General features: G+C 36.4%; 1 protein-coding gene across 1 annotated transcript; it reads left to right on the top strand.

Moving 5' to 3' along the window:
* The first annotated feature begins 30,430 nt into the window (after positions 1–30,430).
* Positions 30,431–56,578, top strand: LOC112017889 (uncharacterized). Its single transcript, XM_024050346.2, has 7 exons — positions 30,431–31,149; positions 46,775–47,014; positions 48,131–48,220; positions 54,115–54,264; positions 54,446–54,570; positions 55,036–55,165; positions 56,338–56,578. The coding sequence occupies exons 1-7, from the start codon at positions 30,631–30,633 to the stop codon at positions 56,461–56,463; spliced, it is 1,380 nt and encodes a 459-aa protein (XP_023906114.1). The 5' UTR covers positions 30,431–30,630; the 3' UTR covers positions 56,464–56,578.
* The last annotated feature ends 15,511 nt before the right edge of the window (positions 56,579–72,089 follow it).

Here is a 72,089-nt window from a genome sequence, read left to right as displayed (position 1 = left end):
CTGTGGGCAAAATTTTCAGCAATTGTGTGGAGGACTTCGTGGTGTGGCGAATCAACAAATCTGTTGATCTTTCAATTTTTCTACTTTTGTGGTACAAGTAAGCCCTAGATGTATTGGGATGAAAATTAGAATTTTTTCCCTTTTATTTTTTGAGGTGATTGATAAAATATCTGTATGTTCATTTTAAAGATGCTGAATATTTAATTATTGTAATTTTTTGACACATATATTTATGGATTGCATTCTATTTTACAATATTTTTACAAAATGTTGATGTGGCCAATCTCTTATTGGTTTTTATTTAGGTTAACCATTAATATCACATTTTCATTTACCAATAATCACTCACCACATCAGTAGTTTGTAATATTTTTTACAAAATAGTTTGTATCTCTAATATTATTCTTCTATTTAAATGAAAGTTACGCTTATTTTTAGACTTTCTTATATATATATATATATATATTTTATTGGGTATGGGGGGCCAAAATGATAAGGTTCTTTTAAAAATTTTCAAATTATTTAGGATAATTTACTTTCTTATATATATATATATATATATATATATATTTTATTGGGTATGGGGGGCCAAAATGATAAGGTTCTTTTAAAAATTTTCAAATTATTTAGGATAATTTCAAAAAAAAAAAATCTTTATTGATGGTTTGTGTTAAATTACCGATTGTCCCAATAGCTTAAGCTATTAGGATATGGTTAATTAATTATTTAGCCAATACTTCTAACACTTCCCCTAACGTGTGGGCCAAAACTACCTTTTAATAGGTGAGGCTGTGGGAATTTAAATGGGAGGTAAAGTGGAGGAGACAAGGATCGAACTAAGGATATCATGATACCATGTTAAATTACCGATTGTCCCAATAACTTAAGCTATTAGGATATGATTAATTTAATCATTTAACCAATATTTCTAATAGTCTGCCACATCCAAATAGCCATCATCATTTGTAAGCACAATGTCTTATTATCCGTATATTCTCTTCGCTTAAATTAGAATAGTTCTAATATCACATAAATTACTATAATTTTTGCTACAATGATCTTACATGTCAAATTATGATTAATTACTTGTCATTTTCACATGAACTTATTATTATTTTTACTATTCATCGTCTGCCACTTAAGCAATTATGGTACAAATTGTGTCATTTTACATAGTTTTAGAATTTGTCCTCAAATTAATGTAAGTCCACGACTTGAAAGTTGTTCTATACATAAGTGCCTAAAGTCCACAACTTCACATGGTAATCGTAGGCCTTGATTTTTCAGAATTTGGAAAAATATGTAGCACCGAGCAATCAAAGTAGACATGGCAAAACGGGCGGGTCGGGTTCGGGTCGGGTCAATTGGGTTGCAGGTCAAACGGGTCACAGGTCAAAAACGAGTCATTTTAAGCGGGTTAAAATCGGGTTTGGGTCAATCTGGTTGCGGGTCGGGTCGGGTTGACCCGTATTTTCACATGAATTTTTTATTTTTTATTTTTTTATAAAGAAAACAACATGTATGTGCCATTTCGAAAGTTATACAACAAATTACTTGATGTAAAATGCATTATTTTGAATTCACCATTTATATCAAGAATGAACTCAGTTAAACTTATTAATACTTATTCAATAATTTTAAAATTATACAAATCCTAAAATTACTATCTAAAACAAAATAACACAAAAATAAGTAAAACAAATACACAAGTTTTATTTCTACACAATATCAATATTCCAAAATATAAAACAAAATTACAAATGACATATTGGATAACTCATTTGATAAAGAATAAAAACATATAAGAAATTTACAATCTTGAAAATTAATTTTATAATCTATTATCAGTTGTGGTTGACACTCTATTTCAATTTGAGATATACATTAAAATTTGATTGCTTACTTATTTATACATGGTCTCTTTTATGGATATCATATTATTGTTAAGCAACACACACTCTAGGAAATATCATAATTTATTTTGAAAAACCGTTTATTTTTGACATAAATTATTAAAAAATAGGTCTAAGTATTCATAATTTACGCTAATTTGATACTTTAGCTTCACTATTTTCACACTTGTGAATGTTTCTCACATGTCTATAATTTTAAATCTATGTTTTTAACTCTACTGTAATCAGATTATCTTGGCATGTTCTTTACTATTTGATATCTAAAAATATTTACTCATTACAGAATGTTCAACCATTTATCTTTCAATTAATTTGCATGTAGTTATGTAAATGTATCAATTGTTTCCTTAAAGTTCACAATAAACAATTAAACCAATATTGTCTTAGTTTTACTATTTTTTTACCAAAAAAAAAATTTTAAAAAAATGGTTCGGATTCGGGTTGGGTCGTGGGTCGGGTCGGGTCGGGTTGACCCGCAAAAAACACGGGTTGGGTCACGGGTCAACCCGTTTTTGCTTCGGGTAAAAAAAAATCGGGTTCGGGTCGAGTATTTTTCAGGTTAGGTCGGGTCAGAAAATTTTGACCCGTTTTGCCATGTCTAATTCAAAGCCTGAATTTTCAAACATTTTGAAAACGGTCTAGACCAGTAGGTCCCTCAATTACGATTTTCAATTTTTCAAACATGGGCTGTGTTTATTATGCCCTTCAAATCAAGATTCAATTGTTTTTAAATCAGGATGATCGCTCTTTTTTTTTTTTTTGTTGATAAGATCGCTCTTTAAATACTGTGTGCTCTTTAAATATTGTTTTTAAAAATGTGTAGCATTCATTTTAGGGTATACTACTCAAGGTAGCACGTGCAAGACATGTGCTAGCCATGGAAAAAAAAAATAGTGATTAGGATCAATTTTAGATTTTATTTGTATCACAAAATAAAGATATAAATCATTTGATTTTTAAAATACATAGAAATTTACATTAATCAAAAGTGACATTAATTTTAAAAATTTTGATAATTATGTCATAAAAAGTTAATCTCAATCCTATAAAACCGTGACATATCCCAGTCCAATATTTTATTATTTTATTTTGACCTATAACTTATACCTCAATAGTTGTGAATATATTGTAATAACAACAAAATGTCACGACATTTTTAGTTGTGCTAGATCTCAGTATAATATTTTATTATTTTATTTTATTTTGACCCATAAGGAATTGACACGTGCGTCACAACATTTTCATAATACCTCTATGTATACATTGTACTTAATTACAATGTAAATTTATATTGTAGACACAAAAAAATTGGCAAATTTTGTACACATTTACAAAATTTGTACAATATTTACCATCTTTTGTGAAAATGTGTATACTATTAACCACTTTTGTGTATTTACAATGTAAACTTGCATTGCAAGTACAAATTAAACATATAAAGATCTTAAAAAAAAACAAACAAAAAACAAAAACAAAACTCAAACCAACTGGCATACTTGAAGGGGGAAAAAAAAAAGAAAAGAAAAGAGAAAGTGCACCTCACTAATTGAATAAACCAAAAAAACACTATTTATGAGCCTTTGGCTCTATTTATATAGTTAACAGATATGCCAACTTATATAAATATTTAAAAGAAAAAAAAAACTTTAGGCACTGTATAAATTAATGTTAAAATGTTGTGGATTTAGCATTTTTTTTATTTGATCTATAAGAAACTGAGATCTCAACAATTGTGAAAATATTGTGATAATAATAAGTATTGTAACATTTTCTCAAAACATTTATTTTTAGTTGTGGGTGGTCACAGTCTCATATTTTATTATTTTATTTCGATTTGTAAGAAATTGACATGTCAATAATTGTGAAATTTGTTATGTCAGTATAACAATATATACCAACTTACATAAATATTTAAAAGAAAAAAAAAACACAAACCGATTACTGAAAAAGGAAAAAAAAAAAAAAATTTAGCCACTTTAGCTACCGTGCCAGTTGAATAATCCAAAAACACTACACAATAAATGTTGTAACATTTTCTTAAAACATTTATTTTTAGTTGTGGTTGGTCACGGTCTCATATTTTATTATTTTATTTTGGCTTGTTAGAAATTGGCACGTCAATAGTTGTAAAAATATTGTGAAATTTGTTATGTCAGTATAACAATATATACCAGTTTACATAAATATTTAAAAAAAAAAAAAAAAAAAAAACAAACCGATTACTAAAAAAAAAAAAAAACTTTAGGCACTTTAGCTACTGTGCCAATTGAATAAACCAAAAGCACTGCACAATAAGTGTTGTAATATTTTCTCAAAATATTTATTTTTACTTATGGCTGGTCACAGTCTCATATTTTATTATTTTATTTCAACTTGTAAGAAATTGACACGTCAATAATTGTGAAAATATTATGAAATTTGTTATGTCCGTATAACAATATATATACCAGCTTACATAAATATTTAAAAGAAAAAAAAAACACAAACCGATTACTAAAAAAAAAAAAACTTTAAGCGCTGTAGCTATTGTGCCAGTTGAATAAACCAAAAACACTGCACAATAACTGTTGTAACATTTTCTCAAAACATTTATTTTCTGTTGTGATTGGTCGCAGTCTCATATTTTATTATTTTCGACTTGTAAGAAATTGACACATCAATAATTGTGAAATTTGTTGTATCAGTATAACAATATATATACCAGATTACATAAATATTTAAAAGGAAAAAAAAAATGTGGCTATTGTAGCTACAGTGCCACTTGGCACTGTAGTTACTGTTCAAAATTGGGGAAAAAAAAAGTGGCTCACGAAACCAAAGCACTGTAGCGACAGTGATTTAGTGCATTCGCGTTTTATATATATAGATTTATTTTCAGTTGTGGTTGGTCACAATTTCATATTTTATTATTTTATTTTGACTTATAAAAAATTAACATCTCAATAATTGTGAAAATATTGTGAAATTTGTTGTGTCAGTATAGCAATATATATAAAATGCAAAAAAAGTACAAATAGAGACTAAAAAAAATGCAGCTACTGTAGCTACAGTTCCGCTTGGTACTATAGCTACTGTTCACCAAAATGGCATTGTAGATGAACAATGCAAAAACATTGAATGAACAGTGCTAAAACACTGTAGCGGCATTGCTGCTTTTCACAAAACATTTATTTTCAGTTGTGATTGGTCATAGTTTCATATTTTATTATTATTTTTTTACTTATAAGAAATTGATACCTCAATAATTGTGAAAATATTGCGAAATTTATTGTGTCAGTATAATAATATATATAACAATATATATAAAAGGAAAAAAAAAATACAAACGGAAGACTAAAAAAAAAAAACTGCAGCTACTGTTCAAAAGTAAAAAAAAAAAAAAAAAGAAAAAAAAAAAGAGAGAGAGAGAGAGAGAGAGAGAGAGAGAGAGAGAGATAAAGTGTCTCACCAAAATTTCATTGTAGATGAATAGTAAAAAACACTAAATGCACAATGCCAAATTACTGTAGCGGCATAGCCAATGTTAAAACACTTTATTTTCAGTTGTAGTTGGTCACAGTTTCATATTTTATTATTTTATTTTGACTTATAAGAAATTGACACATCAATAATTGTGAAAATATTGTGAAATTTGTTGTATCAGTATAACAATATATATAAAAGGAAAAAAATACAAACAGAAGACTGGGAAAAAAAATGTAGCTTCTGTAGCTATAATGTTGATTGGTACTTGTTCAAAAAAAAGAAAAAAGAAAAAGAAAAAAGGAAGAGACAAAGTGCCTCACCAAAATTTCACTATGGATGAACAGTGAAAACACTGAATGCACTATGCCGCTACAGTGCTTGCACAGTGAAAAACACTGGGTGCACAGTGTTGAAGCACTGTAGCGGCATAGCCGTGAAAGTGTTGTTAAATATATTTTGAATGTAGCACTTTTTTTTTTTTTTTTTCATAATACCTTTAGTTTTAGTTGTGGATGATTTTAGTATGATATTTTATTTTAACCTGTAGGGTCTATTTTTGTGGCCCAAGCCCAAAAGGTTTGGATTATAAACCCAATGAACCCAGAACAATGAATCTTTAGAGACTGGGTGAAAGAGCTAGGCTGATTGTGGACTAAATAATAGTTAATTATGGTGTTCAAGAAGGAACTGATATAAAAAACATACTTCAAAGTTTTTCAATTGGATGTCCAAAGAGGAATATTATTGAATGAAAAATTAATACAACTCTCAAAACCGTCCTCCCTTCTCCTCCAGAGGCTTTTCTTTTATATAGCATCCTTCTTCAGCATCTTCATCGTCCACTTGTTCTTCATCTAAGTGTCCATTTGAGTATGTGTCACGTCAGATCTCTTCCTTAACTTTCTGTGAGTGGTAGTAGTTGGATTGACACTGCTCATGGGTCTTCTCCACATTAATGCGGCCAGAAAAGCAGATGCATTGCATTTAATGTGGTGGTGACAGCTTTTCCTTTTAGATATTTCTCCATTCTTCTTATCTCCAGGCATGTCCAAAGCTTATCCAGATCGCTGAAGTCATTAGTAAGATCATTCGAACCCCCCAGATATTTACTTGACCAAGAATCTTTACATCTGAGGAGAATGATCTCTTCGGAACACTGGTGCTCTCTTCGGACTGATCCCTTTCACTTTCAGGTATCTTTCTTTCGTGCGGACTCCTTCTCAACAATTTTCGCCTCTTCGGACACACAGTAACCTTCAAATAGGGCTTTGGGCTCAATACATAAGTTTGAGTTTCCACCCCCCACAATAGCCCCTCAAAATTTTAATTTTTCTCTCACATCCGAGGAGAAAAAAAAGATTTTGATTTGCTACGAAGTAAAAGTCAAAAATACAAAAATATTGAGTTCACACATGTAGGAGCATAGATTTAGGTGCTTCATAACTGCTGCTGCCGTTTCAATATTCCCAAAGCGCTATTAATTACTCCAGGCAGCGTTTTGTCTCTGCCATTTAACGGTGGACTACTGATCCAACGGATGTGGTTCTTCCTCGGAATTTGGGCGGGATGACTCCTACCCCTTCGTTTGTCTCTATATAAAGCCCTAGAAGAGGCTTTTCCTCCTTTACTTTACAGATTCTCAGACTTTCCAGTGAACTAAAGCATTCAAATCGACCGAGCTCTTCAATCATCAAATCTAGAATCTACAAGAATCTCTACGAGTTCAAAGATCATTTTCCGATCCTGTTCGTGTAAGTTCTCATATACTCAAGTCTTTTATCTTCTCCTCGGACACCTTCCTTGGCCTTCGAGTAGTCGCTCCCTAGTCACTGCGTTTAGAGTCCCCTCTTTCTCATTTGTTTAAGATGGGTAGATTTCAGTATCTGGTGGACAACCCCGCTCAGATGGAGGGTGGCTAGGTTATCCCCTCGAAATCCACTTCATCAAAAGTGATTAGGACCAACGTTCTCTTCAGCTTCTTCTCGGGTCGGTTCCTTGAATCCACTTCTGATGTGGATGTCACCTTTAAAACTCCCTTCCGCTCTCTAAAGCCCACGCCCCTTGATAAAGCATGGATCACCTCAATAATTCCTAACGGAGGGGGGCGTGCCCAGTTGCCTCGACTTTCAAAGCCTTGGCTTGCATCCAGCCCCCTTTGCTCGACCAAAAACTCCTTGAGATGCCCTGCCTTCGCTAGCTGTTCCAAATGATCCTTGAATACATGGCATTGCTCAGTTGTGTGGCCCTTTTCTCGGCGATACGTGTAGTATAAACCCTGGTTCCACCTTCCCGGGACCACCCATCTTACCTGGCCACCGAAAGTATGGCTCATTTTTAATTTGTTCAAGGATCTTGTAAACGGGCTCTTTAAAAGCCAAATTAACTCTTTTGGCACGTTGGCCCTAGTCCTCCACGGAGGCCCTCGGCTCCCTCATAGCCTTGGTTGAATCCTATCGGGGTGGTACTCATTGCGATACTGTGAGGTAACCGGGGCCTTACCCTTGCCCTAGAGGCGATCGTCCTCCAATCTTTTACACTCCTCAATCCTTCTCATCAATTGGTGCATTCCTTCGGGCGGCTGCATTGTCAAAAAGTCCCTCAACTCTGAATTCTTGGGAACCTGCTCATTACCACCGCCTATCTCATTATAGAGCTCCTAGTACCTGTTCGTGTAAGATCAGAGGGTCTCCCCACTCTTCATCCTCATGGACAGCAAGGCATCTATAGGTTGTGGTACCTTGCTGCATGTAATAAATCTAGCGCCGAACTTTTGGATCAGCTCCTTGAAACTCTTGAAGGAACCCTTCCTCAACCCGTTAAACCATCTCATAGCGGCCAGACCGAGACTTAACAGGAAAACCTTGCACATCAGCCCATCATTATGAGAATAAAGTGACATCATATGTATATAGTGACTTACATGCTCAACCAAGTCAGTCTTTCCATTATAAATGGTGAACGGAGGGTAAGTAAACCACCTCAGCATCTCAGTGCGTTCTATTTCCTCCAAGAAAGGTGATTGGGATGCCCTGCTCAGCGCTCGGCTTATTACATCAATGGCCGCATTATGATAACAATGCCGACCATGGCAGGAAGACTCACTACGTCGCTCCTTTGTATCGCGGGACCTTTCCCTTGACTGGTATGAGCCGCTTCCTTGGGATCACGCCCTCGGAATGTAATCAGTGTCAAAGGACGATTTGTCCCATTTCCTTCTTTGGTGCCAGCCCCTCCGCTCAATTTCCAAGTCATTCACCTGCTTTCACAGGTTCTCTAGCTCCCTTTCGCGATCACTCGACGAGAACGCTTGGGAATGTATGACACCGATCTATCCCCTTGCGAAGACCATTCATCAGAATCTATCCTCGTCTCATGCCCATCTTGCATATGCTGCTGCTCCCTTCTCCTCTCACTTTCCAAACTCCGCTGGCCCCGAGATGAGGCCCTATTACAATTTCTTGCGATAAAACCTTCTCCAGCCTGTGGGCCTTCCATAATTTACTTACACCAGCCCAACTCGAAGCCTCTAATATGAGTAAGATGCCCACATATGGCATCAATTGTGGCCTGTAAGAATTGCTTGAAAGAGCAAGTATTTGGACCCTTAACTTATATGTTGGTGGGCTTTACTCTCAATCTTACTTATGGGGCTCCAACTCAAGCCTAGCTGTACCCTCTCAAGTGCTAATCTCTCATAAATTCACTTTCTTCTTCCCTCTTTTCCCAGTATTTCCTTAATCCCTCATCTTACTCCCCATTTTCCAACCCACCCAACAATGGCCTAGTTCCCCTTTTATATCCATGAGTGAGTGGGGTGACAGTCATTTTTATTCCCACTCACTCACTTATTCCCACGTCTCCTAGAATCCTAAGGGATCCTCACGAAATCAGAGGATTCCCTTGGAACTTGTTCTAGATGTTGATTGAGGCTTGGTAGTGGATTCTTTTCACAATTTTTAGCTCTCAATTACCGACCCCATTCAGACCGAATATAAGTTTTTTATGATTATTCCATATTCCCCTCAGGAGGGATGGGGCAGCACTCCCGGTGCTCGGCTAATGGTTGGGCCCAAAGTGAAGAACCCCAAGACAGTCCTTCTGTTGTACCCCGGGCTCATTACACTTTTGGGCCATGGGCCTTGTACCGAGCCTTACTTATATGGTTGGCCTAATCCTCTGGGCCTGGTCCACCCACACTTGCTATTCTTCATAATTTGAAACTGGAGGGGTGAGTTGACAACTCAATAAGTAACCAAAGTTCTAATAATTAAGTTGGATCAAGCAAATAGATCAGTAAAATAGTAAATTGTACATAGATATAATATTTCACTCATAAAAATATATCATAGATTAATTAGAAAATAATCAGTTTTCCATATATCAAGCTATAATTTACAATAGGTTCAAAAAACATAAGAAGTTTCATGGGCTTAAAACAATTCAATAACTCAAATAAAAATTCATATTCTTAACAATCTTTTTTTACTATGGTCATGCTATGTCCCCATGAGTAGGCATTAGATTTAGATGAAACTAGTTCTATGCTAATGTATATCCTCTATTATCTGGGTCCAGAAATATGATAGACTCGTAATGCCCTATATGAAACTAGTTTCAGTACCAATAAATAACCCTCATTCGTTGGGTATTAGGGTTAGCATATAGTCAGATTGTCCAAATTCATATATATATATATATATAAATGATTGTTCAAACACATATATTTCATTTAAATGCATATATAAAATATATATACAGTAATCAAATATATTTATGATAATTTTTTTTTTTTTTTTTTTTATCTTTTTCTTGTTGATTAGAGTAGACATGATGCAAAAAAAAAAAAAAAAAGCTTTTTCAAAGTGATACAGAGTGTTTGAGAGAGAGAAATGGGGAAGACAATGAATAGTCATTGAAAAAAAAGGGAAAACTGAAAAGTTTTTGAAAAACTGACCTTAAAGCGCAAAACACGCGTTTTTTGCGACTAGATTAAGTCGCCAGTCAGTCGCCAAGTAAGCTACGAAACACTTAGAAGTTAAGAAACCTGAAAAATTTTCTAAGTGTTTTTCGGGACTAAAAGGTCTACCCGCAAGACAGTCGCCAGGGGAGCCGCAAAAATTTCTGTGTAACCCTCGCGACTGAACCTTCCACCTGCGAACAAGTCGCCACATTGAGCTGCAAAAACATAAAAACTCAAATTTTGAAAAAATTTCTAAGTATTTTTTGTGATTAAGACCTTGACTTGCCAGAAAGCCGTGAAAAATCTTAGAGTGAACTCGCAACTGGGGGATGCAACTGGACCAACCCGTGACTGATTTGCCAAAACAAGGCAACACTGTTTTTGAAATTTTTGACATTTTCGTAAAAACAAAATACTTTCAAAAAACAAGCTAAAACACTCAAAAATCTTTTTGTGTTTGATCAACAAAAATTGAGCTTGTGAAAATACATTTAAACAAGTACAATCACAGAAATGAATATGACATTCATTGAACATAAACTTGTGTGTTATGTGTGGGTATCAACAATGAGATAGTCTTTACTCTAAAGTGAAACTTCAATGATCAATTCAATCAAGGCATATACAACTAGTACTAGATAATGTGATCCATCTCAATTATAAAAATATGCATATAAGACCTCTCACATAAAACTTGAGAACATTTCTTTGAAGCTTTTCATTTGGCTCCAAATACATCATATCATTTGATTATTTTGAATCAAAACATCTCATTGTGAGATCGATACCTGAAATTTTCAATATTTCAATTTAATGATTTAGCCTTTGGTATTTTGGCATCATATATTTTATTTTGGTCACTTTTCCTTTTTTCTAGTCAAATACTAGTATGTGTGACAGGTTTTTGCAGCTCAATATCTCTTTTTATTTAGAGATTTAAATTTGGTGAGCTCTTTAATTAAAAGCAATAAAAATAAAAGTGGGAAGATATATAGGTACAAGTTTATGCATGTCTTAAGACCAATAAAACCATTCACTAATTATTCATGACAAGGTTAAAGATCTATTTACAACAATCGCATAGAGTTCAAGATTTTTCCCACAAAGATATGAGTGCATATGAGACAAGCTAAGCTCGTAGATGCACAAAGCCATTAGTACAAAGGTACAAGGCAAAACATGCTTTGAGACAACACTCAACAAAGTCGATCAAATTTTTTGGATTTTCTACTTTTTATGTGTTTTTGGATTTTTGACATAAAAGCAAGAAAAGATTGATCAAAACAAAGTAAAAACATTTTAAAATGAAACAAATAAACAAATAACAATTCAACATTCAAAAGCAAAAAGCATACAACCAAACATAATCACAAAGTATAGGAAGAATTGATGCATGGACATGTTATGATGCTTATGCATGAGTACTCTTCGTCACCCACACGTCACGTGTGTTTGAGGTGATATCCTTGACAGATTGGGTATGAAAGTTAGGACTGTCAAATCTCTTTGTGAAGCTTTCCAAGCAATTTGTGAAGGCGCCAATCATCTTTATCATGTTCATCATTCTGGAATAACAGTTTTGACTTCTTGGTTACTCACCACCCTAAGACCTCGTGTCATTTCTTCTTCCTCATGATTGAGGAGCGCTTGCATTATTCAACACTCTCAGCTTATGACAGTTGGGTCTAGTATGTCCTTGCAATCCGCAATAGTGACAAATATGATTTGTTCTAGGACCCCGTTGTAATCTTGGGAGTGATCTTCCTCTAGCTTCATATCTGGCTTCTGATGAATTACGGACTGTATTGAACACCCGTTGATCAGCCATATTCTTCTTCTTTTCAGTCTTAACCTTATCAGAATAGACTCTTCCATAATTGGCTCTTTGGCCTTCACAAACCTCACTTCTTTGGTGACATTGGCTGATGAGCTACTCTCTCCAGTATATCCTACTCCGGACTTGTCTGAGACTGATTTTTGATGTGCGAACATTTCATTGAGCTTCTTGGAGGAGACATGATCTACCTTAGCATTTGCTTGAAGTATTTCATGCTCAAAGAATCGAATTTTTGAGTAAGCTTCTAACAGCTCTCCATTCATTTTCTCCACTTCACATTTAGTCTCCTTATATTACACTAGAAGAGTTATGTAATCTTCCTCGGCCCTCTTCATCTTTTTAATGGCTGCGTTAGCCACCTTAGCATATCTACCGGTCTTCTCAGTCTCTTGCAGTCCCACTGCTTCTCCAATTTCCTCATCTTCAAACTCCTCAACTATTTCAATAGACTCCAAATTAGAGTGCTCACCAAGCTCCTTCACAAGTGTACCCAAATTATCTGAGGATTCCACATGTGCAATGGTCATGAATGCAGAGTAATTCCCTTCTCCATCACAACTATCCTCAGAGTCAGAATTTAACGAATCCGAGTCACTTAGAGTAGTAGCATAGACCTTGCCCTTTGACTTTAAATAGTTGGGATATTCCTTTTTGAAGTGTCCATGTCCATTACACTCGAAGCATATGATTCCTTGAGAAGATTGGGAATCTCTACCATCTTTCCTCTAAAATTCTTTCTTCTTCTTCCCAGAACTCTGAAATTTTCCTTTGTCACCAAATTTCCCACCGTTCTTGAGTTTCAAGAATTTTCAGAAGTTCTTTACAAGGTACGCCACATCTTTATCTACTGTATCCTCTTCCGAAGAGTCATGAGATACCACTCTCTCATCAATTATATTAAGAGCAAAAGATTTGATCTTCTTCTGTGTGGGCAGTGACAATTCATATGTCTGCAATGAACCGACCAGCTCTTGAACTTTAATGTCGTCAAGATCATTGCTTTCTTCAATGGCTGTTATTTGGCACGAAAACTTTCTGGTAGTGACTAAAGGATCTTCCTTACAATTTTAGAATCCTCCGTCTTTTCTCCCAAATTAAATTTGTTGACAACCACCTCGTTCAACTTACTATAAAAAGAATCAAAAGACTCATCCTCGCTCATCTTAAGCTCCTCAAAGCGAGTGGTTAACATCTGTAGTTTGGTGCCTTTCACCTTCTTTGTTCCTTCATAAGTAGTCTCCAGAATTTCCCATGCTTCCTTAGCAATAGTAATATGTGAAATCTTGTGAATTTCTTCTGAAGAGACACCACAGAAAATAGTATTCAAGGCTTTACTATTATCATTAGCCGTCGCAAGAGCTGCCTTATCCCAAGTGGATTTAGCAGCCTCCGGCTTTGTCCAACCAATTTCAACTGCATCCTACACAGCATCATCAATAGAACACAAAAATGCCCTCATTCAGACTTTCCAAAATGCATAATTATTACCATAAAAAAATGGTGGCACATTTAGAGATTGAGACCTATCCATCTCAATGTGGGGTTAAGGATCATACTAGGGTGTTTAAACCACAACAAATGCACCTGTTCTGATACCAATTGAAAATACAAATAGCGTTGAAAACATTATAAACGTTTAGACCCTCAAACAACAAATTACTAATTCAAACTTTATATCATACAATGTATGTGCGAAAAATGATAATAAGCTTATAACAGAATTGATAAACAATCTAAATTATAAATAATCACAATCATAGTAGTAATTAAATGATAAAGATAAAGGGAAGAGAGATGCAAACACAAGGACAACACATGATGTGTCATCAAAGAGGAAATCGAAACCCTCGGCATAAAACCTCTCTGCCGCTCTCCAAGTAGTCAATAATCTACTAAAAAATATAGTTGGGATACATGAACAACAATAGACCCTCCAAGCCTAATCTACCCAAATACCAAAACCCTCCAAGTTTCTTGCTCCAACGAGGTTATGCTGAACCTTTTTCTTTTCTAGCTTACCAGATTCCGCTATAAACCATAATATCAACCAATAATCATTGGCCCCTTCCAAACTGCTTCCCTTAGCACTAAAAGAACCTTCTCACAGTCATGGGTATGGTGAGAAAAAGATTTGGCTAAGAACCTCTCAAGGATGTATCAATGGAGAGCAAGAAAGTAGAGGAATTTGAAGAGTCTCTTAAGTGAAGACTATGGATAAGGCAATCTTGTTTTCTCTAGGGTTTCTCTCTGGAAGCTCTCTACATTTTGTGGGAATGAGGGGTATTTATATTAAGGTAAGAATGGAATGTGAAACGTCAGGTTTTTCAAAACAGGGTGTTCTGGCGACTTGATCTCGCGACTGGGTTGAGTCGCGAGTTCAAACCACGAGTTAACGGCCTGGCCAGCCTGGGACTTTTATCCTGCAGTGCAACAGCTAGCACGACTCTTCGGCTTTTAGCATGCTTAGCACGTGTGCAACTTCTGGCGACTTGCAAGCCGTGAGCCACCCGCGAGATCCAGTCGCAAGTTCTTGTTTCTTTGCACAATTTTGACAATTTCTTCACATTCTCTCACTCACTACCTTTACAAGATTCCCACCTAAATACAGGGTTACTAAATGCTAAAATACAAGCAAATTTGGCACGAAATAAAGCCAACAAGATGATTGATTAAATTCAACCTTACATATCAGGAGTGAGATCTAAAGTAACGGTCAAAACCTTAGTATGTTAGGTAGCCACATTTAGTGTTGATTGAACATATTTTCTTAAGATGGAATTCATAGTCTTTTAATATGTTTGTTATTTAGAATATTAGACCTAACTACTTTAGTAAATAGTTACTAAAGTATACATTTATGAAGTTGGATTTCATAAATATGATAAATAACTTAAAGGATTAAACTGGGTACTCAAGGATTAAGATGTAGTAATTCACAAAGTGGTAGTCTACATTCATGACTTTGTATTACTACGAATATTTTATGAAAGGGTTGCATGTATAATAAGGTCTTGGGATATAATTTATTAATAAGACCTAGAGTGCACTTATATTTATATAGTGGTATTAAATATAATTAATGGTAACTTTGAACTTGTCAAGAGTTGACAGAAAAGCCCAAGGCCCATTGAAACTAGTGTCTTATTGATCCCTTTTGGTCCCATTCCAAGCCATACATTAAAGCCAAATTGGAAAAGCCCAATAGGCCAATCCAATTAGATAATCAGTTAGTTATAAAGGGAGAAACGTACAAAATTTTTTTCAGTTAGTGAAAAGAAAAAAAGAGACATCATTGTGAAATGGTGTATATGTGTGAGTGAAGTCACTCAATTATTTTCCCTTGGAAATTGATTGAGAGACCACACTTCTTGGGCATAAAGTGGAATTAGAGTAAAGATTAAAAGTGTTTCTAAGTACTTATAATCTTTTGTTTTGAATTTCACCGCACCAAGGTATGCTATCTTGTTCTTAAATTCTAAAATTTACATAGCGCATGTTATCAATTATGAATGAAATAGATCCATATTTGTTGCTTCCGCTGTGTGTTTTATATGAGATACAAAACCAAATTTTTCAACAATAACACTTTGGACTAAGAAGTACCTTGCAAGAGCATAGAAGCAAAAGGCACGAAGAAAGTATGAACGTGGCCTCTCACCCATGAAAAGGGCTGAGTAGGAAAAATGTGCAAAAACCAAGCTAAGGTCGAGTTTTCTAAAGACGCACCACCTATTTGATGTAGCAAGAGGGACGCCTAACACAACTTGCAGCAAGAAGGAAAGATCTACACCCATGGTAAGGAAGATGAGATCGTTAATTTTTGGTTCACCCATGATGGCACCAAATTCTTCGATAGTGGGGCATAGTTCTACTCCATTAAAGCGGAAAACATGCCGAGTAGGGACCCAATAGTTGGCAGCAGCATGAAAAAAGGGCTCATCCACCCTTATTTGATGGTATGGAAAAACGCAAGAGAGACCATAGGGGGCAATGGAATCCTTGAAATCAGGACCGAGCCTCCTAATCCAAGCCGAGACATTGAGTGAGGAGTTTTCTGCCAATTGGGGACCTCAGAAAGGTTCTTTCTGAGTTGGAAACACGTTGGTGAAGGTTTTGGGACCCAAATGACTACTTTTATACTTAATTAAGGTGGTTAGGGTTTCCTTTGATTCGCGGTCCATGTACGTAAGGTTAACCCTATGTACACAAAGTCAAAGCCCCGTATGTAGGCCCATCCCCACATACGCACAGCGCTTGGCAGAAGCTCATTCTCCCCTGTTTTAAGCATAGTTTTTCCACTCCAAGGCATCCTTAGGGTTCCTACGACCTAAAGAATCATTCAAGGCATATTCCAAGCACAAGGTTCGAGGCATTAAAGAAGCAACATTGTATGGAAACATACAATTAACCATATACCTTGTAAAGTAAGCACTAGTCCCAATTAAAAGCATAAATGTAAAAAAGATTTTCCTAAGTACAACCCTTTGTCTCAAATTGAATTCAAATTTTGCTAAAGGAAATAAAAAATAAAGGTACAAAAAAAGGAAAGATGTGTGTTGTATGCTAATGTGTCTTGATTATAGGTAATCAATAGTGTTGCCTCTTCTCTGATTGGTAACTAGGAGTCGCCTCCAAATCCTCCTCATCACCCCTATCATCATTATCATCATCACCACTACTACCTGGGTAGGCCCCCCCTCTAAGATCGTACAAGCTCCTTGAATAATTGGTTACCTCCAACTTGAGATTCCTAGCCAACCATACCAATTGGATGGTAGGATGCAATTCGAAGAAAGAAGGGTTAGTGACCGAAAAAAGGGAAAGACAACAAGAAGAAAAAAGAAGAACAAAGGGAAAGAAGAACTCACTACCCGGGTGTTTGGAGGAAAAGGGTAGCCTATAAAATTAGGATTATGGGGCACGACACACTCCTAAGTAAAGCCATCAGGGCCATAAGCATAGACTGTCCAAGGGAGATATATAGGATCAATTAGCTCACCGATAGTAGGCTCCTCCTGCTACAAGTTTTCCACCATTAGGAGCCATGACAAACAAGGTAAAGGAAAAGGAAAAGAAGATGAAGAGATTGAGCATATACTTAAGCAATAAGGGAAGGCATAAGGTGGGTGATGTTGAATTCCTCATAGTCCAATCCATCAAGGAGCCACCCGGCAAAGGGAACACCACTCCCTCATAAGTTGTACTCAGCATCGGTCATGGAGTGTGGGGCAAGCATGAACTCTGAAGGATCCATCGAAATCTGTAGGTCATCTCTACCTACCAGTTGACACTACACCCTCTCTACCAAGTAAAGTGCCCTCAAGCTCGCTCCTTTGAAGGGCCAGGTAATCTTCGAAGTAATGATGGAAACAACTTCCAAATCAGGAGAAGTAGGAAGGGGCTGGCTGGCCTATGGAGTCCAGTTAACTTATAATGATATAAGGTTAGAAGAAGTGTATCTTAAGGGAAATGCATAAAGAATCATGAAAACTAGAACTCTTAAACTTACCTCATCTGAAGTTAAACCAGCAAGGTGGACCCTCACTAGAAGGAATTCCCTCAAACTTAGATCGGCGCCTAGATTAGGCTATACCTAACATTCCATCACTATAAAAGGAAGCACAAGCCATAGGTTAGATACAAAATGGTATAGTTTGCAAGATGACAGTTTACAAAATGATACAGTTTGCAAAACTACAAGCTATAAATGAAAATACAAGAAATGGAAAGAGAACTACCTCAAGGAGCTTCCAAGTCCCCACAAGCTGCCATACGATGCCCCAGCTAAGAGTGTCGAGGGTAGAGTAAACATAGGCAAGACATGCCTGCCCCCAGTTGGCCCCCCATGCATCTCCAAAGTCTTGAAAAAGGGTTAGCCACCTTAAGGGCACCATTTGCCCACCATTAGCGAAGAGATAAGCTCCCTACAAGTGTAGAAGAAAAGCCCTAGCCATCCAGACATGCTCCTCCATAGTGTTTTGTGGGAGAAGCATGTAATCTGACACCAAGTTAAAGTAGCGAATGGTCTCGGTGGAGTACTTCCTACCCAACATGTCAAAACCCAGCTGGATGCTCGACACACCGTCCAAATTAATGATGGCCCCTTTGAAGCTAAGGTTGGTCATGCAGTAGAAGTCATATGGAGTCACCGTCATCTCCTGCTCGGCAATATGAAAGGTATGAGTAATATCCCACTACCTTTCAATGAAGCATTGCACCAAAGTAGCACTTGCAAACCTTTTTGGTAGAAGGCCAAGGATAGGCTCAAAGCCCACTTCCCAAATGTAAGCCCTCATTTCGGAAACGAGGAGGTTATACCATTCTACCTGCTTTTTGGTACTTCCCCTACCAGTATAAGGGGATGAGGACTAGAAAAGAAGAAGATAACATTAGATTCTGGATTTAAGCGAAAATGATGAAAAATGATGTTTTCACTGCAAGAATAGATAAAAAGAAAGGTGTAGTGATGTTCAGGTGCAAAAATGAGAAAAAGTGATGTTAAGGTTGCATATAGAAGTGAAGCAAGTGAAAAAGAAGTGAAAATGGGCAGAGTAAGGCCTTTGCCAAGCGCCTTATGTATGCGGGTCAAGGCCCATGTACGCAGACAGGAACTCGCATACGTAGGACAGAACCCACGTACACAGAGCCTCAAGAATATACCTGGTACATAAGAATAGACCTACATATGCATAAGTCCATGCTGCTTACGCAGGCTCGAGCCCATGTGTGCAAAAGCACAAACGGAAGAGTCCTTTGACATTTTCAAGCATTTATCATCCAAAATCAATCCTAAACATGTTCCTATCCCTCCTAATGTGTTAGGTTTTCATCTAAACCTATCCCACAACAAAACCTAAGCATTTACATTGCCAAAAACACATTAAAACGGAAGATCAAAGAGAAACTTGAAAATGAGAAAAGTTTGAAAAACTTACAAATTCAGCCATAGGGATGTGATTCTCTGGCTAGTATTTCAATGAGGAAGGCTCCGTCAATCTCACTGCTCCACTCTAGTGGGTGAGGAGAAATGCATCAGAAGAAAAGACGAGGAAGTCTTTTTAGCCTTAGGTGCCATTAAAGGAGATGAAGAAAGTCTAGAGAGAAAATAAGAGAATGAGGGAGTTTTGAGAGAATGGGAGAGTCAGATGGTGTGAGGAAAAGAGAGAAAAGGGAAGTTTTTGTAGAGAGAAAAAGAGGAAGTTGAAGAGTTAGGAAGAATATGAAGAGAAGAAGGAGATGAAGAGAATGAAGAAGAAAAAGAAATGGTTAGTAACCGTTGGAAAAATGAAGAGGCGAGAACATACCTGATGGCTAAATTACGTGTTGTTTAGGCCACACAACTAAACTACATGTAGTTTAGTCATGAATAGTAAAAAAATCTCAAGATTGCCCCAATTAGGCACAAAGTCACCAAGGACTCCCAGTGTAAAGAAAGTAGAAGACTCTTCGCCAATGAAGCATGTACATCCCAAAACCACATAAACTCAAGAACACGATCCCTAGTAAGGAAGCAGAAGATTCTTCCCTAATGAATGAAGCATATCTAAAACATTATCCCTATAGAGGAAGCATACGATTCTTATGTTGGAAAAATACATGTTTGTATTGAATACAAGATATACGCAGTGAAAAATTAACGGATTTACTCCATTCGCAATTGATAACAATACTATGTAAATTTCAGAATATAAGAGCAAAAGAGTGTACATTGGTGCGGTGAAATTCAAAACCAAATATTAGAAATACTTAAGAACACTTTTAATCTTCACTCTAATTCCACTCTATGCCCAAGAAGTGTGGTCTCTCTATCAGTTTCCAATAAGAGAATAAGAGAGTGGCTTACACTTACATACACACCATACCATTCTCATACAAAATTCTGTTTATTTCTCTCCTTATAACTAATTATCTAATTGGGTTAGTCTTTTGGGTCATTCTAGTTGGGCTTTAGTATGTGACTTGGAGTGTGACCAAAATGGAACAAATAAGACACTAGCTCCAATGGGCCTGAAGCTTTTCTGTCAACTCTTGACAAGTCCAAAGTTATTATTAATTATATTTAATACCACTATATAAATATAATTGTACTCTAGGCCTTATTAATAAATTAAATCCTAAGACTTTATCATATATGCAACCTCTTCATAAAATATTCGTAGTAATACAAAGTCATGAATGTAGACTACTACTTTAAAGATTACTACGTCTTAGTACTTAAGTATCTAGTTTAATCCTTTAAGTTATTCATCATATATTTATGAAATCCAATTTCATAAATATATACATTAATAACTTCTCACTAAAATAGTTAGGCCTAACATTCTGAATAACCAAACTCATTAAATTTATCTCAAGGGAATATTTTATATCTCCGTTAAGAGATTATGAATTTCATCTTGAGAATATATGTTCATTTAACACTAAATGTGACTACCTAACATACTGAGGTTTTGATCATGATTTTAGATCTCACTCCTGATATATCAAAGCAACTTACACTTTATGATCCAGTTCAATATTCTCTCAAGATTAAGAGTTGATGTAAATAGAAGTTGTGAGATTTATTATTCATTTGACAATCGTTAGGAGAATAATAAATCTCATAGCAGTCCAATTCAATATGTCTTAACTCTTAAAACATATCAATTAGAAGACTCCACTTCTATGATCAAGAAAAATTATTTTAGTTGATATGTTATAGTCTTTACAGATGAAATGCCTAATTTCATCACTGACTACGAACTAAAATTCTGAGTTTACAAAGAATTTGTGATTTATATCTTCTGTGACTAAATCACATACTATGCATCTTATGGGCTATATGATAATGTGTAAATATTCATGTTACCATTATTTTAGATAATAATATAACAATTTTATTAATCACAATATAATGTCATACATAACATCATAGATTAGGATTAAGTCATGAACGAGGTAGAAGATTCTAGTTGGGCTTTAGTATATGACTTGGAGTGGGACCAAAATGGAACAAATAAGACTCTAGCTCCAATGGGCCTAAGGCTTTTCTGTCAATTCTTGACAAGTCTAAAGTTATCATTAATTATATTTAATACCACTATATAAATATAATTGTATTCTAGGCCTTATTAATAAATTAGATCCCAAGGCTTTATTATATATGCAACCCCTTCATAAAATATTCGTAGTAATACAAAATCATGAATGTAGACTGCTACTTTAAAGATTACTACTTCTTAGTACTTGAGTATCCGGTTTAATCTTTAAAGTTATTCATCATCTATTTATGAAATCCAATTTCATAAATATATACATTAGTAACTTCTTACTAAAGTAGTTAGGCCTAACATTCTGAATAACCAAACTCATTAAACTTATCTCTAGGGAATATTTTATATCTCCGTTAAGAGATTATGAATTTCATCTTGAGAATATATGTTCCTTTAACACTAAATGTGGCTACCTAACATACTAAGGTTTTGATCGTGATTTTAGATCTCACTCTTGATATATCAAAGCAACTTACATTTTATGATCATGTTCATTATTCTCTAAAAATTAAGAGTTGATGTAAATAGAAGTCGTGAAATTTATTATTCATTTGACAATCATTAGGAGAATAATAAATCTCATAGCGATCCAGTTCAATATGTCTTAACTCTTAAAACATATCAATTAAAAGACTCCACTTTTATGATCAAGAAAAATCATCTTGGTTGATATGTTATAGTCTTCACAGATGAAATGCCTAATTTCATCACTGACTATGAACTAAAATTCTGAGTTTACAAAGAATTTTTGATTTATATCTTCTATGACTAAATCACATAAATCACATACAATGCATCTCATAGGTTATATGATAATGTCCAAATATTCATGTTACCATTATTTTAGATAATAATAAAACAATTTTATTAATCACAACATAATGTCATATATAACATCATACAATAGGATTTAAATGGCATATATCTTAATATCTTCCCTAATGGACCTAAGGGTATTTAAACAATCCCTAGTATGGAAGCAGAAGATTCTTCCCTATTGGATCAAGTACACCTAAAGTATCACCAGTGAGGAAGCGGAAGATTCTTCTTCAAAGTCCTCAACATACCATGAAGGAAGCAAAAGATTCTTCTCCAGTGGATCACATATCTACAAAAGTTACACTGCTCCTCAGTGAGTCCAATTCTACTACTCCTTAGTGAGTTTCTCATCCCCAAGTAAGTCATGAACGAGGTAGAAGATTCCTCCCCATACATACCTACTCCTTAGCGAGTTTTCACCACCCTTATTGGATCCGACTCATGCACATATCCTCTGAGAATTAAACATGCAGGCATAGTAGTAAAGGTAGAGAAAGAAGTGAAGAAGATAAGAGGAGCGAGTCACTAGGTGAAGTTTGAGGCAAGAGCCCTGAATGGACACCACAGAGACCGTATCCTTTTGTTGTTTGTTGGGTTAGCTCAAAAAGCACCCTTGTTTGTTTCTTTTTCTTTTTAAATGACTCTAGGATAGTGAGTCACTCGCCATTTTCTTGCAAGTGGCAAAACAGGTTCTGGGATAGCAAACCTATCATTGCTCATTCTTGAGCAACAAAGGTAGGACTTCGAACATACAAATCCCACGCAACTTTCTAGAGTTGCACCCCACCCCATGTATTGTGAGGTGTTTCATATGTGTGTAGGTTACGCCCGAGCCGTACGTCGAAACAAAATGTTTTGTCTCTTATTTTTTTGATTTTGTTAGTGAAGCTCATGAATCAAAACAGGGGCATTTGTAGACACTGCATTTTGTACCCCTTACGACTTGGGGCCCTGTTCCCTAATGACGCCTGAACTCTAAGGCCCAATGCCAGTTTAGAGCCCAATTAGATATCAAATTGACTTAAAGATTGTTAAAATGAAAAATATAACTTTTTAAATGAGCAAAAATCTTTTTTTGGAAATAAAATGATCGAAGAGGCCTTCAGCCCACGTACATGAGCAGCAGCCTGCGTACGTAGGCCAAAGTACACAACTAGGGTTTTAGAGGCATAAAAAAGTCAAGTTTTAAGTTTTTTGCAATAATGACTGAAGTTTGGAATGAATCCTACATTGTCTGGGAGTCGTTACAAACCCTATTTTTTCCACTACATAAAGCCTTACATGGTACATTTTTAAAACACAAAGAAATCCCATAGGAAAAATACATGATTCACAAAAAAAATAGTGAATCAAAAGGGAGGTTTTTCACAAAACACCCTCAAGTTAATTTTGCTTGATTGAGACCTCTTTTGGCCCCAATCTTTTTAGTTTAACATTGCTAATCTCTTTCTTATTAGTTTGTGAATAGATTAAACTGAGGGGACAAAAAATTAAACTCCCTTTCCTTTCTTTCTTTTTCTGCCTTTAAATCTTTTTGTTTGTTTTGTTTTTCTTGTTTTAATATGTTTTAACATGTTTATCTAGCCTAGGTTTGTATATTAAAATGCATGTTAGGTTATTAGAATTCTAGTTTTGAGGTTCTGCCTTGTTTTTTGGTGTTTTTAAGGTTCTTGGGCAAGAACCTATGTATGCATAATCTCACCTACATACGCAAGGTTATTCGTGCATGCGCAAGCCGTTGCCTAGAAACCCTAATTTTTTGTTTTCTCTTTTGTTTTGCTTCTGCTTCACATGTTTGTTTTGTTTAGCTTCTTTTCCATGTTTTTATGCTTCCAAAGTCTCTGTTTCACTTGTTTGTTTGCTTGTTTGCGATCACATGTTAGAATTAGGGTCCATCTTGTGTTTGCTTTGTTTCAATGCCATGATCATGCATCCATATGCTCATGCATAATGCCATAGGTACTAAGTTGCTGTAAGGTAAGTAAAAAGGTAGGTTATGCATTAGAAATGCCCACGCATCTGTGATATGATCTTACTTTGACGATAGAGATGAATATGCTTGTTTGATGTGTGATTTCATGTCTAAGAGTTTGAAATACATGTGATGATCCATGTTTGCTCGCCATGTCTACTTTATTACCTTGTTTTTTTGCTGCTTTGGTATAATATGATGGAGTTTGTGATGGAGCATGCTTAGATGTATGGTTAGGGTTTGTGATGTGATGAATGTCTTGATGCCATAATTAGAAGAATGCTAGGGTTGTATATGTATGGTTGGGTTCCTTATGCTTTATGGATGGATATGTATGTGTTTTGGGGTAAATGATGCCATGTTGTATATTTAAATGTATGCTAGTGTGTGTGTGAGTTTAGAATACAAGTATTGAACATGATTTTATCAAGGTTAAGACGTAAGACACAATGATGGGAGGCCAACCTTAGGGTTGGGTAGTCTTAGGTGTGTAACACCTTCCCAAGAATGTACCTAAACTCCGAACTCATATCTCTGGTAGTAAGATGAATGGTCCTTCCTCGAAAGGACGATATATACATGGTTCCTAGACCATTCTGAAAACTTGGTGGCAACTCCGCACTCCCCCTTGTGTCCACAATGCTGAATACCAATTGTGGAGGAATGGCATACCCTACGCCCAGCAGCTCTTAGGTGATCTAGAATATGATGGGTTTAGTGAGACTTGTCTCATGCCCTCCTTTCCCATTGAAGTATGTATCTTCTCTCTTCCCTCTTTCCTTTATCTCTATCTTTTGCTTATGTCGCATGTAATGATATTCAAATGTGTTGATCTTTTTAGGATGCGACTAGTTCTACCATGGGTGGCCCTGTTGACCCTCCTTACTTGCCTTGGTCAATTTACACCTATGGTCCTAATGGCTTTGCTTAAGAGCGCCTTGTGGGACGTAAGTCGAATGTCATGGGCTATCCCTTTCCTCAGGGCACGCAAGCAGTGGATTCTTTTTATCATCTTCTTTCTTTCTTGGCATTCCTTTCTTTCTCGCATTCCTTAAGCTTGTTTGAATACTATCTTCTTTTCAAATTCAGCCCATTGTAGCGGAGCACGAAGAGGTTGTCTGGTTTGTTGGGAACCTTAAGTTAGAGTTGACCAAGTATTCTAGGCAGATCTACAGGCATGAAAGGTATGCCTACTCAGGTGATGATGATGATGATGGCAATGACCTTGAGACGACTCCAAGCTACCAGCCGAGGAAGAGGCATTACTAGTGATGATCCTGCAGATAGATAGACACACAAACAGACATACTTTTTCCAGCTTTTTTCTTTTTTAGCATCATCTTTTGCACTTTAGATTTTATTTGAGACATTAGGTTGTATTTTAAGAACATCTTCATATTTCTTGCTTTTATTTTATGGGATATGTGGACATGTATGCATTTTATTTAACTTTTCTTTTTCATTTCCTTTTCCTCTTTGATGCATGGAAATCTAAGCTTGAATCTGTCTTGAGTAGTTCCTTTGGCTATAGGAGTCATAACAGAAGCCTTGGTAAGGAAATCACATTCCAAATAGAAAAGGGAATCTGAAACCCTAATGGACCTTAATCATATTCCATGAAACATTCTGTAAGGTCCCTAATGGCAGAATTCACTCCTTTAGAGGTCTCAACTTGGATTAACAAGCTTAATCTTAACTTCAAAAATGCCTTTATCCCTCTTGGGCTTTCTAGTGTTTCTTTCTTCCATCAAATTAAAGTGAATGAGCCTCTTCTATGTGCAAACACCGAGTTTTGCTACTCATCATGTTTTCTAGTTCAAGTGTGTGGAACTATGCCCCACTCTTGAAGAATTTGGTGCAGTCATGGGTGAGCACGATTTTAGTGCTATCATTCTTCCTGCTCTCGAGGAAGACCTTTCTGACCTAGCTCATCAATTCTTTAGGGTCCCTCTAGCTATAGCCAAGAGATGGTGTAAGTTTAACAAATTGAATGCCTTCATGGTTTTTAAGTATTTCTCCAAGATGGATGTCCCTTTGGCCGGGGCAAAGTGTTCTTATCATCTCAACGCTTTTTGCTTTTTCATCCTTGCATGGTTCTTTTTGGTGCATGAGACATCTCGTGTAGATCCAAGAATCCTTCATTGGTGAAGTGGGGAACCATTTTAGAGGCGTTTGACATTAAGTACCTCCTTTGGACAGTTATAAAAGGACATGTTCTAGCTGACTTAGTTTCCAAATTCACTGAAGGAGCAGAGAAGGGAGATAGTGAGGAGCATGATTCGCTAAAAAGGGGCGTGATTACCATTACAGTACCCCCTTAACCATTTCTGGAGCTATACGTGTATGGGGCCTCTAATCAGAGGGGCTCAAGAGTTGGGATAGTCATGATCTCCCTAGAATGCATCACCATTGAGAAATCCTTGAGATTAGACTTCTCGACCACAAACAACGAAGCAGAGTACAAAGCCCTCATCACCGGCCTAGACTCTATCAAAAAGCTTAGGGGGGAATCCATTAAAGTCTCATATGATTCGAGGCTGGTAGTGGGACAAGTATGAGGAGAATTTGAAGCTAAAGATAAAAGAATGTAGTGGTATTTGGGTCGAGTAAAGTAGTTGCAAGCTAGCTTTGGAACCTTTACCATAACCCAAGTTTCCAGGAGCAAAAATACCTATACAGATTCTCTTACAACCTTGGCCACCTCTGAAGGAGAAGGCTTGTCGAGGATCATAATAGTAGAAAGCTTATTAACCTTTAGTTATGGCAATAGAGCTCCTATACCAGTAAGCTTAGTGCAAGTCGGACCAAGCTAGATGGACCTGGTGGTGTCGTTCATAAAAAATATGATACTATCTAAGGACAAGTTAGAAGATGAGAAGATTCGAAGGAAAGCACCACGATATTAGCTCTTTGAGGAGCAAAAGTTGTACAAGTGCTTCTATTCGGGTCCATATATTTTGTGTGTACACCCTGAGGCAGTAAAAGCTTTATTAGAAGAGCTCTATGAGGGAATTTGTGGAAGTCACATAGTGGGAAGGTCTTTGTCATATAGAGCTCCTACTTAAGGGTATTGGTAGACCAGCATGCAGAAATTCGCCTAGGAATTTGCTAAAAAGTGAACCAATGCCAGTGATATGCCCCAAACATTCATCAGCTAGGAGGAACCCTCAATCCTCTTTCCAACCCGTGGCCTTTTGCATAGTAGGGATTGGACATTGTTTGGCCATTCCCCAAAGCAACTGGGAATCGTAAATGGTTCCTTGTCAAAACTGATTATTTCACCAAATGGGTCGAAGCAGAACCACTCTCCAATATTCGAGACCAGGACGAAATTCATTTGGCAGAATATTGTCACAAGGTTTGGCATACCACATACTCTCATCTTGGACAATGGTCTCCAGTTCGACAATAAAGCTTTTCGAAGATACTATTGTGAGTTAGGGATGAGGAACAGATAGTCCACACCAACCTATCCACAAAGTAGTGGACAAGCCGAGGCCACCAGCAAATTTATAGTAAGTGGATTGAAAAAAAGGTTAGATAAGGCAAAAGGAAAATGGGTTGATGAGTTACCCTACATTCTATAGGCATATTGTACTACACCAAAGAGATTAACCAGCGAAACCCCATATTCTATGATGTATGGATTTGAGGCAATCATCCCCTTAGAAATAGGATTGTTGACTATGAGAATCGATCAGTTTGATGACAAAAGGAACGAGCAGCTCCTCTCTGCCAGTCTAGACTCGATTGAGGAAATGAGAGAGATTGCCACTGTCAGGTTGGCTCATTATCAACACAACTTCAACAAGGGTATTACAAGGGCATCAGGGCAAGAGCATTTGTCCTTAGGGACCTAGTCTTAAAGAAGGTTGTAGGAAATATGAAGAACCCAGCTTGGGGAAAGCTAGGCCCTACCTTGGAAGGGCCCTACTAGGTCACCTCAGTGGTAGGGGGCTTATCGTTTGGAGGACTTGGAGGAAAACCCACTACCTCAGCCATGGAATGTAAATAACTTGCGTAGGTATTATTATTAATGAAAGTGCTTCATGTTATTCATGTTTTTTGTATGGTTTAAGTTTATGTTATCTTGGTGTATTGTTTCTAATATTAAGCTTGTTAAGATCCAAAAACCAAATTTGGAACTGCAAGGGTTAAACAGAACCTCGGCCAAGTTTGACTTCTCGGGTCACTTGCCTTGGGTAAATTAGCTCTAAAAAATAATTTAAGGTTTAAACAGAAACTCAGCCAGGTTTAACTCCTCGAGTCACCTAACTTGGGTAAATTAGCTCTAAAAAAGATAAGCCAAGGATTAAATAAAAACACAGTCACTCAACTCCTTGGGCAACTTCTCTGAAGGTAAGGTAAATATTACTGAAATAGGGGAAAATAATACCCACCTCCCTTTATATAGGGGTGAAAATGGAGTGATAGTTTTTCCACCCATTAATTCTAAAAAAATGCCAACCGTTGGATCTCCATCGCACCGTAGAATGTGGGGGACATGTAGCCATTTATTGCATTAATTGTAGTGTTGAGGATACCAAAGTGTTAGGAGTGTATCTGGGACAGTTGAAAAGACGTTCCTACGTGGGAAAGCACCCGAAGCATGCCAACCTTCCTGCCTCCTACCAAAATCCCACTCCCCCAAATGGCAAGGAAAGTGGAGTTTGGGGGGCTATTGTGGGAGGGGAGGACTTAAAAAAGGAATATTACCAAATAGGTTCAGACCGAGGAAGCAATTGGGCCTAACTACTCATTATCTTCAGCTTAGCACAATAAGGATAATCCAAATAGTGAAACCAAGGAAGTCGACCTGCCCAAGGAACTTGAGGAACGTACACTTCTTGGGAGACTGTAGATGAACTACCAAGGCCATATGACTCAAGACGAAGGAAGGAAATAGAGACGTGCAAGCAACGCAAGGAGGAAGCTTCTAGATAAAGAACCCATCACCCCCACCTTTAATGCACTATACCAACTTAACCAGTCGCATTAATGACAAAATGACCCTTGAACAATGTCCCTACACCCTGCATCCTACTCTACCATCACAAGCAAAGTAATGATGGAAAAAGTATCTAAGTAAGAATCAATGACCCTCCAAGTGGACGGCAAGGGTGCAATTCTAGTAGCTATATATAGTAGGAAAGATCCTCCTAAAAGGGGATTAGAGAAACTGAGAGAGAAGAAAGAGAGAGGAATTAGGAATTGCGTTATAAAAAAAGACTTGTTATCATAAGAAAAATTGTTCCTCGGACAGCCCGAGGAGAAAGCTTGAATAATACTCCTTGTTCTTTATTTCTACTAATCTCTTCTTAAACTATTGACTTATGTATTTCTTTTTCTTTAAATTCACCAATTAAGGCTACTAAGGCTCAAATGGTTGACCTTAACAACTCACCTCTATAAATAAATTGCATCAGGATTACATTTTAGCCCATACCTATTTTGATTTGGGTCTAGTTTCTTGTGTTGTCCACTATATACCACTATGATTAGGTTCTTGCTTTTTGTTCTTCTTTTTCTTTTTCTTTTATTTTGTTTTATATTTTAATAATCTAATAATTGGAAGAGGGGTTTAAATATTTAATGTCTCTATTGGAAACATTATAAGGTGCCACTTAAGCTACAAATCTCTTTTTTTGCCTAAACCAAAAACCAATATATACGGGTGATGTCAAGTTTCACTCAGTTTTACTTTATGTGATGTTACATCACTTCATTACTTTTTATGGAAAGAATATTTTGATGAATTAATGATTGGATAACATTGTCTACTTATACCTTCTATGTTTGTAAAATATCAAGATGGTCGAAGATTAATATTATCTCATCATACAATATTTAAATTTCAATTTTTTTTAAAAAAATTACTAAACATGAATTTGTGAATTACATGGTAAATAACATCTAATTAATATGAAATTTAATTTGCATAAATACATATTTAGGAGACAAAAATATGTAATTCATAAGTCATATTTTCAAAATACGAATTCTTTAATAATATATGAACAAGTGTAATATCGTAATAAGTTATACCATATATGGGTCATATCAAGTTATACTATCAAATAAATTTTAAGCAATGTTTTACGATCTAAATTTTTTTTATTGATTTAATATTTTAAAAATCAGACTATTAGATTATATATTTTTTGTGTTTTTAACGTACATATAAAATTTCATGTCAATAAAATATCATTTACTATTTAATTCATAAACTCATAATCTTAATTTATAAAATTTGAAATTTAAAAATTTTATTAGGTAAACCATTATTGCTCTTAAATTATCTTGAAATTTTACAAGCAAATATATGCGGTATTAGATGAAATTGAAATCCAACTCCAACACACAAAATAAGGACCAAACACGTTTGCTATTTTCTCTTTCTAGCCCCAGCAATAAAAATCTGAAATAATTATTTATCCTCCAAAACCACAACTTTTATTTTGCAGCTAACGTAGCGTCGTGGTCTTAAACTACAAGCAGCACAAATACAAATACAATGGCAGCCAAACCAAGTGGGAGTGTCTCTCACAGTCACAGTAACTGATTCAAAACCCCAGCTTTCCATTTTCACTCAATTTAGATTGGATGAAGGAGAAGAGCCAGTGAGCGATCGAATGTCGGTGGAGAGGTCATTTGAGGCATGGGAAGAGGTGCAGAGACACGGTCAAGACTTTGCGGACCGCTTAGCTCAGGGCTTCACCGGTTTGATCCAGTCCCACATCACCCCTCCCTCCTTTCCATGGCCAAACCCTCATCAGTCCAAGCTCTTCGACCTCGAATTCCCTACTCAGACAACTGATTTCCTCGACATCGGGAATAGGATCGGCCAGGTCGGAGCGGATTTCGGGGCCGGTTTGAATGGATTGCTCCAGCAGTTTTTCAGGAGGCTGCCTGTGCTCTTTCGGCAAGAGGCCGAGGCGTCAGCGGTAGCGGTAGATGTCAATTGTAGTAGTAGGCTTCGGAGCGATGTGGGTATCGTTACAGAACGGGATTTAGGGTTGTTGACGAAGCGGTTGAGGGATATGGGGTTTGTGGAGAATATTGATGGTGGTGGTGATGAGTTGGTGGATGATGATGAAGCAGGTGGGTTTAATCTGAGGTCTGCAGCACTTCTTGGTAGACCCCAGCCCCAGGTAAAAAAAAAAAAACCCTAATTTATTCATCAATTTGAACAATGGTTGTGTTTTCTTAGTTTGTCACTTGTTCATGTGCTAAATTTAGTCCATAATTTAAAAAAAAAAATTGAAGTTGTATGTATTTATTTATTTGCTAGTGAAGGGTGTTGGGTATGATGAGACTTGTTTAAGTTAGATTAAAGCAGTTCTTAAGTAGATTTTGGCGAGGTGGAAAGTAGTTGATTATAAAGGACATACAATACTATCAAATGTGTTGTGAATTAAATACTTTTTATTTTTGGATAAGTAAGAATAATTTTATTGAAACGAGACTGCTTCATCTAAAAGACACAGCATAGCCTAAAGAATTACAACCAGAAAAATATTTAAATACCTATACACTATGAAAGATGGAACACAATTACTATCTATAAGACCTGAAGCAAAAGACTACTCATAAAGAGAACTAATGAAGGATGCTAGCAATTGAGTTGACTTAAACGCCAAGTCTTCAAAAGTATGTTGATTTCTTTCCTTCCAAATATTCCACAACAAACATAAAGGAACAAGATTCCATACATCTGAAGAAGAATTTGATACTTCCATCTGCTACCCACTGACCCACATAATAAATTAAAAACCTTCTCTTGTAGTACCCATTGAATCCCAAACATCTTAAATACAAATTCCACAGTTCAGCTGCCACACTGCAATGTATCAATAGGTGGCCACAGTCTCCCCACTACGTCGACACATACAATACCAACTCAAAAGTGAATGGCCTCTCTTGATTAGATTATCACTAGTGAGAATCTTCCCCAAAGCTACTGTCCAGATGAAGAAGGAAACTCTCCGAGGAGCCTTAACCTTCCATATGGCTTTCCAAGGGAAAGACATAGGTGGTGAACCCCGTAAAGTCTCATAAAAAGATTGCATAGTGAATTTCCCACTACTCTTAGGCTTCCATCTCATGCAATCTTCCCCCTCCCTAAAAGGAATATGGGATTCTAATAAATGGGAGAAAGCAGCCGCCCCATCATTCTCCCAATCATTAAAATTTCGGATGAATTCCACACCCCAATTCCTTCTCCTCCCTTTCTCCTGTCGCAACAACAATGATTCCACAGAACATTTGATGGAGTCATGGAAGATTAATATGCTATTACTTTGCAAATTCACCTAGTCAATAATTATTTTATTGGGTCCTCGTAGTTTTTTCATTGAATAAAAGCTTTTTCAGTTGGTGGTGGAGGAAGGAGGGAATTTCTTTGCGTTACGTATTTTTGACCGGGGAAAATACTTCATGAAATTAGTGTTTATGGGCAAAAGCGCGGCATTATGGTTGATGAAAAATATAGAACATATGGTGATTGGGGTAAATCCAAAACAATTTTTCACGCTTAGGGAAGGAGATACTGCCTACACTTTGCAATAGGGATCAAACTCTTTTGGTCAGTTTTTGCTAGTGACTGAACTCAAAACTGGTGGGCTTCGGAGGTCTGTCATAATCCCTGAAGGGAAAGAAAAACATGGTTGGAAGGTATTTGGTCTAGAATTGAGGAAGATGTTAGAACCCAATCAATATGCCTTTGGTGGTTTAGGCCAAGTAAAGTTTAGCCCTCGAGCATAGAAGCGCAATTCAGTGTTTCATCCATCTCGGTCTTTTGTTGAGATAGTGAAGGGTCCAATGCAGGCAAAAGGTGGTATTCATTCGTTCCATAAAACCAAGGATGTAGGACAGAATATTATAGATGAGGCGATGGGGGAGAAACAGCAGGATAGGATGAAGGAAACGATGGCAGTGCCTCTGAATCAATCTTGGAATTAGGTGGTGGATGGTCCGGTGGGTCAGCCGGGTAAAACAGCTGTGAGGGGAGGGGAGGGGAGAGAGAGGAGCATTAATTTAGGTATTAATTTATGTGAGAAATTACTGGTACAAAATCAAATAAGATTTCCGTCAAGTTTTAGTTTGAATTCAAATAAAACTGAAAATGGCGAGGGGCATGATTTGAGGGATACATGATGGACTGGGAAGGGATTAATAGTGAAGGTGGCTGAGAATGAGAAGAGACGGGTTTTCTGGGATAAGTCCAAAGGTGGAAAAACTTCTTTTAAATGGGTGATACTGGCTGCCACTGAACAGAATGTGAAGATGAGTATCAGGTTGGGTCCAAAATAGCCTATAGCCCACTGTGAGTCTAATTTAAGCCCATTTAGTACAAGCCCATGCATTTTAGAGGCTGGAGAATGCTCCAACACTCTTTTAGGCCCACTCTCCTCTACATTTAGTCCTGATGAGACTGAAGAGAATCCCACGGTCTTTACAACTGGGTTAGCGACGCCGGTGGTTATGTCGAGGAGCAATGACAATGAAAGGAGCCTCTCGGTCAATGAGTTGCATGTGGTTTCGCCAGTAGGGGTGACGCAGACTGAGGCAGAGGGAGTTTTGTCAATTCATCAGCGTTGTTTCACTGGTGGAAGCGTCGAGGTGCACCGAGTCTCTTTTGAAGATGGTTTCACGTTTAGCTCCGACCGGAACAGTATTTTGGGCTATAATATGTTGTCGGGTGGGTTGATTTCTGAAGGTAAGAGGTTGGTGATTCTTGAATTTGTGCCGTGATTGATTGGACCTTCTTTTCCCGATCTTTTTCTGGAGTTTTTGCGAGCTGGGTCCATGGGTTTTGAAGTATCGGGTCAGGAGGTTAATTCTTTTTGTAGTAAGGAACTTTAAGTCTTCCTAGGGAGGTCATGCTTGTGAAGGATGCAATTGATTTTTCTATGGGTTTTGGTGAAACAGAAGTGTCAGATTGTTTACCTCTGCAAATCATTGATCCGAGTATGTCAACAAATTCGACAGAGTTAGAGGAGGCCACTGAGATATTGAGTATTGAGAATAAGTTAGATATTTCTGGGTCGGTGAAACACAGAATTCTTGAGTTTAGTAAATTGGTTGGGTTGTCAACGACTTGACATGAGAAGTTGTGCATTGCTCTCTTACAGAGGCTAGAAACTGTGATGGAAGCAGCCAATGTGTTACATAGGAAAGAAACGGGTAGCAAAAAAGTGGCTAAGTCCAAAAACAAGGGGTGTAGAGAGTTGCAAAACTTGATATGTTCGGTGAATTATGACAGGAGATAGAGGGTGGTCTTGTGTTGGTGTCAGTAGTTGGGGATAGTTTTGTGTTTATGAAGATAAAAATGATTTCGTGGAATGTTAGAGGTTTAAATGATCCTTGGAAACGACTTGTGATGAAGAATTTGTTGCGGTAGTGGAAGTGTGATGTTGTTTGTTTACAAGAGACAAAAATTGCTAGCATGAATAGACAGCTGGTTTGTAGTTTGTGGAGCTGTCCATATGTGGATTAGGCTGTTTTGGAGGCTGATTGATTGCTGGTGGTATTTTGCTTATGTGGGATAAAAGGGTTTTGGAGAAGGTGGAGGTTATGGTTGGTACTTTCTCAATTTTGGTAAAGTGGCAAGGGGTGGGGGACGGTTTTATATGGGCATGCTCAAGGATTTATGGCCCAAATGAGAATATTGAGAGGGGTCACATGTGGGATGAGTTGGTGGGTATTTAGTAGTATTGGAGGTTATCGTGTTGCTGCTTTGGGGATTTTAATATTGTTCGCTTTCCTAGTGAGCGTAGGGGTGAGACACGTTTGATCTTGGCTATGGAAAAATCCTCTGAATTTATTGAGGATCTTAACTTGGTTGATTTGCCTTTGGAAGGAGGTAGCTATACATGGTCAAGTGGTACTGATCAACTAGTGATGTCCAGGATTGATAGAGCTTTGGTCACTCCAGATTGGGAGGACCATTTCCCAGATGTTATTCAAAGGATTTTAGCCCGTCCTATCTCAGATCACAATCCAATTCTTTTGGAGGCAGGGGGAAATAACAAGGGGGAAAAGTTCGTTCAGATTTGAAAATATGTGGTTGAAGATGGAGGGATTTGTGGATAGAGTTCAATTATGGTGGAATCGACATTCTTTTGTAGGTACACCTAGTTTTGTGCTTGCAAAAAAATTGAAGGTTCTGAAAGAGGACATTGTGCAATGGAATCGCCGAGAGTTTGGTAATGTAGAGCGTCAAAAGAAACAATTATTAGAGGAGCTGAAAAAATTAGATGCCAAGGAAGGGGACTTTGGTCTCACTAATGGGGAGAAAGGTCATAGGGTAGCTTTGAGGTCCCAGGTGGAGCATCTTCTTTCCTTGGAAGAAATTTCTTGAAGACAAAAATCTAGGATGTTATGTGTCAAGGAAGGGGATAATAACATCGAGTTTTTTCACAAAATGGCTAACTGCCATAGAAGGTTTAATCATCCAAGGACTTTGGAGGTGGATGGGGTGATTTTTGAGAAGGAATCCGAGGTAAACTTTGGAGTGGAGTTCTGAGGTGTGGAAAAGTGGATTAGTTACTTTGTGGTCCTCGGATGGTACAAAAGTCAGATGGTTAATCTTGCCAGTAAGGGCAAAGTTCGGATTGAGCTTATGGTGACAGGTGGGCGAGAGTGCTACTGTTACAAATGCAGTTGGAATCGCACTGCAATTCTTGGCTGGTTATGCTGAAGTAAGAGGTGGGGGGTATGCTACCGTCACGAGTAAAACAAGAGAACCGCGCGAAATGGTCGCCTATTACACGGCTCACTAACTCTGCCTGGGGTGGGGGTAACTATTATTCGTCAGCGGTTCGGCGCACCCCTACTCACTTAAAGAATGCTTCTTAATTATGAAGGAAATTCTTTCTTAATAACTAATCAGGTAGCACAATTTTATAAAACTTTGTACAAGGAGACTGAGGGGTGGAGGCCTTTTGTGGAGAGTTTGGAATTTGATCATATTGGGGATATGGAGAGAGTTTGGCTTGAAAGGAAGTTTGAGAGAGAGGAGATACTTCAAGTTGTAAGTGACTTGGAAGGGGACAAAGCTCTAGGTCTGTATGGGTTTACTATAGCGTTTTATCATCATTGTTGGAGAGTAGTGGAGAAAGACGTCTTAACGGTCTTTGAAGAGTTTTTTCAACATTGTAAGTTTGAAAAATCCCTTAATGCTACCTTCATTGCATTAATTCCTAAAAAGAATGATACCTCTAACATTAGAGATTTCTGACCTATTAGTTTGGTGGGGAGTGTGTATAAAATCTTGTCTAAGGTTTTGGCAAATTGATTGAGAGTGGTTTTAGATCAGTTGATTTTTGAGACTCAGAATAGCTTTGTGGGTGGGAGACAAATTCTTGCTTTGTTCTTATTACAAATGAGTGTGTGGATAGCTGAGGGAAGAGTTGGGTTCTTGGAGTCATTTGTAAACTTGATATTGAGAAAGCCTACGATCATGTGAATTGGAAGGCTTTGCTGAATTTGTTGAATAGAATGGGCTTTAGAGTGAAGTGGTGTAAGTGGATCCATACTTGTATCTCCACAATTCAGTTCTTTGTTTTGATTAATGAGTCTCTAGCTGATTTTTTTTGTAGTTTGAGGGGTTTAAGACAAGGGGATCCGCTATCTCCTATGTTGTTTTTGATTATTATGGAGGTGTTTAGTAGGATGTTGAGAAGAGTGGAGGGAGCTGACTTGATCTGTGATTTTAAAGTTGAGGGTAGGAGGGGTAGTGGAGAATGTGTTACACATCTATTATTTGCAGATGATACTGTCCTATTTTGTGATGCAGATGTGGAGCAATTTTTTCATATTCGATTGTTGTTACTTAGTTTTTAGGTGGTAACAGGTTTGAAGGTTAATGTGCATAAGAGTGAAATGGTTCCAATAGGGGAGGTTGATGATGTGCATGCCCTGGCTGAAATTTTGGGCTGCAGAGTTGGAAAGTTGCCTATGTCTTATCTTGGTATGTTGTTGGGGGCTTTACATAACTCTCCTTCAAATTTTTTTTTTTTTTTTTTTGATAGGTAAGAAAAAATATATTCAAAAATTACTGGATGCAAAATAGCACTAGCAAAACAAAAGTACAAAAAAGAAGGAAAAAAAAAAAAACTTTAATTACAAAGAAAGAGAGCTAAGAAATAGAGGAAGAGAGTCACTAGATGTGAGTCTTCAAGCCCTAGCCCAATCAAACAGAGAACCAAAAAAGAAAGCATGCATTTGGTCCTTAGATCTATCCAAATCCTCAAATGTCCGCCGATTGCGTTCCTTCCAATTACACCACATCAAACACAACGGAACTAAGTTCCAAATGTAAGATGAATGCTTCTCCAACCAATTCCACCAACTAAATAGAAAATCTGACACCGTATATGAGGAAACCCATGAAATCCCAAAAATCCTAAAGACGAAGCATCACAGCCGATAAGCCTTTCCACAATGTAACAACAAATAATCCACTGTCTCACCACAGCAACGACACATAATACACCAGTCAACAAAATCAAAGCTTTTAAGCCACAAGTTATTACCCGTGAGGATCCTATCCCATGCGGTTGTCCAAATAAGGAAAGAAACACGCCGGGGTGTCTTAACCTTCCAAATACCTTTTCATGGAAAACCAACAGAAGAAGAGCCATGTAATTTATGATAATATGAGTGGATAGTAAAATCTCCGTTTTTGGTCAACTTCCATCTCAATCGATCACCATCAGTCCCTGAAGGTAAATTGGCTGCCAAGAATCGAAAGAAATCAACTACCACAGCTACCTCCCAATCATTAGGACCTCGATTAAAACGAACATCCTAAGTTCTCCCATCACCTGCTCCTTGATTTATCAAAGATGATTCTACAGAAGCCTCTCTGTTTGCAGCAAAATTGTATAAGATTGGAAAAGCGAATTGGAGAGAAAGATCTCCACACCACTTGTCTGTCCAAAATTTCACTCTATCTCCCACCCCAACCTTATATTGGACATTTTTGTTGAAAACTTCCCAACCCTTTCGGATACTTCTCCACAAACCACAAACATGAACTCCCCTACCCAACTTAGAGGTCCACCTCCCCCATTCTTCTCCAAATTTCAAAACTATCACCCTCCTCCAAAGCCTATTTTCCTCAATCCCAAAACGCCAAAGCCACTTTCCTAGCAAGCCTTTATTGAAAGTAGTCAATTTCTTAATACCCAAGCCACCATTAGCAATTGGCATACACACCTTATCCCATCCCAATAAATGAGTCTTTGGGTCTCTCCACAGGAAATCCCTTTGGAGCTTCTCAATTTTGTTTGCCACATGTGTAGGGATGGTGAAAAGAGATAAAAAATATGTGGAAAGGCTGGATAGTGTGCTTTTAAGCAATGTCATCCTATCTCCTTTCGACAAATACAACTTAAGCAATGTCATCCTATCTCCTTTTGACAAATACAACTTTTTCCACTCAGCTAGCTTCCGTTCGATTTTTTCCAAAATAGGGTTCCAAATAGAGGGGGTGCCCCCAATGGCATACCAAGATAAGTCATTGGCACAGCCCTAACCCTACAACCCAATATCTCTGCCAAAGCATGCACATTATCTACCTACCCTATAGGAACCATTTCGCTTTTAGCTACATTAACCTTTAAGCCAGTCACAGCCTGAAAAAAAAGTAACAGCAATCGCATATGTAGGACTTGCTCCATCTCTGCATCACAAAACAAAATAGTATCATCCGCAAATAGCAAATGATAAACACTTTCCCCTTTGCCCCTCCTACCATCCGCCCTAAAACCACTAAGTAAACCTACCCCCTCCATTCTCTTCACCATCCTACTAAACACTTCCATCAAAACTAAAAATAATAAGAGAGACAACGGATCCCCTTATCTCAAACCTCTAGAGCTACCAAAGAAGTCTGCTGGGGTCCCATTAACCAACACAAAAAACTGCACTGTAGAGATACAGGTTTGAATCTAGCTACACCATTTCTCCCCAAAACCCATTTTCTTCAACAACTTCAGAAGTGCCTCCCAATTCACATTGTCATAGGCTTTCTCAATATCGAACTTATAAATCACTCCCGGAATCTTACTCTTCATTTTGATATCAACACACTTATTGGCAATGAGAACTGAATCAAGGGGGGTCGATTGGTGTATTGGAATCCTATTTTGGAAAAATTTGAGCAGAAACTAGCCAGGTGAAAGAAATTGTATTTGTCTAAGGGGGGTCAATTGATGTTATTCAAGAGTACGCTATCCAATCTTCCTACCTATTTTCTATCGTTATTCACAATTCTTACTCGTGTGGCTAAGAAAATTGAAAAGTTGCAAAGGGACTTTCTATGGGGTGATGGCAAGACTCATCTGGTAGGATAGGATAAAGTTTGTGTGCTTATAGCCAATGGTGGCTTAGGGATTAGGAAACTTACTGCTTTCAATAAGGCCTTATTGGGGAAATGGTTGTGGCGGTTTGGGAAGGAAGAGGGTCGGTTATAGAGGAGGGTGGTAGCTTCAAAATATGGGGAAGAATGGGGGGGGGATGGACCTCAAAGCTGGGTAGGGGAGTTCATGGGTGTGATTTGTGGAGAGGTGCATGGGATGAGAGAATTTTAGCAAAAACTGTCAGTTTGTTGTTGGGTTGGGGAATAGAGTGAGGTTTTGGCAGGATGGGTGATATGGGGATCAACCTTTTCAAGTGGCTTTCCCAAGGCTGTATGGTATTGCCATTGATAAGGAGGTATCTGTAGAAGCTTCTTTGTCAAGGCAGGTGGCGGAGGATAGAAGAATTTGAGATGTTTGTTTTATTCAAGAATTTAATGATTGGGAGATGGATGAAGGGCTGCATTTTCTTCATATATTGGGAGCTAATACTCCTCCAATGGTTGTGGGAGACCAGATGAGATGGAAGTTGTAGCCTAATGGGGATTTTGACATCCGGTCATGTTATAACAAATTAAGGGACTTTCCCTTAATTGTCTTTCCTTGGAAAGCTATTTGAAAAGCAAAGGCCCATAGGCAAGTTTCCTTTTTTGTTTGGTGTGTAGCTTGGAATAAGATTCTAACAGGTGATAACCTGAGATTGAGGAGATTGGTTTTTGTGGATTGGTGTATTATGTGCCGACATTGTGGAGAGACGGCAGATCACTTCCTTCTTTATTGTGAGATGGCTTATCGGTTATGGAGTTTTGTCTTCATAACTTTTGGCTTGTCTTGGGTTATACCTAGATCGATCCCAGATTTGCTTTTTGGCTGGTGGAATTGGTTGGGGAAGCAATTGTCTCAGATTTGGAATTTAGTTCCGTTGTGCATTCTTTGGTGTATTTGGAAGGAACGGAATCGGCAAACTTTTTAGGATTTGGATAGTTTCGGTGATCAAATGCTTGTATCTTTTAGTGGAACACTTTTTGATTGGTCTCGGGCATGGGGACTCACGATTAGTGATTTTCTCTCTTTTTTTCTTAGCTCTCTTTCTCTTTGTAATTAATATGTTGATTGGTTTTCTTTTTTGTTTTTTCTTTGTTTTCGTCTTCTTGTATTTTCTGGGTTTGCTCTATGTTCTTCATGCATAGAGTAGTCTTTCGTATATATAACATTCTTACTTATCAAAAAAAAAAAAAAAAAAAGTCCAATTGAAGTGAAAGTTGTGCCCTTTTAATGGTCTAAGTATGAGTCTTTTAGGGTTAAAACAATTTTTAATTTGGGTTTTAATTTTATTAGTTATGGTCAGTTTTATTTTGAGGGGCAAATCTTTAATTTCTGCAATTCTTGCAAATTAAGAGTATTTTGGTAATTTAGTTAAGTTTAGAATCTTGTCCAAGTTAGTATTTATTAGGTTTTACTAGTAGTTCTAATACTATTAGGAATCCTATTACTAATAGTACAAGTAAGAGTCTTATATATATTGTGTTCAATGTATTCAAAGAAAGTAGAATGATTTGATTAATAAAATTTAGTGTTTTGAGCAACAAGCACATTGACCTTTGTTGTTTATTTCTCCTACTCTCTTCTCCTTCTTTTCTCTTCTTTCTTTCTAAGGCTACTGTTCACACAGCCCTTAAACAACCCTAACTTCTCTCTAACTCTTCTTCTTTCCTAACTTAAATTGAACATAGCTAAAGTAGACAAATCCCTAATTTGTCCTACATCAAATTGGTATCAAAGCAAAATCCTATCACATGTGCTTTGCCAAAATCTTCTTCAGCCACTTGATAAAACTCATCTAGGATCATGGTGACGCAAGAAGATGGTGATCTCAAAGAAGAAGTAGAAGATACATCTCTTCTTTCAGTTGTTAGGCATATTCGAGCTATACCCAAGCAAGAGGAGGATTGGAAGCATACTTCAACATTTAGGACCATAGTGCGTTGTGAAACTGAAAGTCAAATGCTTATAATTGATGGTGGTAGAGAGATGAATGTTGTTTCTAAAGCTATTGTTGAAAGGTTGAAGCTACCAATAGAACCACATTTGAAACCATACAAGGTAGCGTGGATTAATAGCACATTTATTCTGGTAACGAAACGATGCATGGTTTCTATTTCGCATGGGCAATATGATTCTATATGGTGTGATGTTATTCCTATGAATGTGACTCATATTTTATCAGGTCGCCCTTCGCTTTATGACTAAGATGTGTATGATATTGAAAAGGACAATACATATAAATTTATGTTCAATAATGCACAAATTGTGTTAAAGTCTATGAGTGCAGAACAACTAGAACAACCAAGGCAAAAACAAAAGGTTAAGCACAAATTGTGTTAAAGTCTATGAGTGCAGAACAACTAGAACAACTAAGGCAAAAACAAAAGGTCAAGCCTAAGGATGCTGCTGAAACTCCAAAACAAAGACCTATAGTGCCACAAAAGGAAGTTGGAGAGCTGGAGCAAGATGAGAATAAGTTTGATCATGGGAAAGTTGATACCAAGGAAGATATTGTTGTTCTTGCAATGGAGATCACAAAGGAGCAAGGCGAGCATAAAATTGATCACGGAAAAATCAAGATGAAGGAAGACGTTGATGTTACTACCATGGATCAATTCAAGAAGGATTTCAAGTTGAATAGTCCTTTGGTTGTTGATTTCATCATTCCAAACGAATCTAATGATATGATGGGAAAGAAATTTTTTTTATTCTTGATACTTCCAAAGGTGATTGAAGAGTTGGTGCAAGTTTCAAGTTTCAAGTTTGAAGGATCTTATACTTTTAACACTTAAAAACTCTAGATTGAGTTTCTTCCAACTGAGGAGTATGATGGAGTCATGGAAGATTAATATGCTTTGCAAATTTGCCTATTCAAGAATTATTTTATTGGGTCCTCGTGTGAAGTCCAATTGAAGTGAAGTCGTGCCTTTTTAATGGTCTAAATACGAGCCTTTTAGGGTTAAAACAGTTTTTACTTTGGGTTTTTATCTTATTAGTTGTGGTCAGTTTTATATTGAGGGGCAAATCTGTACTTTCCGCAATTCCTGCGAAATAAGGACCCAATAAATAATTCTTGAATAGGTGAATTGCAAAGTAATAGCATTTTGATCTTCCATGACTTCATCAAAGCTTGTGGAAGAATATAAAACGAGGTTGCCCCAATTTTTTGCACCACTTTTAGTTTGAAATTGGGGATGGATCTAGAGTGAAGTTTTGGTAGGATGTATGGTGTAGGGAGAGGTCTCTTCATACGTGTTTTAAGGAGTTATTCCGGAGCAGCCGGGACAAGGATGCTTGTGTGGCAGAACTTATTCAGTTCACCGATGGGTGGGATCTTCATTGGGATTTTAATTTCATAAGAGGTGTAGAGGATTGGGAATTGGATCATTGTTGAATTTTATGAATTTTATTTATGGCGTTCCTGTGAGGGGAAGTGGGTAGGATAAGATGTGCTATAAGCCTATAAACCAGCTAAGAGAAAGGGTTTTGACTTTTGAGGTTAGTGACTATTACCGGGTCTTGACTCATTAGGGATCAGTCTTTTCCATGGAAAAGCATTTGGAAGTCGAAGATTCCCTCTTGAGTTGCTTTCTTTGTCTGGATTGCAACCGTAGGGAAAATTTTGATGATTGATAACTTATGGAGAAGAAAAGTTTGGATTTTGGAGTGGTGTCGTATGTGCAAATGTAATGGGGAAACAATAGAACATCTCTTACTTCATTGCCCCATTGCTTCTGATTTGTGGTCTATAGTGTTTGGTTTGTTTGTAGTCTATTGGGTGAAGAATTTGGGAGTAGTTGAATTTTTTAAATAGTGAAGCTCTTTAAAGCCAAGATAAAGATGGATGTGCTGTGAAGGAGTGATTTCACTTATATTGTAGGTGTACAATAGTGATGCAAACACAGGAATGAGGGGTTTGGAGTTTGGATATGATTCTTGGGTTCCTCGCTAGTTTATTAGGTTTATAGTGGATAGTTTGTATATTGATCAAAGTGGAACCTATTATGGCATTGGCTGTAGTCTTGTCACTGAAAGTGTTGCCTTCCAGGAGTATTGTGCTGGTGAGTTTAGCATTTGATTAATGGTGCTTTGAGTGTTTCATTGCTTGAGCTATGTTTTGAGTAGTGTCATCTTCTACTGCTTGAATTCTCTCTCTCTCTCTCTCTCTCTCTCTCTATATATATATATATATATATCATTTTCTTAACTTCTGTCCGATTATAAAGTGATTGCTATTTTGAACTGTATCCATACCAGAGTTGATTGACTCTTTGTTTGATATTTTATACTCCAATTTTCAAGCAGCAAAGGTTCTGACAGAATGAAGTGGACAATGACTGGTGATGATCGATGTGATGTTAGCTCATATTATGGGGCTTTAAGAGGTGCAAGGGAAGTGATGATTCCTTGGAAAAGTAGTATTTGGTGCACCAATAGTCCAAAAAGGGTACTTAGGGTAGCTTTCTTTGTGCGGACAGCATTTTGGGGAAAGATTCTAACCAGTGACAATCTTATAAACAGAGGAATTAGTCTAGTAGTGGTGAGACTTTTGATATTTGATTTTTTTTTTTTTTTTTTTTTTTTTTTTTTTTTTTTTTTGCATTGTGATATTGCTTATGAAATGTGGACCTCTACCTTTTTAGTTTTTGGAGCACAAATGGTAATGCCCAAGGGTGTAGTAGAACTACTTTATGGATGGAGGGATTGATTTGGATTGATTTGGGAAATATTCCTGCATGGAATTTAGCTCCTTTATTCCTTTCGTATATTTTGTGGAAGGAAAGGAACTAGTGTGTGCGGATGCCTCATTATTCAGCTTTTAAAATCGTCTTTCCTAAGAACTTTGTTTGAATGATCTTGTGTTTTGGGTCAAATGAGATAAATTTTATCGTAGACTTAAATTGATTCTCTTTCATTTAGATTGTGCCTGTCACCTTATTGAATTTCTACAGGACTATGATGTGTGCTCTTTGTGTATGTGAGTTAGTTCCTTTTTTCAATAAACTATCAGTATCCATACATTGAACTATCCAAACAGATATAGACTTTAGCTAGCATATTGTTTCCATACCTAAAGTTTGCATGAAGATTGTTTTGAGTTCCTAAACTTTAAGGGGGCCTTCTTTCTCTCGCCATATTCTGTATGATATTGGCGATGGGTCTAGGGTGAAGTTTTGGCAAGACCGTTGGTGTGGAGAGACACCTCTTGCAGTTAGCTACCCTGACCTATTCAGATTTTGCAGGAATAAGGAGGCTAGTATGGTTGAGCTCATGAAATCTTCCAATGGTGTCCTTTTTGGGATGTGAGTTTCTTTAGGGGTGTGCATGTTCGAGAATTAGAGGCTTTGTCAAGCTTCATGGAAACCATTTATGGTTCTTCTATAAGGGGGTTTGGTGAGGACAAGATGTGTTGGATTCCTAGCAAAGCTAAGGGGTTCTTGGTGAAAGATTATTATAGAATTCTAGCTGGTCCTACTATCTTCGGTTTCTCTTGGAGAAGTATTTGGAAGCAGAAGATTCCCTCTAGAGTAGCTTTCTTTGTATGGTTTGCTGCCTTAGGGAAATGCTTGACGATTGATAATTTGCGAAAAAGGAAGGTGTGGATTTTGGATTGGTGCTACATGTGCAAGAGTAATGGTGAATCAGTTGACCATCTCTTCCTTCATTGTCCTGTTGCTATGGATCTATGGTCTATGGTTTTGGGTTTATTTGGAGTATCTTGGGTTATGCCTCATATTGTCTTGGGGTTGTTAGGGTGTTGGCAAGGCAGCTTTGGTCGTCATCAAAATGGTTATATATGGTCCATCGTTCCTCATGGCTTAATGTGGTGTCTTTGGAGAGAGAGAAATAGTCGTTGTTTTGAAGATATTGAGCGATCTATTCCGGACCTCAAGCTTTTCTTTTTTAGATCTTTGTTGGATTGGTTGTTTGCTTTGCAAAACAAATCTTTCCCTTCTTTTTTTTTGTTTTCCTAGATTCTTGCAATTTTTGTTTTTGATTTGTTGTCTTCTTGTTCACTCCCTGTGTACTAAGGTGTTTCCCTTTTGATATCAATATATATCTTATTACTTATAAAAAAAAAAAAAAAAAAAAAACTTTAAAAAGTTCATTTTTCCTCCCTAAACTATTGAAATCATTACACTCTCTTTTCAAATAGCATTTTTTTATCAATATATATCTTATTACTTATAAAAAAAAAAAAAAAAAAAAAACTTTAAAAAGTTCATTTTTCCTCCCTAAACTATTGAAATCATTACACTCTCTTTTCAAATAGCATTTTTTTTTTCCATACCTAAAGTTTGCATGAAGATTGTTTTGAGTTCCTAAACTTTAAAAAGTTCATTTTTCCCAATAGTTTATGGGTGAAAATATGGATGAAAAAGTACTTTTTTGAATAGTTTAGGGATTAAAAAAGATATTTTTAAAGTTCGAGGACAGAAAGTGCAGCGTTTTCAATAGTTAGGGACAAAAACCAACTCTGTAAACTTTAGTGACGGAAATCAAAATTCATGCAAACATTATGGATGAAACCAATATTTTAGCCCATATTTTAGGTTTTTTTGAAACTCCTTTTTTAACAGTAAACAGTCCCTGTTAGACTATCAATTAATCTGTAGCTGACTCTAATTCATGCCCAGTAGTAGCGCTCAAAAAATGGAGCTTTAAGTACTCTCCCTATGGAACAAGATAATAAGATATGCCTGCAAAAGAGTAAAAAAATTTGAATGTCACAAAAGGATTTTTTGACCACAGGTAAACTGAATAGAAGTCTATTCAATTATTCTTTCTTTCTTTCTTTCTCTTTTTCCCCTCATGAAAATCTTGTCATTAGGATATTATCTTTTAGATAAGCGTGTAACTACCTTTTTAATCACAGTTGTCTAATCGTCTACTAGAATTGAAGTTCTCTGTCCACTTAATTGCATTCCAGTGCATTTTTTTTTTTTTTTTTTTGATCTTTGTTTTCATGTGCAGTTGTATGGGGAGTGTTTCTCATGGCATAATAATTCAATACTTTTTTCTACTAGATTTAGTAAAGTGATGTATCCTAGATAATAGCAAGGATGTTTAAAATAATCTTGATCATTTCAATTGCTGGAGAACTGGGCATCAAAATTCCCTTTACATCTTAAACAACTTGTAGAGATTTTTCTGATCATCCTTCATGCCTTTTGTTTTGTCTTGTCTATGAAGGCAACCACTTCCATTCTCAAAAATTTGTTTGTTTGTCGTAGAAGTCTCATTTGTGAACTCTTTTGCCAGGTGTAAATGGTAGGACGTTTGCATGTAAATTTCTTTTATTTAATGTCCCTTGTTTTGTTTTTAATTATACGTTTTGTGAACAGTTCATCTTTACCTGATGCAGGGGATCATAAATATTACATCAACTTATGATAGTAGAACATGTGATGTAGAAAGTTCTTTGGTTGCAAGAGGAGATTTATGGAGACTGGAGTCATCACATGGCAGTTCTTCATCTGGAAATGACAATTCTTCTCTCTTCCTTGTCCAGCTTGGACCCGTACTCTTTGTTCGTGATACGACGCTTCTTTTGCCAGTCCATTTGTCAAAGCAACATTTGCTTTGGTATGGCTATGATAGAAAGGTATGATCAACTTTGGTTTTCCTACATCATTTTGTTATATACAACTCACTTCACAAAGCATAACTAAAAAAGACTAACTGCATCAGAAGGGGTGTGTGTGTGTGTGTGAGAGAGAGAGAAAGAGAGAGGGAGGGAGAAGTCTGAACATCTGAGGCAGGGTAGAGGATAGGCTAATGTGCTTCGCTTGTGTGTTGCTGATATTTCTATAATACCTACCTACTATAGAGCTGCCTTTGGTTTCTTTTGGATAGAGCTGAAAAATCTACGTTTCTGATAGCATCATTTGCCAAATCTCAAGTTTCACTTCTCGGAAAACCCATCTCTAGTGGGCGTCGCATTCTTTTACCCTCTCATATTCTTCCTTGATGGAGTTTTTAGGCTCTTTAATCTTTATACTTCTATACTCACTGTATACACTATGATTTTTAATAAATTGCAATTACCTATCAAAAAAAAAAAAAAAAAACTTTAGATTCCCTTTCTTCTATTTATCTTTTTGTTTTCTTAAACCCTGTGAACGTTTTTTGCCCCCCTTAAGTTTTAGTAAAAGTCAGCTACTTATCAAATCATATGACTTACTGCCAATGGCCTTTGGGGCAAATGGCACCTCCAAGTATGGGGTACTGGGTAAGATCAATACTTTAGTAGATATAATGGTGCTGGGGTGGAGGGGAGGCAAGTGTATATTTCGAATGTAAGGGAGGTCTGTGTACAATCTAAAATTAGGAGGGAAGTCACTGCAAATTGAGTAAGCCTTACAATGCATTTTTTAATACTGACTTGGCAGTGCATAATGTTGAAGCTACCTTATCAGCAAGAACTCAAGTATTAATGCCATTTGTGATGATGATTGATTTGGTGGCTTCCTTTTTCCTTTTTGTATTTATTTATTTAGATTATTGGGTAGTTATTCACCTAGTGGGTCTTGAACCAACTACCTCACCCTACCATCTGAGCTAGAGTTCATTCACTGTTTTCTTTTTCCATTAATATTAATAGGTATTTCCTTCTATTCATTACTCAGTATTGTTGCGATTTAATTTGTTGTATTTAGATGCTTCTCCAGATTTTCCCTCCATTGTGTTGTACTAATTTGCTCATCTGTTCATTTTTCAGAATGGCATGCACTCACTTTGTCCAGCTGTGTGGTCAAAGCATAGAAGGTGGCTGTTAATGTCTATGCTCTGCCTCAATCCATTAGCTTGTGTAAGTTTACAGCCTCTAACATTGTAATCAATATGTTTGGTGTAATTTTCTTGTTGATGAATCCTTTGCAGGGCTAGGTTTTGGACGGTCTTACTGATATTAACTTAAGTTGAACAAAAATATATGTGCAAGTTCATTTATAATTTTTTTTTTTTTTTTTTTGGATAAGCAATAAACTTCATTGATAGAAAAAACGAGTACAAGAAAAACGAAGCACACAGGACGTGTACTAAGGGAAGCAGGAGGCAAACAAAACTAATAAGTACTACAACTATTGAGCAAATAAGACAAAGAATTGAAAGAGAGAACACCCGACACATTTGTCCACCCAAACAAAGTCTAGAAGAAGGAAGTCTTCAAGTCTTGAATTTACCTATCAAAAAAAAGAAGTCTTCAAGTCTTGAATCTACCTTTCGGTTCCTTCAAAGATCCTAGTATTCCTCTCCCTCCAAATACTCTACATCAAAGAAGTATAAAAATTTCATCTATCGAGCAAATCAAACAAAGAATTGAAAGATAAGACACCTAACACATTTGTCCACCCAAACAAAGTCTGGAAGAAGGAAGTCTTCAAGTCTTGAATTGATCTTTTAGTTCCTTCAAAGATCCGAGTATTCCTCTCCTTCCAAATACTCCATATCAAACAGTGAGGGACCATGTTCCAAATCACCCCATTTCTATGTTTACTAAACTTGTCTGGCCAGCTAGCTAGAAGCTCCACTACATCCTTGGGCATAACCCAAAATACCCCGAAAAATGTAAACACCATACTCCACAATTCTCTGGCTATTGGGCAATGCAAGAGTAAATGATTATTATTCTCCCCTGCCCTCTTACACATACAGCACTAGTCAATAACAATGAGGCTTTGTCAAATTGTCATTAGTCAAAATTCTACCCAATGCCACTGTCCACACAAAGAAGTTAGTCTTTGAAAGCCCTTTGGAACTCCACAGTCTTCCAAGGAAACGACAATTGGGAAGGGGATTGTGAAACCAAGTTCATTTATAATTGATGCTTCATTTTTATTCGTAGGACTTTGATGGTCCTGCACTCCTCCACTTTGGCTTACCTTGCATAAATGAATTTAATAGTTACAATCAAGAGAATTAGTCTTTGGCTTTGCATGATTGGAATTAAGATCTGTATTTATCCTTTTTTCTTTGAATACATTTTTTTTTTTTTTTTTTTAAAAAAAAAAAAAAAAAACTTTAGATTCCCTTTCTTCTATTTATCTTTTTGTTTTCTTAAACCCTGTGAACGTTTTTTGCCCCCCTTAAGTTTTAGTAAAAGTCAGCTACTTATCAAATCATATGACTTACTGCCAATGGCCTTTGGGGCAAATGGCACCTCCAAGTATGGGGTACTGGGTAAGATCAATACTTTAGTAGATATAATGGTGCTGGGGTGGAGGGGAGGCAAGTGTATATTTCGAATGTAAGGGAGGTCTGTGTACAATCTAAAATTAGGAGGGAAGTCACTGCAAATTGAGTAAGCCTTACAATGCATTTTTTAATACTGACTTGGCAGTGCATAATGTTGAAGCTACCTTATCAGCAAGAACTCAAGTATTAATGCCATTTGTGATGATGATTGATTTGGTGGCTTCCTTTTTCCTTTTTGTATTTATTTATTTAGATTATTGGGTAGTTATTCACCTAGTGGGTCTTGAACCAACTACCTCACCCTACCATCTGAGCTAGAGTTCATTCACTGTTTTCTTTTTCCATTAATATTAATAGGTATTTCCTTCTATTCATTACTCAGTATTGTTGCGATTTAATTTGTTGTATTTAGATGCTTCTCCAGATTTTCCCTCCATTGTGTTGTACTAATTTGCTCATCTGTTCATTTTTCAGAATGGCATGCACTCACTTTGTCCAGCTGTGTGGTCAAAGCATAGAAGGTGGCTGTTAATGTCTATGCTCTGCCTCAATCCATTAGCTTGTGTAAGTTTACAGCCTCTAACATTGTAATCAATATGTTTGGTGTAATTTTCTTGTTGATGAATCCTTTGCAGGGCTAGGTTTTGGACGGTCTTACTGATATTAACTTAAGTTGAACAAAAATATATGTGCAAGTTCATTTATAATTTTTTTTTTTTTTTTTTTTGGATAAGCAATAAACTTCATTGATAGAAAAAACGAGTACAAGAAAAACGAAGCACACAGGACGTGTACTAAGGGAAGCAGGAGGCAAACAAAACTAATAAGTACTACAACTATTGAGCAAATAAGACAAAGAATTGAAAGAGAGAACACCCGACACATTTGTCCACCCAAACAAAGTCTAGAAGAAGGAAGTCTTCAAGTCTTGAATTTACCTATCAAAAAAAAGAAGTCTTCAAGTCTTGAATCTACCTTTCGGTTCCTTCAAAGATCCTAGTATTCCTCTCCCTCCAAATACTCTACATCAAAGAAGTATAAAAATTTCATCTATCGAGCAAATCAAACAAAGAATTGAAAGATAAGACACCTAACACATTTGTCCACCCAAACAAAGTCTGGAAGAAGGAAGTCTTCAAGTCTTGAATTGATCTTTTAGTTCCTTCAAAGATCCGAGTATTCCTCTCCTTCCAAATACTCCATATCAAACAGTGAGGGACCATGTTCCAAATCACCCCATTTCTATGTTTACTAAACTTGTCTGGCCAGCTAGCTAGAAGCTCCACTACATCCTTGGGCATAACCCAAAATACCCCGAAAAATGTAAACACCATACTCCACAATTCTCTGGCTATTGGGCAATGCAAGAGTAAATGATTATTATTCTCCCCTGCCCTCTTACACATACAGCACTAGTCAATAACAATGAGGCTTTGTCAAATTGTCATTAGTCAAAATTCTACCCAATGCCACTGTCCACACAAAGAAGTTAGTCTTTGAAAGCCCTTTGGAACTCCACAGTCTTCCAAGGAAACGACAATTGGGAAGGGGATTGTGAAACCAAGTTCATTTATAATTGATGCTTCATTTTTATTCGTAGGACTTTGATGGTCCTGCACTCCTCCACTTTGGCTTACCTTGCATAAATGAATTTAATAGTTACAATCAAGAGAATTAGTCTTTGGCTTTGCATGATTGGAATTAAGATCTGTATTTATCCTTTTTTCTTTGAATACATTTTTTTTTTTTTTTTTTTGATAAGTAATAAGTTTATTGATATCAAAAAAAGGGAAGCACCCTAGTACACAGGGAGTCTACAAGGGGGCAAACAATCAAGAACAAAAATTACAAGAATCTAGGAAATCAAGAAAAGATAAAAATGATTGGTGCAGCCAACCAATCCATTAAAATTCTAAAGAAAAATGGCTTCAAATTTGATCTTGATCTCTCCTTATCTTCAAAGCATCTACTATTTCTCTCTCCAAAGACACCACAATAAGCAGTGGGGAACAATCAACCATATATACACATTTCAATGACAACCAAATCTGCCTTTCTGACATGCTAAAAGCCCCACTACAGATTGCGGCATAACCCAGCTCACTCCAAACAAACTGAATACCATAGTCCACATATCCATTACAACCAGACAATGAAGAAAAAGATGATCAGCCGATTCACCATTACACTTGCACATGTAGCACCAATCCAATATCCAAACCTTCCTTTTTCATAAATTGTCAATCGTTAAGCATTTCCCCAAAGCAGTAGTCCAAACAAAGAAAACTACTCGAGAAGGAATCTTCTGTTTCCAAATACTTTTCCAAGGAAAGTAATAGTCATTAGAGCCCACTAAGAGACTATAATAGCCTTTAACAAGGAAGCCTTTCTCTCTATCAAGTTTCCAACACATCTTATCCTTACCAAACCCTTTCACCGAAGCACCATAAATGGTATCCATGAAACCAGCTAGAGCCTCTAAATCCCGAGCATGCACACCCCTAAAGAAACTTACATCCCAAAAAAGGACTCCATTATCAAGCTTCATAAGCTCCGCCACACTAGCCTCCTTGTCTCGGTAAACTCTAAACAATTCAGGATAGCTAACTGCAAGAGAAGCCTCACCACACCAATGGTCTTGCCAAAATTTCACCCTAAACCCATCCCCAATATCATATAGAATATGGCAAGAAAAAGAAGGCCATCCCCGACTAATATATTTCCACAAGCCAACACCATATGGACCATTAACAGGCCTAGTACACCAGCCACCCCATTCACTGCCATATTTCACCTCTATCACTTGCCTCCAAAGTGTAGCCCTCTCCATCCCAAATCTCCATAGCCACCTTCCCAACAAAGCTTCATTAAAAAGTCTTACCTTCCTTATCCCCAAGCCACTTGAAGCAATGGGACTGCAAACAGTAGCCCATTTAACCAAATGGAATTTTGGTTCATCTCCAATGCCACCTGATAAGAAATTTCTCTGAAGTTTCTCAATTCGGTTAACCACAGCTGCAGGAATAGGAAATAGAGATAGAAAATAAGTGGGCAAATTAGATAGAGTGCTTTTAATTAAAATGACTCTACCTCCCTTGGATAAGTACAAACGTTTCCATCCTGCTAATCTTCGTTCTATCTTCTCTAGAATTGGGTTCCATATTGCCTTATCCTTGAATTTAGCTCCCAAAGGAAGACCAAAATACTTCATTGGAAGAGTACCTTGTTTGCAGCCGAGGACAATCAACAATAAGTCCAAATTATTTTTACCTATACCAAAAAAGTAAAAAGAAAAAAAATTAAAAAAATGAGATTGAACTCAAGAACCAACTCAACCTTAGCCTACTATATGGCACCTGAGCAAACCCAAGGGCTAAAATAAGAGATATTATTACTGGATTTAAGAATCAAAGTAATAAGTGGTTTGATGTAACAATATAAAAGAAAAGATGTATGAGCACTTATTAACTGATCATAGTTAATCTCGAAAGTTCTGTAGTTATATGCAAATATTCCAAAAAATAAACTAGAAAAGTGAGCAGAGAAACTCTTTTTATGTGATATTGGAGTCCACATGACCATTTAAGTATGAAATCACGTGGATAGTACACTAGGTAATGTTATTGAAGTTTATACTGTAAACTTCACTATTTTGAAATAAAATTCACCAACATTGATTTCTAAGATCCACTAACACTTTTAAGTCCCGTTTATTGATTGACTAACTGAAGGAATGAATAAACTCTCATTTTGTTCAAAAATCAATTTCTGCCATCCTTTTCTTCTGAAGTTTAGCTGCCCTGAGTAGGTGAATGTTAGGAACACTTGAAAACCGGCTTGTAAGGGAAGGGTGCCCAAAAGCTTATGAACATACGGTTAAGCTTACACTTAATTCATGTGGGACATTAGGATCATAACATACCACCATGCTCTGCAGTTGATGTCCACGACGGCACACTCTAGTGACACTAACCCGATGGTTGCCCTTTCTCTTTTTTGGTGGCTCCACTCACCTATCAGTTATTTTAATCTAACCTCTAGGTCACCCCCTCCGAAATCCGACCACAAAGCTGCAACTCATTTGATCCCATACTTAGTTAGCTACGTCCGATTACTCAACGTAGTGGTTGGCTCTAATCCCAAATACTGTGAATAGGTGAGTTTGAAAAGGATTAGTCATATTCGAGGCGACAACCCTCCAAGAAATTAATAGCCGAGAAGAGAAGAGAATAGTTTAAATGGAAAATATCTGCTGCCTCTTATTGCCGAAGCCGTAGCTTAAATACAACCATGACTAATTCAAATACAAAATAATAACTCCTAATGCTAACATCAAGGCATAGTATTCCCTTCCCCTTGAAGACATAGCATAACAGTGTAGCAGTAATTCTCATAATAAATATGAAGATATGTGTAGAGTTGAAGCATCATATCTCATTGTTAGTTTCTTTGGTTGAAGTTTCTAATGCAACTATCTTCTCCTCTTTCTCTCTCTCTCTCTACCCCCAGTCATTTGTAGATCTACAGTTTCCAAATGGTCAGTTGACCTATGTATCAGGTGAGGGGCTCACAACAAGTGCTTTTCTACCTCTCTGTGGGGGCCTTCTACAAGCTCAGGGTCAATATCCAGGTGAAATGAGATTCAGCTTCTCTTGCAAGGTGAGATTGTAAATTTGTAACAGGTTATCAAAAATAATCTTAGCAAGATTCTGTTCTCATTTAATATAAAATGGATTCTGATACCATTTGTCAATTAGTCCAGGTTGCCTACATGTATGGTACCTGATATTTACCTATCCAAAAAAAAAGAGATTTACCTATTGATTTTTTTTGTGTTCAGAATAAGTGGGGAACTTGCGTCACACCAATGGTACAATGGCCTGACAAGTCATTTAAGCTTGGTCTTGCACAAGCCCTGGCATGGCAGAGATCTGGTCTCATGGTGAGGCCGACCTTCCAATTCAGGTTGGTTTATGTGCTTTGCCAATTTAATTGAGGGTAGAATACGTAATTTACTATTGTGATTTATAGTCTGAAGGTTAACTTCCGTAGTATTTTATTTTCAACTGTTCAACAGTAACTATTTTGTTTATTTTTCTTCTAGTGAGACCCATTTTCCAAACACTCTTCCAGAAAGTGACGTTAATATGCAATTGCATGCAATAAAAACAATCAACATTTTATTCCAAGCTACATGACCACTTTAAATCAGCCATGTTATTGTTTCCTGTTGTACACCCCTTTTATGCTTTAGATCAGATTACATATTTCTCTTTTCCATTTGGGTTTGTTCACTACACACTGATTATATATGTGGTCAGTTTTAGCAAAATCAATTAGAAGTATGCTTTGCTTCTATTTGTATCTGAATCTTCAAATTGTATTGTACTTGGCATTGACATGTTTCTTATCAAATTTTGCAATGGTCAGTTTATGCCCCACTTTTGGTGGAAGCAATCCTGGTTTGCGGGCGGAGCTTATTCATTCAGTGAAAGAGCAACTGAGTCTGATATTGGGGTGTGCATTCGTGACCCATCCTTCTGCCTTTGCATCTATATCTGTAAGTCATTGCCTTCATGGTAGTTTTCAGTCCATGTCATTCAAGGGAATAGATTCTCGCCTACCATTGCAAAATCTAAAACAGTTGCCCACCTTTGCTTTTCTGAAGTTTCACTTATTAGATTTAAATAGTATTTGTATAGAATAATTTGACAAAATGAATTTAGTGTACACAAATTACTTATTAAAAAAAATTTAATGTACAAAATTTATTGACATGCAAAGTGATGGACTAGTAACATTGATGTATGTACAAATAAGAATATAAGATCTTAGATGATTGGATTCAGGCTTTAGGATGTTTATATTGTGACTCTTTTCTAGATTTTATAAATATCCTATGTAATTTGCGTGAGGATGTATTATAATCAACCTTTGTACATTCTTTCTCTATGAATGAAAAGTGAAAACTTTTACTTACTATGAAAAAAAAAAGAAAAAAAAAAAAAGAAGAAGAAAGATCGTATAAATATTCCGTAATCACCAATGAGATTTAATTATTTTTGTTAAAATATGTTGAGCTAGAAGCTTTTCTTTCCCTTGCTTTGCACTGATCTTGGAACTTGCTTACCTTGTAAACCTCACTTCCAATTCTTCTACTACATATTTGTATTGAATATGTACTTAATTAAAAAAAAAAAAAATTGTATTTTTATTGAATATATGTCCAAGTTGCTGGTTCAGGTTTCTTTTCTTTAAACTCTACTATTGATTTTTTATTTCTCCAGTCAACTTACTCGTAGAAGATAATATATATATATATACACACACACACACGCACTTTTTTTAGCTACCTAAATATGGGGAGGGGGCCTGGTGGGGTTCAAACCCAATGCCTACACACCCCTAGAGGTGTTGGAACCACTGGGGGATCCCTTGAATCCTGCATATATATGGATATCATCATATGTTTTTATTAATTAGGAATGCTTCTTGTTAAGGTGATAACAACTGTTCTTACATGGTAATTTTTGTGCATTTATCATAACAAAACTATATAAAATTATTGACTAAATTCAAGTTCTTTTTAAGGTGGCCTATTGGCCTTTACTATATTAACCTTATAAAAGTTGATCCTTAACTGAGTTATGATGTTCTTGTATTGTTCCTCTAAAACTATTCAGTATTTTCTAATTTTCTATTTTCCCCTCTTGTTGCGTATGTCCCACGCAGCTTGGCAGGTCAAAGTGGAATGGGAACGTTGGGAATTCTGGGATAGTAGTGAGAGTTGATACTCCTCTTTCCAGTGTTGGTCGACCTTCCTTCTCTGTTCAGATAAATTGTGGTATTGAATTTTAGTTAATTAATTCCACATAGTTTGCAACTGAAGTGTATATAGTCTTAAGCTTGTAAAACATACAATACCACATGTGAATATTTGAACTTTGTTTATGTCAATTACCCTGATTTCATATGTTTTCTTTGTAATTCGAATTTTTGGGGTCTTTTTCTAGATTATTTGGGGCTGTCGTTTTAGAAAAATTTTGGTTTTGGTCTTTCCAGATGTAGAAACAGGGGGTTCCCTTTACTGTGATGACGTCTTATTTTGACTTTCCAAAAGTAAGGATTAGAGGTAAAAATATTGGGTGCGATAGTAAAGCAAAATGATTTAGACTAGAACGTAATTACATGTAACTTACAAGAACCCAAAGGTTTGTTTTATACTTACTCGTGGTCATTTGTGCTAGTAATTTCCTTTCGGTTTGATTGGACATTCGTTTTTCCCGAGCACTCACGTCAGCCTCCTCAATTTTTTAACTAAACTAACCAAAAACACTTTACTTTTTCTTGTTTAGTTAACACACCACTCAATACTCTATTTCTTATTTTATTTAATTTTTTTTATTTCTCTCTCCCTCTCTCCTTTCCTTCCTCTTATTTCATTTAAATATTTATTTTTTTACTCTCCTCTCTCCTTTCTTTATCACCATTCCAACCACCACAATGTTGCAATTTCTACTTTTTCAGTGTTCATTTTTTTTTTAACAACTTTGAGATGGTAGATTGTGAATAATTAATTATCACTTACACATGAATTTTTTTTTTTCACCAATCATATTTTGTCACGTCACAATTGTGGCAAGAAGTTGTGAAAATTTTTGTGATCTTGTCATTTTTCCTAAAAAATTTCAAACATGGTAGTGTTTACTAGTACAGCTGAGATGAGATTGTAATCAAATAAAGAAGAGATTGTAGAGTGTAATTGGGAAAACTATGAACCTTCCTAGTAGGTTCCTTACTCCATTTCATAAAAAAATAAATAATTAAATAAAATAAAATAAAATTTACTGTCACAGCTCACATGACCTTCCTTCACTCTTTTTAATGTTTTACTTTTCAACTTTTCAGATATTATTTTTGCTCTAACTCATCTCTTTACTTCTGATTTGACCGGACCTTTTTTACCTTGCCTGACGGCTCTCTCATTTTTTTACGTTCTCACGATATCCTCTGATCCTCTCGGCCTCTCAAGATATACTCTTCATTTAGTTCTTTGTTTCCTTTATTTTTATTTTTACTACGCCTACTCTAGTTTTTCACCGAATCTTCTTCTTTCTTTCCTCCTTTTTGTGTGTGTGTGTGTTCCCTACTCCTCTATTCTCTTCTCTCTTTCTCTCTTACAAAATGCATGAGAATGAAGAAAAAATTAGAAGAAATTCATCAATGTTCAACTACATTTCGGAACGAAATATCAACCTCCTCCTTGCTGAAAAGAGAGACAGAGAAACCCACACAAAGCTAAAAGAGAGAGAGAGAGAGAGAGAGAGAGAGAGAGAGAGAGAGAGAGAGACGAGAGAGATGACTTTTTTCCTTTTTATTCTCTAGCGAGGATCAAGCATTGCCAGGACTAACGAGGCTCCTCTCCAATGTTAAAATTGTGGGACAAAATATTGAGACTAATGTGAGTTTTTTTGAATCTTTAGCAATATATTTGCTGAAATATTAAAAGGACAGGGATTTCCTGCACACAAGCTTTTAGCAGTTGCTGCAAATAGGAACGTGTCAAAAAAAAAGAAAGAGACACATATACATGATTTTGAAGCCTGGACCATTTAATGAACCGTAAAATGGAGAGGTTTAAGATTTTTAAGGTTTGATCGAGGTCGAACAGTGATGACGTCATAATTAATTTAATAATTAAATAAAATAAAAAATGTATTTTAATATAAATAGTTGCAAAATTGACTAAAAATAATTGAAACATAATTTAAAATAAAATTTATTGATATTATAAGGTTAATATAAAATAGTAAAACATAAATAAGCATTAAAAAAATATTTCATAATAATCCTACAAGTCTAAATTATTTTGATTAAATAAAAAAAAATTACTTTTGATTATTTTAGTAAATTCACAGGCAAATGCATTATTCTTTAATCAAAATTGAATTAATCAAAGGAAATAAATTTAGTAATATTTAATAAATTGAGAGAGATGTGATAGAAAAAAGTTGAAAAATTAAAACTGACATAAATCTATAATAAATATAATACACTTCATAGTTGTTCACAACCAACATGTGCGGTGTGTTGGTCATGAAGCAGGACTTGATCCTTAAATAAGGCATAGGTCTCAAGTTCTAAACTCCATAGCTCCTTTTTCTCTTTTTTTTTTTTTTTTTTTTTTTATAAATAAAGTCAACTCTTTGACCGGTTGAAGCGGCCTAGAGAGAGAGAGAGAGAGAGAGAGAGAGAGAGAGAGAGAGAGAGAGACTAGGTGATGACTTTTTTCCTTTTTATTCTCTAGCGAGGATCAAGCATTGCCAGGACTAACGAGGCTCCTCTCCAATGTTAAAATTGTGGGACAAAATATTGAGACTAATGTGAGTTTTTTTGAATCTTTAGCAATATATTTGCTGAAATATTAAAAGGACAGGGATTTCCTGCACACAAGCTTTTAGCAGTTGCTGCAAATAGGAACGTGTCAAAAAAAAAGAAAGAGACACATATACATGATTTTGAAGCCTGGACCATTTAATGAACCGTAAAATGGAGAGGTTTAAGATTTTTAAGGTTTGATCGAGGTCGAACAGTGATGACGTCATAATTAATTTAATAATTAAATAAAATAAAAAATGTATTTTAATATAAATAGTTGCAAAATTGACTAAAAATAATTGAAACATAATTTAAAATAAAATTTATTGATATTATAAGGTTAATATAAAATAGTAAAACATAAATAAGCATTAAAAAAATATTTCATAATAATCCTACAAGTCTAAATTATTTTGATTAAATAAAAAAAAATTACTTTTGATTATTTTAGTAAATTCACAGGCAAATGCATTATTCTTTAATCAAAATTGAATTAATCAAAGGAAATAAATTTAGTAATATTTAATAAATTGAGAGAGATGTGATAGAAAAAAGTTGAAAAATTAAAACTGACATAAATCTATAATAAATATAATACACTTCATAGTTGTTCACAACCAACATGTGCGGTGTGTTGGTCATGAAGCAGGACTTGATCCTTAAATAAGGCATAGGTCTCAAGTTCTAAACTCCATAGCTCCTTTTTCTCTTTTTTTTTTTTTTTTTTTTATAAATAAAGTCAACTCTTTGACCGGTTGAAGCGGCCCACGATTCGGCTGATTTTCCAGGTTGAACCTTGGTTCAAAAGGTTCACTCAAAATATTTAAATGCCCAGTTTTCACATATAAAAAACCGGATTTGTGACTGGTTCATAGGTAACCCAATTTGACTGATCAGTCTGGTCCGGTTCTGATAACCTCTCACATATGTAAAGGTCATTTGCAACCTAACTAGGGGTGGCAATTCGTGTTTGTGGGTTGGGTTCATGTTGTGTCGAGCAATGAGTATTCAGCTATATAGGTTGACCCGAACCCTACCTTTTTAGTAAACGTGTCAGGAATCCTTAACCCGAACACGACATGTTTATTAAACAAGTCGACCTAATCTGACACGTTTAACTCTTTTAATTAACAAATCATGTAAAGGTCAATACAAATGACCCATTTAATAATCTATTTGATTAATAGGTCATACCTAACCAATATAATTTTTATCAATTCTCATATATCTAAATTAAAATACAATTACAACTATAAATATACTAATAAACATATAAAAAAAATAATTAATTAAGGAATAATATCAAAATAACTAATAACTTTATAAGCTACACGGGTCAAATGGGTTCGCATATTGAACATAAACATAGCCCATTTATTAAACGGGTTAGCCATGTCAACCTAAATATGACTTGAACCCATTTAGCCTTTACTCATGACCTGTTTATAAACGGGTTAGTCGTGTTGAGTTTGCGAGTCGTGTCAAATTTTGCCACACCCAAACCTAAAGTTAACAGTTTCTCTCTGCCTTTGTCTCTGTCTCTCTCTCTCTCTCATCCCCCTCCTCCTTTGTTTTTCTCAAGAACCCCAGACTGGCAAAGAACCACTGCCTTTATGCCATGGATTGTAGGCACTTTGAAAAGAAAAATGCTATTTCTAGTATGTTTCCTTCATACTTGAATTTTTCTTTTCCCTCGTAAGCCAATATGAAGGCATTCAGAAGCACAGGACCACTAGATAGTGTGAGAACATATAACAAAGCAAAACACCCAGATAAGGCCATTTTTTTCCAATGGATTAAAATTATTGCCCGTAGGTCTGGACACAAAGGGTCTTTGGAGTCGCCATCTAATTTTTGAAATGGTCTAGGAACCATATATATAGCATCATTGTCAAGGAATGACCTTTGATCTTACTACTAGAGTATGGGTTTGAAGTTTAGGTATGCTCTTGGGAAGGTGTTAGGCACCCAAGATCGCCCAACCCTAGGGTTCACCCCCCATCGTTGTGTCCAATGTCTTAACCTTATTAAAGACTATTTAAATACTTGTATTCTAAACTCACACACACACACACTAATCATGCGTCTAACATACAACATGACATATTTATTTCTAAACAAGCATACTTATCTATCCACAAAGTAAAAGAGAGCCAAACACACAAAAGAAACCCTAGCATTCATCTAATCATGGCATCAAGGCATATCATCAATAACAAGCAAACCATTTTATGAGCAAGGCATTAACTTCATACATATATATCAAAGGAGGATTAGACAAACAACATGCATGTTCATGTGAATGTATGACTTACCTTACTTACCTTGTAGCATCTTAGAACCTATGGCATCATGAATGGATATGTGAATGCATGTTCATGGCATCAAAGTAAGAAACAAACATAAAAGCCCTAATCTAAGCATATTAAAGACAACAACCATACAAGACATAGGCACAAATATGTATGGACATATGAAAAGGCTTTAAAAAGGGACAAAGCATGTGAAACAAACCAAACAAACAATCCAAGGAATCTGGATTAGGGTTTCTGGGCAAGTGCCTGTGTATGCAGCCAGAGGCTTGTGTATGTAGGATTTAAGCTACGTACGCATGCTCATGACATGTGTGTGTGGGACTTGTTCAAGAACCCTAACCTAGAAACCCGAAACAAAAAGTAGAGGACGAACAAAAAAAAAAAAAAAAAAAAACCTAATTCTAACTATCTAGCATGCTCAAAACATATACAGAACTATAAAACTAACCTAAGCAAACATATAAAAAACTAAACTACACAAAGAAACAAGATTAAAACTAAGAAAGATAGACAAAAAGGACAAAGGAAGAAAGAAAGAATACATTAAAGCAAAAGCTCTTAGGCTTGATTTTTTACCGTTCCCTTTAGTCAAATCTATCACAATTCAATAAAACAGTGATTAGAAGCTTTAAACTCAAAAGATTGGGGTCAGAAAAGGTTCCAATTAAATAAAAATAATTTGAGAGTGTTTTGTGAAAAACTCCCTTTTGAATCACTATTTTCTAGTGAATCTTAGGTTTTTCCCGTGGAATTTTTGTATGTTTTGAAAATGTACCATGTAAGACATTTTATAGTTGAAAAAAATGGGGTTTGGAACAGCTCCCAGATGATGCGGGATTCAATCCAAACCTCAGCTATTATTGCAAAAACTTGCATTTTTCATACTTCTGAAAGCCTAGCTGCGTACGCAGGATTGTGCCCGTGTACACATGCTTTGGCCCACGTAAACAGGCTTTTGCTCACATATGTGGACCGAGGGCTACTTTGGTCTTTTATTTCCAAAAATAAATTTTTGTGCATTTAAAAAGTGATATTTTTCATTTTAACACTCCTCAAGTCAATTTGGTATCTGATTGGGTTCTAAATTGGCCATAGGTCTTAGAGTTTGAGTATCGTTGGGGAACGGGGGCCTAAGTCGCGAGGGGTACAAAATGCAGTATCTAAAGATGCCCCTCTTTTGACTCGTGAGCTTCACTAACGGAATCAAAAGAATAAGAGACAAAACATTTTGTTTTGATGTACGGCTTGGGCCTAACCCACACACATGACACACATCACGCATACATGGGGTGGGGTGCAACTCCTAAGAGTTGCATGGGATTCGTATGTTCGAAGTCCCACCTTCGTTGTTTAGAAAATGAGCAATGACAGGTTCACTATCCCAGAATTCGTTTTGCCACTTGCAAGCAAATGGCGAGTGACTCACTATCCTAGAGTCACTTAAAAAGAAAAAAGAAAACAAATAAGGGTGCTCTTACAAGCTAACCCAACAAACAACAAAAGAATATAGTCTTTGTGGTTCGTCTAAGGCTCTTGCCTCAAACTTCTCCAGGTGATTTGTTCCTCTTGTCTTCTTCACTTCTTTCTCTACCTTTTCTAGTAAGGCTATTGCCTTAGGTTGACCTTGGTCTCTTTCTCTATCACTATCTCTACCTTTTTCTACCGTGCTTGTATGTTCAATTCCTAGAGGATATGTGCACAAGTAGTCATGGACTCATTGAGGAGTAGTGTAGATGTGTGATCAACTAGGGAAGAATCTTCTGCTTCCTTCATGGTTCTTTGAGGAAGAATATTTTGCTTCCTCGCTGGGGATTTTTGTGTGTGTATTGGACTCACTAGGGAACAATCTTTTGCTTTCTCACTTGGAATACTTTGGGGAAGAATCTTCTGCTTCCTTACTGGGGATTGTTTAAATGTGCTTGGGTTCATCGAGGAAGAATCTTCTACCTCCTCCATGGGGATGATATTAGGGAAGAATCTTTTGCTTCCCTACTGGGATGGTGTTCTTGATGTGCTTGATTTGCTGGGTAAGAATCTTCTGCTTCCTTACTGAGGATTGTGTTCTTGATGTGTTTGAACTGTTGAGGAAGAATCTTTTGTTTCCTTACTAGGGATAGTGTTCTTAATGTGCTTGATCTACTAGGAAAAAATCTTCTTCTTCCTTACTGAGGATAGTGTTCTTGATGTGCTTGAGCTTTTGAGGAGAAATCTTCTGCTTCCTTACTGAGGATAGTGTTCTTGATGTGCTTGATCCACTGGGGATGGTTTTGGAAAGTACATGCTTCACTGGGGAAAGAGTTTTCTACTTTCTTTACTACTTATTGGGAAATCCTTTGATAATTTTGTGTTTAATTGGGGCAATCTTGGGATGTCCTTTTTTTTTAAAGAATTTTTATTTTATTTTATTTTACTATTCATGACTAAACTACACGTAGTTTAGCCATCAGGTGTGTTCCCGCCTTTTCATTTTCCCCAATGGTTACCAACCGTTTCTTTTTCTTCTTCATCCTCTTCATTTCCCTCATCTCTTCATATTCTCCATAACTCTTTTTTTTTACTCTACAAAAATCTCCCTCTTCTTTTTCTTTTCCTCACTTCCTAACTCTCTTATTCTCTCAAACTCTCTCATTCTCTCATTTTCTCTCATTCTCTTATCATCTTCTCCGATGGCACCCAACGTCCTAAGTCCTTTCTTCCGATGCATTCCATCTCACCCGCTGGAGTGGGGCAATGAGGTTGATGGGTCCCCACCATTGACATACCGGCTAGAGAATCACATTCCCATGGCTAAATCTGTTTTTGGCCATGTAAATGCTNAGAAAAATACAAAAACAGTGTGTGTTTTGTGTACTTTGGTACTTGTGTACCTTGGATGGCCATTGAAACAAAGTTTCTAAACTTTGTATCTTTTGTAGCTTAGATGAGCATCTCTATGCACAACTAAGCAAGTGAACTTTGTGGCTCTTGTTTGTGATGAGTAAGATTAAGTTATCTCTTGAACTTAACACTCGTATCACTATTTTTGACGGGTAGGACTAGAAAATCCTAAGAGAAAGTTATAAATAACCATCTTACCACTGTTGCCCGCCAATCATAATATGACACCTGTATGCTTCGGCATAGCAAAAGTGCAGTGTTAAAGACACCCGTATGCTTCAACATAGCAAAAGTGCAATGTCTACGCTTAACATGTTGGATATTTCTTTTCTTTCTCTTATATGCCCATGCATGATATGCTAAATAAAAGAAAATATGCAAAGAAAATAAAAAGCAAAAAGATTAAAAATGCTTTAAATATGATTAATGTGTGTGTGTGTTTCTGAGGATCTATGTGCTTAAAATTTTTGTTGAAAGATGATTTTGAGAGCTTAATATGTTGATTGGATCATTGGTTGAGTTGCATGTCTGATTGCATTCATGTCTATGTTTTTCTCTTCTCAAAAAATTGTTTTTAAAAGCAAGCTCGACACCTTTTCGATACTTCCTTGATACCTAGCTATCTGTCAAGCTTCTTAAGCTTTTTCCTTATCATAATCTCGACACCTCCTGGACACCTGGTGGATCGATCGAGAAAGTTTCTGTCTCCTTAATACCTTCTCGACAGTTGGTGGATCGATTGAGAAAGTTTTTGTCTCCTCGATACCTTCTCGACACCTGGTGGATCAATCGAACTTCTGTTCTTGGTTCTGGTGGTTTGTTCCTCGACACCTTTTTGACACCTACATCTGTCGACGACCATTTCCTCAACAGTTGGCTCGACACCTCTCGATACCTCATCTGCCGAGATTTACTGAGGATGCTATAGAAGCCCTATTCGCAATCCGGTTCTCATTTTCTCGATCTCTCTTGATTTGCTAGCGCCTGTTCACCTCCCAAACTCCTTTTTCTCACTTAAAACCTTCAACCCACATGATTTTCGGCCTTTTCTTGCTTCAAGTCACTTGGTATGATCTCTTTTCCCTTCGTTCTTCAAGTATTTCATGTTTTTGAATCTTAGGTTTTGGGGTTTTTGAAAATTGATGAGTTTTTCTTAAAATTTTGGGATGGGTTTTCTTTTAAAGGTGTTCAAAATCTCATGCATTGCATCACATTTGCATTCTACTAGTATTTTCATGCATTTAGATGTGTGTAATATGTTTGTGTGCTAGTAGGTTTGGATTGGGCTGAGCCCATGATGTAATTTCTTTTGCATGTCACATGTTCATGCATTCCCCATGCATACGTACTCTCTATTCAATATATTTGATATATTTGAAATACTTTGGGACTTTTTTGATTGTCTATTTCTCTCTCTCTCTCTCTCTCTCTCTCTCTCTCTCTCTCTCTCTCTCTCTCTCTCTCACATTCTGTTTACGTTAGTAGTGTCTATGGCACCTAAGCATAAATCTACTCCTGCTCAGAACCCTCTACGTTCTGGAGCTTCCTCCTCTTCTAATTCTGTTCCTCTTAATCTTTGGTTCCATGATGATGATGCCCACAAGGCATTCTCGGAGAACTTCTCTAGACGAGGTGTTCATTCGGAACGCCAATTCATTTTGGCGGACTTCGCTGACACTGACCTTCCCTCTGTCATTCACAGTAGGGGATGGGAGTCACTATGTGACGTCCCGGTCACATGTCCTCTCGTGCCTATTCAGGAGTTTTACTCCAACATGCACGGGATTGACCGTTCAGTACCTTTTTTCTTTACTCACGTTCGAGGTATGCACATCCCTATCACACTGCAGCTTGTTGCGGATGTGCTTCGGGTTCCTAGGATAGAGTTTCCTGACTATCCTTCTTGTGAGTGACTACAGACTGTGTCCAAGGATGAGCTTATATCCACTTTCTGTGAGCGCCCTTCAGAGTGGGGTGAGCGTTAGTTTACATCATGTCGGCCTTTTACTAAAGGTCCTAGATTCTTAAACATGATGATGACTTTTGTACTTCATCCGCTTTCTCACTACAGCTCCATCACAGAGCCTCGTATTCGATTTTTGTTATCCCTTCTTAAGCATCTTACCATAGATTTTCCTTCTTATTGCATTTTGTCTATTATATATGTTCATTTGGATGTGGCGACCCGTGATAAGCTCATCTTTCCTTCTACTATCACGAGGATTCTACGCCATTTTTTCATTCCTTTTTCCGTGTCCGACCATTTCACTTTCATGTGTGCCATAGAAGCCACTACCGTAAAACGTAGTACAATACAGTTTAGGTCGAGATAGTCGGATTCCACTCCTCCCTCCTGTTCAGCTCCATCGCGTTCTGCTCCATCTACATCCGCTCCTTCTTCCTCCATGAGAGATGTATCTCTTGGAGACATCATGCCGTAGCTGCAACGCATGGATGCTCGCCTTGATACACTCTCTATTAAGTTGTATCAGGTGAACGTTCGTGTCGGTCATATTGCACGACAACAGGCGACTATGGGTGGTTTTGTTTCTGAGGCTACTCCTTCACCACCTCCTATAGTGGCTTCTGATTCTGATACTGAGGATGATGATGATGATGGTGATGACGATGACACTTCGGATGATGATGGAGATGCTAGCTCTACCTATGAGATGTCTACTTGACACTCTTACCCTTTATTACTCGTGACAAAAAGGGGAAGTAGTTTTGGATATTGAGAGTAGTCATACTTAGGGGGAGAGTTAGTGTAGGACCTTTTTTGTTAGAGGGAGAGTGTTGATTTGAAGGATGTAGTGAGGATATAATGTATCTTTTTCTTTTCTACATTATTAGATACATTGTTCTCGTACATTAGGTCTTGTGACTAGTTTTACATACATTGTACTTATTTTCTTTATATATGGATATATGTTTCTTTCACCTGTCTCTACATGTGTTGTTTCTTCTCTATCTTTATACACGTGTTTCTTATACTTGTATGCAATCTATTATTTCTGTTTCACACAAGATGTCTTGATAAGTTTTGTTTAAAGTGTTTCAAAAATATAGGTTGTCAAAGTCTACTTGCCATAAATTCTCTTCTTGCAAAGTTTTTCAAGAGTTTGTGTTAGAATAGATTTTATTGTATTCAACAAGTGAATATGAGTTAAGTGATTTATGACTTCTCCCATATGTTCATTTGTTTGTTGTGGTTTTGTCACGGATTGCCAAAGGGGGAGATTGTTAGGACATATGTGGTTCACTTATTTAGAACATATGTCATTCTTTTATGTAATTGGCTAATCCTTTGACAAAATGCACTTTACTTGTAATTGGGTAGATCTAGGATGTGTTGAAATACTTCAAGAAACTATATTTCAAGATCAAGTGTGGAAGCCTTAAAGTCTGTCCAAGAAAACAAGCTGAAAGTGCAAGATTATTAAAGCTCGACAGCTAGTATGTGTCGAGGTTTAGAAAGCTGTTCCAGCTCATAAGCTCGACACCTGCTCGACACCTTCTCGACAGCTTCTATTTGTCGAGGTTTATAAAAGTTAGAATTTTGATATGATTTCTTAGAATCCGTGAATGTGTCTTTCGGCCTTCTTTTCTCCTAACCCTAGATATATAAAAAGATTGTTTTAAGGGCCGTCAAAAAGGACACAAGTTGCACAAGCATTGAGAAAACTTTGTTGAAGCAAATTGTGACCAGAGACGAAGTTCTTGCCCTAGTTCATCTCTTCTAAAGAAGTTGTTGTGTATGTGCACCTTTGGGTTTTGTGACCAAGCATCTTCTTGCTCTTCATCGTGTAGGATGAACTGAAGAACTTTGCAGCCAACCTCTCTTTCAATTGATGTTGAAGTCGCGTACTGGGATCCGCACATTGGTTAGTCACGTACTTGGGAGCCATGCATAAAAAATGGGAACTGTCACTACAGAATAAGTCCCATTGGGTATTGAGGTAAGGGTTCAACTATAGGTTGGTAAGGTACTTGAGATTCCTTTACTTGTAACCGTTTGTTTTGATAATAGTGGAGTTTCGGGAGTGGTGACCTGAAAATCACCCGGTGGGGTTTTTGCTGTTAGGTTTTCCCCATTCATAAACAAATCACCATGTCATTTAATTTCTGCTGCATTTTTAGTTATTTGGTAATTTGTTTGTGCTACCACGCGTTTGCTTGTTAATTAACTTAATTAATATACTTGGTTAATTTAATTGGTTAATTAATCACAATGGGTCAATTCGTTTTTGGCCTATCATACTTAATTTGTATAATTAAGCCATGATTTGCATTAGTCCATATTATTTATCTTTACATAATTTCTTGAATAAGATGTCATTCATTACGTGTAATTTTCTATTTTCAAGAAATCATGTGAAAAAGATGACAAGAGTTTGTGAGAGAATGGAGGTCAAACTAGAATTAAAGTGGAGCTAAAGGATCATGCTTAAATGTCTAAGGAGGTGCAGCTGAGTGCTTGGGTCGTCTACCATGTTTGGAAGCTTCAAATAAGGAAAGAAATCAAAGAAGTAAAATTTGAAAAGGAAAAATCAGATTTGAGCACTGATCAATATTTTGGACATATCTCCCTTTTCAAAAATCCAATTGACAGAAGGCCAAATGGGTTGGAACCATGACTTAAATATCTACAACTTTCTAGTTTTGGGTTTTTTGAAATTCACAATTTTTGAAGGCCGAAATTAACTCAAATTAACTCAGAAGTTACTTCTGTAAATCTAGATGAAAATTAAAATAGTAAAAGTTTTATTTTCTTTGGACACTTTGACGCTAGGGTTTTGAATGGAGGCTGTGGAGAATGAATTTTGGAGAAAAAAAAATCTTGTATTTTCTTTTCTCTGATGGTAGCCTAAACTCTTTGCTAGGGCTAGGGGTTATGTTTCTTCTATACGGTATGAATATTCAATGTGATTCTTTCTAAGATTTTAGACAATAACATATTTGATTGTTCAATTAGATTTCTTTTGATGTATTAGTTCTTCCATGCTTTCAATAAGTTCAATCATTTTTTTTTTTTTATTGTTTATGAATTTCTAATAGTTTCAAATAGAAATCATGTTTTAAAGTGAATGAGTTTTTCTAAAAACTATTCTAACTGCATTATTAATCTAGGTTATCATGTGTTCTTGAATTGTCTTAGTTCAACCAAACTATAAGTTTTTAATTGTATAAGAACAATCAATTATGAAATATATATTTTCTTCGGTCACAAAGAATTTCATATCGATATAGGAAAACACATCAATGTCCTGGTATTTACATTATTGATTTAAATAAGTTTTTATTATTATTCTTGTTAACAATCACTAAGCAGAAGTACTTTTCTTCTTCACCCAAATTGTTGTTTAATTATATTGTCTTTGAATTTATCTTGCTCCTTGTGGTTCAACCTCGGTACTTTGAGAATTATATATTACTACAATCTCCTACACTAGAGAGTGAGCAAGCAACTGTCAGAAAAAAAAAAAAAAAAAAAAAAAAAAAAAAAAAAAAAAAAAAAAAAAAAAACTGAAGTCATAGCAACTTAGCATATAGGAGATTGGACACACAGTCTCACTGATGAAGTAGAAACGGCGGCGGTGTCATGAGTGGATCAAAGAGGGCAAAATCACATCCACTCTCTCTTTGTTCGACTGGTATTTGTATAATCTTTTTTAGGAAATTTTTCTTTAAACTTAATAGGGTTGAAATTGAACTGTTGATTTGAAGACCTGATCAATTCAGATCTAATAAATTTATTAAGGGCTTTTTTCTTGTTTAATTGGGCTTTACTTTTTATGTTGATTGGGCTACATTTTCTTGAATGTTGTTTGGGTTAATTTTTTTGGTTAATATTTAAATGAGTATTAGTGTTTAAAGTACTATTCAAAAATTTCAAGAATCAAGATTGTGTGTGTCTCTTGTGTTAGAACCCCTTCCCCTCCCTTGTGTGTGTGTGTGTGGTGTTTCTAAAAAAAAAAAAAAGAATGGGTAATTATTCCATATTGCTTAAGAGAGTGTGTTGTGTGTAGTATAACTTGCCCCACCCTCTCTTAAAGTTACCATGACTTTTGAGTGGAGTTGTAGTGTGCCTTTGTGTTAGAACTCCTTTCCCTTTCCCTTGTGTGTGTGTGTGTTTGTTTCTCCAAAAAAAAAAAGATTGTAAGTTTTCAAAAATATATTTATTTTCAAATTAAGTTTTATATTGTATAGTTGATTTCGTTCTTGAAACATATTTCTTTCACACATATTCATCCATATTTCTCTCTTCATCCACTCATTGTATTCCTCCTCAATTCACCAATTGATACCAGAGCTAAATTCTCTTAAAAAATTGTATTCATTGTTTTTATTGTTGATTTGTGATTCTATGAAAGAGTTCCTTTAAGTTGCCCCTGCGTTGGTGAGCACAAGTCCATTGTTAGCCCTCATTTGAGATTGAGAGTTTAGGGTGGTCCTCTTAGTGTTCCCGTTTGTGTTAGAACTCCTTTCCCTCTCCCTTTTGTGTGTGTGTGTGTGTGTGTTTGTTTCTCAAAAAAAAAAAAAAAAAAGAATGGGTTATTGTCTCGCATTGCTTAAGAGAGTGTGTTCTGTGTAGTATAACCTGCCTCACCCTCCCTTAAAAGTTACCATGACTTTTGAGTGGAGTTGTGGTGTGCCTTTGTATTAGAATTCATTTCCCTTTCCTTATGTATGTGTGTGTTTGTTTCTCAAAAAAAAAAAAAAAAAAAAGATTACAAGTTTTCAAAAATAAATTTATTTTCAAATTAAGTTTTATATTGTATAGTTCATTTCGTTCTTGAAACATATTTCTTTCATACACATTCATTCATATTTCTCTCTTCATCCACTCATTGTATTCCTCCTCAGTTCACCAATTGATATCAAAGCCAAGTTCTCTTAAAAAATTGCATTCATGTTTTTTATTGTTGATTTGTGATTCTAGGAAAGAGTGCCTTTAAGTTGCCCCTGCGTTGGTGAGCACAAGTCCATTGGTTATCCCTTGTTTGAGATTGAGAGTTTAGGGTGGTCCTGTTAGTGTTCCCATAAGGCAATTTGAGTGAGTCATTCTAGACTATAGTGATTTTTTTTTTTTTTTTTTTTTTTTTAAGAGAGACTATTGTGAAATTAATAATGTTTAACTATGGATTTCTGATTACATTTCTGAAAGCAATCTTCCAAATGGACCAAACATCATTAGCAACATTAAACTCAAACCAAGGAAATATGTAATATTACATCAGAAACTTTTGAAATTGTATATATTAACGTCTTGAGACATCCAAAGATGCAATTAAAACGTGGTCATTATTCCACCAATGGAAAAGAATAATCAAACCCAAAATCTTGAGCATGCCAAATCAGTGTCTGATACAATCGAAACTGAAATTAAAGAAACTAGACAAAAAAGCAGAGGTAGAAAAAAAATTATATTAGCAATACTAAGCCCTCATTTAGGAGGAGTGAATGAAATAGAATGGAAGGAAATAAAAGAATAAATATTATTCCGTTCCCTTTGTTGAGAGTTTTAATGGAGTGAATGAAAAGTCAATTCTCTTGTTGGGAGTTTAAGTAAGAGAAAACACTCATTCCTCTCTATTCCCTTAAAACCTTAAATTTTTATTCTCTCAAAATTTTCAAACTTAGAATTCGATTTAAATTAGAACAAAATTTAACTACAAAATTAGTTGTAGACTAAGACTACAACCTTACTCAATATCTTTTTATTGGAGATGAATTTTGACAAATCTACCATTGGATTACATCTTCTTCTTATGTCCTCCATCCTTGCTAAATTTCTAGAAAATTAAAAATCAATAGCTATGTCATCAATAAATTGTTTAAATTGCAAGTTTTTGTAGTTTAAAATTGTGCATAAAATATAAACTTATAGATCATATAGTAAATAATATCCGA

The sequence above is a fragment of the Quercus suber genome, unplaced genomic scaffold (genome assembly GCF_002906115.3).
Source record: "Quercus suber isolate HL8 unplaced genomic scaffold, Cork oak 2.0 scaffold_75, whole genome shotgun sequence".
In the NCBI taxonomy this organism is placed as follows: domain Eukaryota; kingdom Viridiplantae; phylum Streptophyta; class Magnoliopsida; order Fagales; family Fagaceae; genus Quercus; species Quercus suber.
The sequence above is the reverse complement of the archived record's forward strand: the minus strand, read 5'-3'. Positions and strand labels throughout refer to the sequence as shown.

Bases quoted from the DNA above. Each gene is read 5' to 3' on its own strand.
- LOC112017889 (XM_024050346.2), top strand. From the start codon at position 30,631: ATGTCGGTGGAGAGGTCATTTGAGGCATGGGAAGAGGTGCAGAGACAC. The intron at 47,015-48,130 runs GTATGATCAACT...TTCATTTTTCAG, and splicing joins GGTATGGCTATGATAGAAAG to AATGGCATGCACTCACTTTG. The intron at 48,221-54,114 runs GTAAGTTTACAG...CTCTACCCCCAG, and splicing joins GCCTCAATCCATTAGCTTGT to TCATTTGTAGATCTACAGTT.